Source organism: Microcaecilia unicolor, chromosome 12, assembly GCF_901765095.1.
Source record: "Microcaecilia unicolor chromosome 12, aMicUni1.1, whole genome shotgun sequence".
In the NCBI taxonomy this organism is placed as follows: Eukaryota; Metazoa; Chordata; class Amphibia; order Gymnophiona; family Siphonopidae; genus Microcaecilia; species Microcaecilia unicolor.
Window position 1 is genome coordinate 327,227 of NC_044042.1, and position 72,089 is coordinate 399,315.

Consider the following 72,089-nt stretch of genomic DNA (forward strand, 5'->3'; position numbering starts at 1 on the left):
ATTTTCCATTTTTTGTTTTATTTAACCTATATTATAGTGATTGAAATATGTCAGTTTTTGAAATTTGCATCTCTTTATATTTGCACAGTACAGGGGGACTGAGGGGTGGGACTGTTCAGGGAAGAAGTCCTGGTGCAGGTTGCAGGCAGCCTACGAGTGGCGCTGCTACTGCCCAGGTGAAGGCTGCAGTAGACAGAATTTTAAGGGGGTGGGGGGGAGAGAACGCACTGCCTGTAAAAAAAAAAAAAAAAAAAAAAAAAAAAATTCAGCACCCCCAATCATTTTGAAAAGTTGGATCCTATGCCTGAAGGAAAGAAGGGGAATCCTGGAAAGTAGAGAGATCCTTTGGCTGTAAGAAGCCAGATGCTTCTCCAGAAAGTGTCAACCAGGAGTGGAGTGTGCTATGGGTGGGTAGAGGAAGGCCCAGCCCAGAAGCAGAGGACTGGAGATAGGGAGAGCTCACCCCAGATCCAGGGTGGATCCAAAGTGGGGTCACTACTGGAAGAAGGTCAGACTAAGGGGGTCTGAGCCCGATACAGAGAAGCTATACTGTGAGGAGGATTGCAGCCTTTGGAAATAAAATCTCTCTATAGGATAGGCTTGGACGGAAGCCTTATATATATGAACACAGCCCCAAGCTCAAGAGTTCACTGTAAATAACCCAAGAGGGAGAGTGATAAGGGAGCTCTCACGTAGAGCAACAGAAGAAATTGAAGTGGACTGCTTTGACGATAAGTAGAAGTTTTCCGGTTACGTGGCATCTTCAATTGCTGCCTGTTGCAGTATTTTTCCAATGAAAGTTAAAGTTTTTATAAAGTTTGTGGACTATTGTGTGGTTCCTGGACTGAAGGGCTGAGTAGAAGTTTGGAACAGAGTAAGATTCTCTCCCAATCCCTGGATCACTATTCTGGACCATTGACCCACTCCTAAGCTCGACTGCAAAAGAACTGGAATTGATGAGTGTAGTAAGAGTGGGCCGAGAGAAAGGAACTACAAGTATGTGTTTATGGCCCAGGACCGGAGCTAGCGCACGGGTGAGACTCGAGTTACACAAGCTACTAGGTGGAGGTTGTAAATGTTAACTCATAGTCTAGGTATTCAATTGTAATTATGTAAACAATGTATATGTAACCATGCTGTGGAGTGGAGGAGTAGCCTAGTGGTTAGTGCAATGGAGTTTGATCCTGGGGAACTGAGTTCGATTCCCACTGCAGCTCCTTGTGATTCTGGGCAAGTCACTTAACCCTCCATTGCCCCTGATACAAAATAAGTACCTGAATATATGTAAACCGCTTTGAATGCAGTTGCAAAAACCTCCGAAAGGCGGTATATCAAGTCCCATTTCCCTTTCCCTTAAGACATCACAATATCAGAAGTGAGCCAAGTATCGGGCAATCAAGCCACTGTGACATCACTCATGAGGTTGGCTCTTATTGGTGGAATGAGTGGAGGAGTAGCCTAGTGGTTAGTGCAGTGGACTTTGATCCTGGGGAACTGAGTTCAATTCCTACTGCAGCTCCTTGTGACTCTGGACAAGTTACTTAACCCTCCATTGCCCCTGGTACAAAATAAGTACCTGAATATATGTAAACCGCTTTGAATGTAGTTGCAAAAACCTCAGAAAGGCGGTATATCAAGTCCCATTTCCCTTTCATTAAACATTTCCTTTTTGGAAGAAACCCTTGGACGTGGTTATTGGAGCAGGAAACAAAACAAAAAAAAGCCTGTCAAGGTGAAGAAGAGGCAAAGAAAAGGGAGGGTGGACAGCAGGACCTGTTTGTGCTCAAAGTCCATTTTAACGTACCCAAACCTGAACCATGCACTTCCATAACATGTACACATCCAGTACATCCCTAATACACATTAGAATCAACATAACACAGAGAGAGACCACCCAGCCAATCTGTCCAAACTGCTAAGGATATGCCTCAGTTCCCAGCCACAGTGTGAGCAACTGCAAGATTTCTCCTTATCCCCAAAAGTATAGTCTTCCTCCTTTTCATTTCGCCAACTTGAGTAGAGTCTGAGACTTAGCTCTCTCCAGCATTGTCCTTTTCCATGTCTAACCCCACAGCTCTGTGAAAATCTAAATAGCCAACAATACTTGTGTAAATAGTACTCAAAATATTGGCCTCCAAAGTCCCCTTGTAACCGCTAGACAAACCCAAGTGTTTCAGCAAAGGCTCCTGGATATAATAGAAATTGCAGCCTTCCAGAAAGATGCAGCTGGTGGTCATTTCTAACATTACACAGTTCTATGTTACTTAACATTCCCTAATAATCTCTTTCCCATTCATCCTGTCAGTCAAATGCACATTACTGAATCAGGCACGGATGGTGAGATGAATGTTAAATGTATTGCCTGGTTGTGCATTTTGCTGTCTCCACTTTTAATAAGGATCCTCTGTGCTTATCTCACACTTGTTAAACTCTATCACTCTTTTCACCACCACCTACCAGTCACTCCAGGATGGCATTCTACAGTTTCACCAGCCTTTTCATGAAAAAAAAAATCCTGATGTTTCTCAATGTAGCACTTCAGAATCTCATGATATGGGCCCCTATTTTATGTCTGGATTTCAACACATATGTAGATATCGCAGCTTAATAGTTTTGTGCAGCCAAGCAAAGGCTGAATTACATGTGACCAATGTGAATTTAAAAGCTTCCTGGAATTATACTGTATATCACATTCACTTTTAAGACACTTAATGGTCTGAGCTCACCATTACTACCAGCAGAATGTCACTTTCTGCTCCTAAAATTCAGCAAGAAGGTACAGAATCAAAGGATACTTTGGATCTCCAGAGGTGTCTAAACAAATGTCTGCAAACATTGTAACCTAATTAATAATGGGCATGAGAGTGCAAATATTCACCAGCTGGTTTGTCGTAAGAATGTAGAGGGTTGGGTTTGTGGAGCAGGGTCTCCTTTTTCCAGGTGAACAAGAATCACTTTGAGCCAGTAGAATTTTCTTTATTTGACTGTGGATTGGGGGGGGGGGGGGTTTAAGGATGTGTTTTTCTCTTTTGCTGGCTTGAAGAAAACAGAGACATTCTCTTAATCTTATTGCACTTTTGATATGTTCCTTTTTTTCGGTTTTGTAAGGGGAAATTTGGGGAATCCAGCTGTTAGCGTTCAAAGCAACAGGAGAGGGAGATTCTAGGACCAGCTGGTTGGAGGACATGGAAATTGTTGCTCAGAAAAAGTAAATTCAAGGAACAGAATACAACTTCCAGTTTTTTTTGAAAATATTTGTGTTGTGCTGGATTCTTCAGTGGACATGCCATGAACTGTCCACTGTGGAGTGGGCCCAGGTTTAATCATGGGCAACAGCATATATTACAGTTCAGATTCTGGGCTGGTTGCAATGAGATAGTTACTGCCATAGCGTCCACTGGAAATACCACTCATCTCCATAGGAGAGATACTTTCAGGACCAAGGTAAGAGCGATGAGTGGGCATCGGTGAAGGGGCTTCACTGGACATTTTACTCAGGATGAACCGAGTTTCATCATTATCCTCCAAGTTTGAGATATCCTTCATCATCTGACCTTTCTTGTAGGAGACAGACAGTGTATTGGAGCCATCCGATATCAGGTGGAACTGACGAAGTATGAAGACCATGGGCACTGGAAACACTGCCAGGATGATCAGAGATATGAGCATTGCCAGAGCCCAGGAGTGTAGTTCGAAACATCTCTCCAGCCTGGAAAAGGGCAAATAGCATTACTGGTGAATTAGGATGCTAAAATTCAAGAACAGAAATTACTGCCATTTATGACTACAAGATTCACACTTTCAGACTCCTGAGACTCAAAAGTGCCCAATCTTCAACAACTCCAAGCCTCTGAGCAAGTGAAATCTCTGACACCACTCATAAGTAGGACAAATGGGCCAGGACCTGTCAAACTTAAATAGGAAAAAGCCCTGGCCATAGTGGCAGATATGCTGAAATTAAATTCCAAGGGAGAGCAATTACAGCTGGCCATGAGTTGATATGTGTTGAATGATGCTGGAAGCCAGGAACAAAGATGAATTCCTCACACTATATAAAGCACATTTTGAGCCTGGAATGTAATTTGGGGTGCCAGGTCTCAAGCATGATGGCCTAATATTGGGAAAAATGTAAAAACAACCACTAAGTTAATGAAGACATTTATGTATGCTGAATGACTGACTTAGCTAGGATTACATTCCTTAGAAAAGAGATGCATAAAATTACAGGCTAACAACAAACAAAAAAAATACATGTAACATTGCAGCACAGTGTAATTTTACAAAATAAAACCAATGCACCAGTTTATACAGAAACCACAGAACAGGTTGATAAAAAATCCTCCATCCAATCAACAATAAGCCAAAGTGAAAAATCATGCTTTCAACCTCTTCCTTAAAACACACAATCAACACTATGAATTCCATTTGTAGGCTCATGCCAGAACTAAGGTGCCTGAACGTGTCAGGAACATCTGGTTCTGCACCCGAACATTAGGCATCACCAACCTACTTGCGAAGACCATAATTGTTACCCAGGAACACATGCTTGCTCCCCCCCCCCTCCCGCATATTCAAAAGCATTTAACTGGCCAGGATTGGCACCTGGCCAGTTAGATGCCTCATAGCTGGCTATCCACCAATTTTCCGGGATGTCTCTGGCTGGTTTGAAAATAACTGGTTAAGTCTGAATATCAACTTAGCCGGTTATGTTCGAACCGGACAAAGAGAAACTGGATATTCAATGCCCATCACTGGAAACAGTCTGGCATTGAATATCCGGGTTCAGCGCTGACCACAGGAGTTAGCCGAGTTAACTCTCTCGGTGTGAATATTGGCCCTATGATGTCAATTTCTCCACCAGGTATGAGGGGGCCATATTAGGAAGTACTTTAGAGACAAATGACAAATATCACGTGATACAGCTGGCTATCTGCCAATTTTCAGTCCATCACCAGCTAACTTTGGTTGCGTGAAAACCAATATCACAATACAGAAACAACCCTATTGCGTATCACCACCTTCATTTGTGTTATTTTACTCTCTTTAGATTTAACAGCCGGTTTTGATCGTATCGATCATACCTTACTGCTACAGCGATTACAGAACATTGGTATTTCTGGGACAGTTTTCCTTCTCTCTTTTTTTTACTTGTGTGAATGGTTTACTATTCTATCAGAAATTCTAGTTCCTTTCTTCTTCCTCCATTGTTTTAAGTAGTCTGTACACCGCTCTGCTCTGCTAGTTGGAACGGTTAGCAAGTATAATTAAACTATAAAATATAATTAACAATTTATGACTGGTTTCACTCATATCTTGAAAATAGAGAATATAGCGGTCTCCACTTCCTACTTCCCAGATTCAGGGGTACTACAAGGCTTAATTTATCTCCCACTTTATTTAACATTTTTCTCTCCCATCTACTTACCTTAGCCCAATCCATTGGCTTTACCTGATTCGTTTATGTGGATGGCATCCAATTCCTTTGTGCTTTAGGTCACCTTAATACATGTGAACTTTCTGTGATCAATATCAAGCTTCAATTAATAACAAACTGGTTAAAAGATATTCATCTTGTTCTCAACCCAGATAAATCTAAAGCACTCCACCTATCAAACGGTCAAACATATCAGCCAACCCATTTATTTGTGTAACTGTCCAGTCCCACAAATAACTTCCCCCTGCATTGTTGGTGTCCTATTGGACATGGATGTTACCTATCGACCACAAATAGAACAGGTAGTTCATCATACATTTTATGGGCTTCATCTGATTAGATTGAATCAACCTTTATTTCAGCCCTCAGTGCTAACTATCTTCATTCATTCGTTTGTAATTTCTCAACTAGACTACTGTAACTCACTATAAAAGGGTATAAGGATTAAAGACATGCAAAGATTTCAATTAATTCAGAATACAGCCCTCTGTATTATCAATACAGCAGGCAAAATTGACGATATTATTCCTCTCTTAAAAACTGCCCACTGGCTTCCTGTAACCCACAGGATCGGTCACTTATAAACTACTTCTTATAGTATTCAAAAACTTGAAAGCTTCAGGTGAACATACATATCTTTCTTGCATTTCAATAAGGTATCCCCTCCGCCACGGCACTCTCTCAGATCACTTACTCAAAGCCCACCTCTTTACCACTGCTTTGACTCCTAACTCACTTGCCCTGTCCTTTATCCTCACCTCTTTATTCCTTACCCTAATTGTTCTGTCTGTTTACACTGTCTTATCTAGATTGTAAGCTCTTTGAGCAGGGACTATCTTTTTGTGTATGGTGTACAGTGCTGCGTATGCCTTGTAGCGCTATAGAAATGATAGAAAGTAGTAGTAGTAGTAGTTGACAATCTTTTTCCGTACAAGGACCACATCTCTGGAACTCACTCCCTCTGCACCTGAGATTACAAACATCTTTATCTCAATTTAAAACACACCTCAAGACTTTCTGTTCAATGCTTTTGGCTAATCCTTCCCTCATTCCTGAAAGCCACTTGGGGCACATTCTCCTGAGATTGACATGTGAACTTACCTAGTATATATCTCTATCCATCTTTTTCTCTCAAATAATTTATTTTATTTTTATTTTATTTATTGCATTTGTATCCCACATTATCCCACCTTTTTGCAGGCTCAATGTGGCTTACAATATATCATGGATAGTGGAAATGAGAGGAGAATTGACATTTGTGTTACGGAAGTATTTTGGGTTGCATGGTAATGGAAATCATGATAGTGATATAATATAGGCATTCTTAACATTACTAGATATGTGTGGGGATTTCACATGTTTGTGTATTCTTGTCGAAGAGATGGGTCTTTAGCTGTTTGTGGAAGTGGTCAATCCATAGGTCGCTTTTGGTATGTGGCAATTCGTTCTATCCCCTTTTCCTCACTTTCTATCACGTGTTTACATTCACATATTTTATTTTTTACATTAATATTATAAACCACCTGGATGGCATGTCCGTATAGCAGTACAGTAAATAATATTAAACTTGGAAACTTACTGAATCCCTAGATTTTAGCCTACTGACCAGCCATACTGCTAGTGTTACACAAATTGAAGGGACTTCAGCTTTTTCTTTGAAAGTCCCAATAAAACCAAACTACAGTAATTCAATCTAGAAATAACCAGAGTTTGATCCCTTGAGTCTTCAGTTCTGAGGAAAACTAGTCAAGAAATGTCTTAAATTTGTCCTGTTTAGGCTATCACTTTATTTATTTTTTGGTTGGTAATGCTTTTGTTTTTATTGATATATTTATTTATTAGGATTTATTGACCGCCTTTTTGAAGGAATTCACTCAGGCAGTGGTACAGTAAGAATAGATCAAATGTGAGCAATAGGCAATTACAGCAGTAAAAATATTCAAGTAACAATACAAAGTATGGCATGGTACACTACTTGCAATGACTACACAATACATAATAGAACATTATAATTGGTAGTGAAGGGTAAGGCAAAGTTGTAACATATAGATGAGTAACAAGCTATTTTGAAAGTGATCGCCGGCCATTTTCCCGACATAAATCGGGAGATGGCTGGCGATCTCTCAAAAGCGCCGAAATCGGTATAATCGAAGCGGCGTTTTTGACAGCATCGCCGCGTTCCCGTCCGCCTTGCCGGCGAAAGTTCTGGGGGCGTGTCAGCATCTTAGCGAAGGCGGTACATGGGCATGGCTACCAGATGGCCGGCTTTCGCGGATAATGGAACAAAAAAAAGCGGCATTAAGCAGTATTTCGCCGGGTTTACTTGGTCCTTTTATTTTCACAACCAAGCCTCAAAATGTTGCCTCAACTAACCAGATGACCACCGGAGGTAATGGGGGATGACCTCCCGAAACTCCCCCAGTGGTCAAACCCCCTCCCACACTAAAAAAATAAAAATAAAAAACTTTTTTGCCAGCCTGTATGCCAGCCTCAAATGTCATGCCCAGCTCCCTGACAGCAGTATGCAAGTCCCTGGAGCAGTTTTTAATGGGTGCAGTGTACGTCAGGTAGGCAGACCCAGGTCCATCCCCCCCTACCTGTTACACTTGTGGTGCTAAGTGTTGAGCCCTCCAAAACCCACTGTACCCACATGTAGGTGCCCCCCTTCACCCATAAGGGCTATGGTAATGGTGTAGAGTTGTGGCGAGTGGGTTTGGGGGGATTTGGGGGGCTCAGCACCCAAGGGAAAGGAGCTATGCACCTGGGAGGTTTTTTTGTATTTTTTTAAAGTTTTAGAAGTAACATAGTAACATAGTAAATGACGGCAGAAAAAGACCTGCATGGTCCATCCAGTCTGCACAACAAGACAAACTCATATGTGCTACTTTTTGTGTATACCCTACTTTGATTTGTACCTGTCCTCTTCAGGGCACAGACCGTATAAGTCTGCCCAGCACTATCCTCGCCTCCCACCACCAGCTGGCTCTGCCACCCAATCTCAGATAAGCTCCTTAGAATCCTAAGTGCCACCTAGGATGCCCGGTTGGTGTTCTGGCATGTGAGGGGGACCAGTGCACTACAAACGTTGGCTCCTCCCATGACCAAATGCCTTGGATTTCGCCGGTTTGAGATGGCCGGCACTTTTTTTTCCATTATCGCTGAAAAACAAAACCGGCGATCTCAAACCCGACAAACTCTGGCATTTGGCTGGGCTAAACCGTATTATTGAAAGAAAAGATGGCCGGCCATTCCGGCCAGCTGTAGCACCGCCTCCACAATAGATTGCCAGTGAACTATTTGGCTGGTGACATTCGATTATGCCCCTCCACGTGAACTAACATAAGTACACTACTTTGACAAGAAATGAAGGAGAGAGTTTAATCATATATCTCTCAGGGTTAGGGACCTTGCAAAGAACACTGGACGACTTGATTTTTGTTTCCATAATGAGATTGGGTGTTTCTTATACATTTTTGGATACTGATCACAGAAATGGCATAAAATGTTTTCTACAACGTATGGTTTTCCAGAAATGTATAGAAAATTGTTATAATACATGTGTCAACACATCACTAGTAAATGAACACTGTTCACCTTTAATATATTATGACATAATTTTGCCCTATTTTTTGTATTGCTTCTAGGAGAACCTGATCAATAGCTGGTTATTGCATGACCTGATGGTTAAATAAAACTCAAAATGTTGCGGAAATATTTTAATCATGCACTTTCTGGTACAAAGAAGGTGGCCTATGGACTGTATTTTGAAGATAAATTGGCAAAAGATGGGCTCCTCATATTTCCTAAAGGGTTAAATGACATCATAATTGAACGGGTTAAATTGAATGGTTCATTTACTAGTGATGCTGTGTTGATGAATTTCTGTAAATTTCTGGAAAACCATCATTACAGAAACATTTTAATATCATTTCTGTGATCAGCATCCAAAAATCTATAAGAAACATGCAATCTCATTACGGAAACAAAAATCAAATTCTCCAGTGAGAGCTTGGATCAAAGATTCGTGGTCAACCATGCCATTTGCTGTCCCAGTGATATCAGTGAGATCTTACCTCACCTTCCACTTCCCAAGTTTTAAAGGCATCAAATATAAATCAACAAATGCCTGCAGTTTCTTCCTATGTTTGCACCAAGATTTGGAACACACTACCAAAAGACCTAAAACTCAAGAACAACTATCTAATCTCCCGAAAACATCTGAAGGCCCACGTTTTCAGGATGTTCATCTCCACTGAAACAACTTAAACATCCAGTTTACTGAACTACATCTCCAATAAATACGACAGGGGACAGAAAAGGCACAAGCTTCCATCGCTCAACGTAGCCCAAACATTTAACGTGTCTACCTGAAACTAAATTAAATCCCACTAACCTTGTCAACATCAAGACACAGACTAATTTCATAGGTCTATACAAACTCTAACTTTGTTCTATACAAACTGCTATGAATCTACTACAGAATTCACTGTTTCACATCAATTGTAACCTTGTTGAATACAATCTGTTACCTTTTTACTCCATAATCATGTAAGCCACATTGAACCTACCAATAGGTGAGAAAATGTGAGATACAAATACAATAAATACATGGAGACAGCAGAAAGATCATTCTACATCCATTGTGCACCATGCATGTCTCCCTGTCCCTCATCCACCCGGCTCTCCCTGTCTCTTACCTAAACCACCCCACCCTCATCCTGTGAGACTGTCACTGGAATGCTTTGATGTGTCATTAATATATACTGTTATTTATCAACATTTGCTTATTTCCAATCTGATGAAGAAGGGTTACTTCAAAAGCTAATCAAAAAATGTATTAAGTTAGTCCAAAAAAAATAGTATCATCTTATTTTCTTTTCTCTGTTTTATTTTCTTTTATTTCTATTGATTACATTTGTGTAGGAAACCTATGAGTGTGTTGCAGCTAGGTTTGATCTTACTTTTATTATTTTTTCCTCTAAATATTGTGCAAGCTCGTCTGCTGTTGGTGGTTTTTCATTTGACATTAGCCGAGCTTGTCTGTTCAGTACATTATTTTTATTAGTTTGTCTATTTTTTTCATGTTTCTCTCTTCTGGGCGTATGTATGTGCTATAGTATTCTGCTTTGGCTCTTTTTATGATATGTTTGTACTTGCTTATGGCTTTCCTCCGTGTGGTTTTGTTCATGTCTGATTTGTTTTTGGACCATTTTCTTTCCAGTTTCCTGCAGTTTTTCATCTCTAATAGTTCCTCATTGAGCCAGGGGCGCGGTTGTCATTTCCTCTTTGTTTTAATTTTGAGTGATGCTATTTTGTTTAGTGTGTTTCCAATTAGTTTGTCCCAGTTTCTCATGAAGTGAATGTTAGTGGGTATTATGTTTGTTTGGTCATTTATCACTGTTGACCAGAAGCTATGGCTGTCCACTTTTCCTCTGGTTAGGGCAGTGTGTGGTGTCCTCGGCTCTCTGTTTTTGTCATTCTCTTTCCATTGAAGAATGAAGATGAGCTTGTCATGGTCATGGCACCTCTGCCAGTTATCATTCTATTATATGGTTGTTATTGACTAAGAGTCTGTAAGGTAGTATGTCTAATTGATGACCTTTTACATGAGATGAGGTGGCTGGTGCTGTCCTGAAGTTCCATTGGTTCAGGAAGTTTGTTAGAAGCCTGGTGTTGGCATCATGTTGCTGTCTAGATGTAGACTGATATCACCTAGTAGAAGGACATTTGAGAAGATTGTGCAAATGTTTGATATGAAGTCCATGAAGTTGTCTTGGGCGTTGGATCATCTTCCAGGCAGGCGGTAGAAAAGTATACCACATACTTGATCAGTTAATCTTGAGTCTGTGATTTTGCATGCCATGATTTCAATCACAGGGGATATATGTTCAGCTATGGTTCTACTGTAAAGAAGGATTTATATATTAAGGTGACCCCATCTCCTTTCTTTTTAGTTCTATTGATGTGTGTTTTTTTAATATCCCGGTGGGCATAAGTCAAGCAGTACCTGGTCATCTCGTATTTGCAGCCATGTTTCTGTTATGAATAGTATACCTAATTGCTCGGTTTCAATCTAGTCTCTAATTATGGTTGACTTGTTAACCACTGATCTTGCATTTTTGTAATCTATAGGAATCGGTACATATGTATTAATGTTGATGATGGTGTTCTTAACAGTCTGTAAATGACTCCGCGTTCTATTTTTTTTTTAATGTTGTGGCCATTGCAATTGTTATTTGTGCTTATCTTTTTGGTATTGATTTAATCTCTGCTTTGTTTTGGTTTTTATAATTTGGTCTTTCCAGTTGGTGGGGGTGGGGGCATTGTCTTGCTGTGACAAGTATGGGAATTCTGTGCTGTTTGTTGATTATGGTAGCTTGTAACCCCGTTATCCATAGTATTATCATGCAGTAGAAAAACCATGATCTAATATTGAGATATATTGTGAGACTTGTGGTAGAGTGGTGGTAATTAGGGGTTAATTGCCAGAGCTACCAGTGGTCTACCCGAGTGGCTTAGTGAACTTGACTTTACTCCGCAGTTTCTCCCTAATGCACAGTGGTGCAAATTGTATATTATAAAGACTGAGAAAAAACAGGCATCAAAATACTTGTGACAGGAATCCGATCTATCGTATCTAGGGGCTCCGCAGTCAATTGGAGCTGGACACAGAGAACATGAAAAAAAGAGCGTTTGCCTCCCTGTTATTGGGTAGGGTTTCTATTTCAAGCTGCATATAACATTCTCTTTCAAGCTTTATAAGTCTACATGAACACATTGAAAGAGCTGTTAGGCAATGAGAAAGCAATGAGTAGACTTGAATCGATTTTTTAGAATGAGTAGAAGTGAATCGATTTTTTTTATTCATTCCAAAAGTACAAAGACTAGGGGACACTCAAGGAAGTTATGGAAATACTTTTAAATCAAACAGGAGGAAATATTTTTTCACTCAATGAATAGTTATGCTCTGGAACTCGCTGCCGGAGGATGTGGTAACAGCGGTTAGTGTATCTTGGTTTAAAAAAGGTTTGGACAAGTTCCTGGAGGAAAAGTCCATAATTGAAATGGACATGGGGAAGCCACTGTTTGCCCTGGGACTGGTAGCATAGAATGTTGCTACTCTTTGGGTTTCTACCAGGTACTTCTGACCTGGATTGGCCACTGTTGGAAACAGGATACTGGGCTAGATGGACCATTGGTCTGACCCAGTCTGGTTACTCTTATGTTCTTAATTAATATTGAGTTGCAGAAACTCAGAGGAAAAGTGGGCACAACTTACTAAACGTGCTGTGGTGAATGTGCTCAAGATCCATACTAACCATTTCTTTTATCCAGGCGTTGTACCCAGGAGGGCTAATCCCCAGTTGGATAAGGCTGGCTGACAGCAGCATTGCCATGCAGATGGGTGAGATGTACTTCCATGCATAAAAATAGTACCGGTATGGGCAAAAACCCAGCATCTCTGTCAATTCCTGCATGAATCTAGAGTCAAATGTGAGAACAAGAAAAGAATGATTTCAATATCCCAGGGATAGGACCGGTGCAAGAGTATTAGACTCCCTAGGCAAACTTTCAGCCTTTTATCCCCGGGCTCCCTCCTGAGATTTTCATAATTAAACTCAACACTCATGGTTACTCCTTCACCTTTCCCAGAACAATCCAGTAAAATGCAGAGATGGTGGTCATGCTTTTAAATATTAAATTTTGCATAGGATGTACATTACCTATTGAGGGCAATTTGCAAAAACCATTTACCTGGGTAAAAGGCTATTTTATCCAGATAAGTGGGTTGTTGGCAAATTACCCTCCTTCTCCCCCCACCCCCCTCCAAGTGGGCACAAGTAAGTGCTGGTAGACAGTTCTTTGAGTTGTCTGTCAGGATTTGCTGTTTTACTGTGACTGTAGCTGCTCTTTGTTGTAGAAGCTGGTACCCTAGGTGACCTGTCTGGTTTGCTTAATGATTAAGCCAGCTCTGTCCTGGGATGAGGAGGAGACTGGGATTCTTTATGTGACTTCTCTAGACAGTGACAGCTGGACACTATATCAACTCCATTATACACCTCACTCATTCCACACAGACTAATATAGGGGAGGATGAATGAGTGTAGTGTAAGGCAGACATTGGTATAGGGAGGTCAGGAGAAGCTGAGGTAAGAGACGTGCAGTGGAGGCAGAACAATAATCAGGCAGGACACATTGAGTGGACGAAGGGAGGAAGTTAGTGAGGTATGGATGAAATGAAGGTTTGTGAGGGAAATGATAGGGTGCAGAGTACAGTGGACTAGGAATGCCATATTGCCAGAACTAAATCTCCAGGACACTTTTCAAGTAACCACAGGGCTGGCATTCTTTTTTGGTGTCTTGAACTTGTAAAGTGCTATTCAAAAACACACACATACAAGATTTCTGGAGTACTTCATTAGCAGTTAAGAAGAAGCCAAATTCAAAATCAGCATCAGTGCCGAAGCCTCCTATAAGCCAGGATCTGCACACACAGATTGTATCTTTCTATACTTTAGCAACCAGGTGAAGCCCAGGACATGGTAACCCAAAGATGAAATGACAGCCCTACCACCAGGCAGATTAGGTATCCGCCTACGGAGGCAAAATTCATGGGCAGACAGTGCAGCGGTGGAACCTTTGAGCACCTGTGTATGCTTAAGCCCTGTCAGATACCACTCCTCTGACATGAAGTTTCTATCAGAGAGCGCAGTATGTGGCAGGGCTTGAGTGTGTCTGGATGTTCAAAGGCCCCATACCATGCTATATTTTGATATAGGCTTGGGCAGAACATGGAAATAGTGTGGAAGGTAGAAGGGTGACGGGAAGGGGAAAGATGCAGAAGGGTTGGGAAACCTGAGGAGGGGGCAAAAAAGGCCAGATGCTGGACATTGGGGGTGGTAGGGAAAGGAAGGGATGATATAGGATATGGAGGATAATGTGAGATGCTGAATTATGGGGGAGGGGTCAGGGAAGGGGAGATGCTGGACATGGGAGGTAGTAAGGAAGGAGAGGAGGAGATACTGGACTATGAGTGGGGGGGGGGGGTAAAGAAGAGGAGATGCTAGACTATGGCTGAAGTTTTGCTTAGGGTGTCAAATACCCTTAGGCTGGTCCTTATGGCAGCTATAGATCTGTGTGAGTTTTCTTACTTCTTTGTCCCATAAACCCAAGCAACTGCAATGTTCTCTAGGATGACCACAATGGTGAGCGGCAGTGTGGCTGAATAATCGTCAAACATGGACACAAAGTAATTTCCTGAGCGCTGCACGAAGATCAAACCCAGTAGGAAGGCGCAAACACAACAGCTGACTGCAGCATTTGGAAGAGAGAAAGAATAGAAGGAAACAAGATCATTCCCATTACTTTAAATACAGTACCATCTTTTCTCTCCCATGCACTGAACAGATTCTGTAATTAATGGGGGTCCAAGAAGCTCTGTAATTGGAAGGGCTGGGAAGAAACACTCTGTGGTAGAGGTGGAAGAGGTTCCTCACCTGGTGCAAGTGGGTGGAGCTCTGTGGTTGGAGTAGGTGGAAGAGGTCCTGTGATTGGTAGATGTGTGAAAGGCCCTGTGATTGATGAAAGTGCAAGTGACATAAGAATTTGTGGAGATGGGAAGGCCTCTATGATTGGTAGGGTAGTTAAGATTCTGTAGCAATGGAAGTGGGAAAGGCACTGTGATTGGTGGAATGGGGAAGTTCAAGTAGGTGAGCTGGGATAGGCCTTATAATGATGGAGGGCTGGGGAAAGCTGTGATTGTTGAGTACAATGGTGCAGGCCTTATGATTGGTGGAAGTGGGAGAGGAACTACCACAGGTAGAGATAGGAGAAGCTTTGTCATTGGTAAAGATGGGAAGCACTCTGGTGGGGGTTGTTGGGCTTTTGTAATTGAGGGAAATGGAAGAGGCTCGCTCTGGAAGAGATTACTTAATGGAGATGTAAGGGATTCTGATTCTAGAGGATTTATAAATAGTGGAGATGGGGCAAGGTCCTTTAATTGGTATTGGTAGGGAAGTGAAGTTTCTGGGGCTGGTGGAAGCAGGAGAGTTTTTATATTTATTTGATTCTTGCTATACCACCTTTGTATAACATAACCAAAGTGGTCTTCATATTACATACAGATACTTTATCTATCCCTAATGGGCTCACAATCTAAGTTTTTTGACCCGGAGCAATGGAGAGTTAAGGGACTTGGCCAGGGTCACAAGGAGCCACAGTGGGAATTGAACCCAGTTCCCCTGGATCTTAGCTCACTGGGCTAATCATTAGGCCACTCCTCCAGTCCGATGTTGGTTGGAGATATAGGGGTTTGTGATTGGTGGGCTAGGAGAGGCTCTGTTGATTGGTGGAGGCGAGAGAGACTCTGGTTAGTAAGGGTGAGAGAGGTGGTGGGGCTTCATGATTGGTGAAAGCGGGAATATCTAAATGATTGATGGGGCTTGGGTACCTCTTTGGTGAAGATTGGTGGTGATGGAATTGTAGGATGAGAGGGGTAATCTGATTGGTGAGCATGAGAGGAACATAAGCACCGCCATACTGCGAAAAGACCAATGGTTCATCAAGCCCAGCACTTACCTGTGAAGATTTCTTTGCGCACCTTGAACGTGTCACTGATAGGAGTGATTATCCCTTCCATGGTTCCAATCATGCTGCCTAAGCCCAGATTTATGAGCATCAGAAAAAACATCACAGACCAGAAAGGAGAGGCTGGGAAATGGGTCATTGCCTCAGTAAATGCAATGAAAGCCAATCCTGTTCCCTGCACAGCCTGTATGGGAGAAGAATGAAAAAATGCATTACATCTAGGCAAGAAGTAGGTTTTCTACTTCCCTTTTAGTTACTGCCATTTAACAATGCTCATGGTGACTCACACTAACTATCATTCAAGTTATGCTTAGCACTTTTACAACTAAAATTGAAATAATTGAATTAATTTTAGCAGAAGTTCAATTTCAATTTTGTGTGAAACAAACATATGCATAGTGTGCCCTGTCCAATCCTCCAGATGCTTGTGCTGAATTCACTCCCCCACCCCCTTCCATAAGTACATAAGTAATGCCATACTGGGAAAAGACCAAGGGTCCATCGAGCCCAGCATCCTGTCCACGACAGCAGCCAATCCAGGCCAAGGGCACCTGGCAAGCTTCCCAAACGTACAAACATTCTATACATGTTGTTATTCCTGGAATTTTGGAGTTTTCCAAGTCCGTTTAGTAGCGGTTTATGGACTTGTCCTTTAGGAAACCGTCCAACCCCTTTTTAAACTCTGCTAAGCTAACCGCCTTCACCACTTTCTCCGGCAACGAATTCCAGAGTTTAATTACACGTTGGGTGAAGAAAAATTTTCTCCGATTTGTTTTAAATTTACTACACTGTAGTTTCATCGCATGCCCCCTAGTCCTAGTATTTTTGGAAAGCGTGAACAGACGCTTCACATCCACCCGTTCCACTCCACTCATTATTTTATATACCTCTATCATGTCTCCCCTTAGCCGTCTCTTCTCCAAGCTGTATAGCCCTAGCCTCCTTAGTCTTTCTTCATAGGGAAGTCGTCCCATCCCCACTATCATTTTAGTCGCACTTCGCTGCACCTTTTCCAGTTCTACTATATCTTTCTTGAGATGCGGCGACCAGAATTGAACACAATACTCAAGGTGCGGTCGCACCATGGAGCGATACAACGGCATTATAACATCCTCACACCTGTTTTCCATACCTTTCCTGATAATACCCAACATTCTATTCGCTTTCTTAGCCGCAGCAGCACACTGAGCAGAAGGTTTCAGTGTGTTATCGACGACGACACCCAGATCCCTTTCTTGGTCCGTAACTCCTAACGTGGAACCTTGCATGACGTAGCTATAATTCGGGTTCTTTTTTCCCACATGCATCACCTTGCACTTGCTCACATTAAACATCATCTGCCATTTAGCCGCCCAGTCTCCCAGTCTCGTAAGGTCCTCTTGTAATTTTTCACAATCCTGTCGCGATTTAACGACTTTGAATAACTTTGTGTCATCAGCAAATTTAATTACCTCGCTAGTTACTCCCATCTCTAAATCATTTATAAATATATTAAAAAGCAGCGGTCCTAGCACGGACCCCTGAGGAACCCCACTAACTACCCTTCTCCATTGTGAATACTGCCCATTTAACCCCACTCTCTGTTTCCTATCCTTCAACCAGTTTTTAATCCACAATAGGACATTTCCTCCTATCCCATGACCCTCCAATTTCCTCTGTAGCCTTTCATGAGGTACCTTGTCAAACGCCTTTGAAAATCCAGATACACAATATCAACCGACTCCCCTTTGTCCACATGTTTGTTCACTCCTTCAAAGAATTGAAGTAAATTGGTCAGGCAAGATTTCCCCACACAAAAACCATGCTGACTTGGTCTCAGTAATCCATGTCCTCGGATGTGCTCTGTAATTTTGTTTTTGATAATAGCCTCTACCATTTTCCCCGGCACCGACGTCAGACTCACCGGTCTATAATTTCCCGGATCTCCCCTGGAGCCTTTTTTAAAAATGGGCGTTACATTGGCCACCCTCCAATCTTCCGGTACCACGCTCGATTTTAAGGATAAGTTGCATATCGCTAGCAGTAGCTCCGCAAGCTCGTTTTTCAGTTCTATCAGTACTCTAGGATGAATACCATCCGGTCCAGGAGATTTGCTACTCTTCAGTTTGCCGAACTGACCCATTACGTCCTCCAGGTTTACCGTGAAGTCAGTAAGTTTCTCCGACTCGTCCGCTTGAAATACCATTTCCGACACCGGTATCCCACCCAAATCTTCCTCGGTGAAGACCGAAGCAAAGAATTCATTCAGTCTCTCCGCTACGTCTTTGTCTTCCTTGATCGCCCCTTTTACCCCTCGGTCATCCAGTGGCCCAACCAATTCTTTTGCCGGCTTCCTGCTTTAATATACCGAAAACATTTTTACTATGTTTTTTTGCCTCTAATGCTATCTTTTTTCATACTCCCTCTTGGCCTTCTTAATCTGCGCCTTGCATTTGCTTTGACACTCCTTATGCTGTTTCTTGTTATTTTCAGACGGTTCCTTCTTCCATTTTCTGAAGGCGTTTCTTTTAGCCCTAATAGCTTCCTTCACCTCATTTTTCAACCAGGCCGGGTGTCTTTTGGACTTCCGTCTTTCTTTTCTAATTTGCGGAATATGTATGGCCTGGGCCTCCAGGATGGTATTTTTGAACAGCGTCCATGCCTGTTGTACAGTTTTTACTCTCTCAGTTGCCCCCCTAAGTTTTTTTTTTACCGTTCTTCTCATTTTATCATAGTCTCCTTTTTTTAAAGTTAAACGCTAACGTATTTGACTTTCTGTGTACAGTTACTTCAAGGTTGATGTCAAAACTGATCATATTATGGTCACTGTTATCAAGCGGCCCCAGTACCATAACGTCCCTCACCAGATCATGCGCTCCACTAAGGACCAAGTCTAGAATTTTTCCTTCTCTCGTCGGCTCCTGCACCAGTTGCTCCATAAAGCTGTCCTTGATTTCATCAAGGAATTGTATCTCTGTAGCGTGTCCGATGTTACATTTACCCAGTCTATATTTGGATAATTGAAGTCACCCATTATTATCACTGCTAGTATGACCATTAATTTACCAAATGAGGCCTATCCTGATCTGGAAAATTAAAAAAATATGCCCAATAGTTTGGTTCCTCACATCAAGAAGGAGTGGATCCCTTCGGCACTGCCTATCTCAGATTGGATTCTTGGTCTAGACTATGATGACTCCACAGCCAGGGCTGGAACCCTCAGGAATACAGTCACACACAATGGCTTTTGGTGCATAAGACTCATTTATCTGGCGAACCATCATACCTCTCCCTTCTATTAACCCCTTATTCTAATCTCTTCAATCGTCTTCTCAGAATCAGTTGCTCATACCATCTTTTTGGGAAACGTATATGAACACACCAGGAAAGTGATTTTTCTCAGTTTACACTTCAAACATTCAAAATAGAACTTATGATTTTTCTTTCTTAGGTGCATTCTCTTAACTCTACATTTGCTATCCACAGAGATGGACCTGATTGACTACACAGCTCTGAAGCACCTTCCCTTCCCTTTTTCCCTACCCCCATCCTACCTAAATTGTAGTTCTACCCTCCATCACTTTCTAGTCACGTGTTGTTACTATATTAACTTGTGATATATTAATTTCAGTTTCTTCCTCAATGTAATTTTTTTTTTTTAGTATGTAAGCCACCTAGGCATATGTTTGATGGGTGGGATAGCAAATCCTAAATAAGCTTGATTTCTCAAGTCTGTTCACTCCATAGGCTGGACACTCTAAACACCAATCACTCAGAGCTTTACTATAGTTCCTTTTGATCCCTGTCCCTAATGGGATCTACGATTCAGTGCACAGTACTTTTCCCTCTTGCTTCAGGGTCCCTACAGCCAGTTCCAGATGTGGCTTTTCAACACAGTCACTTCTTCTTAACTCTCGAGGTTCCTGCAGTCTCTCCCCAACACAGCTTCACAGGCTTAGTCGACACTCTCTTAACTTAAGGTTCTAAGGAAATTTGTCCCTATCTCACTGAAGCCTCTGCTTCTGGCAAACACAGGGCAGCAATCTCTGCTGAGGGCCACTCCTTTTCCCTAGCCTCTCCCCAGGTACTGCAGCTAACGGGAACACACTGGAGGATTCTTTCACTCAGGGCCTCCCTGATGCATTCTGCTCCAGGACATTTAACCACCTCCCAGCCTGAGCCCCATCCCTCTTACTCAGCCTTTGACATGGTAGGTTTAGCGCCACCTGCCATAAGGTGGTTAAACTGCAACTTCAGTAATTTCATAATTCTCAAATCGTCCCCCATCAGTAGAGCTGACTCTTAAATTTAGGCTAATAAATTAACTTGTGGGGTAGATATTCCCACTGGCTAGCTCTGATGTTGATATTCAATGGCATTTAAGTGGATAATGCTGTTGAAAATCAGCACAGACTGTGGCACAGCTATCTGGTTAGTGCCAGGCTGCTCCAGGAGTAGATTAGTGGCAGGATGGAAAAATGGATGTGCTAACTTTATTCAGGCAGATGCTGCTTTTAACTCCTAACCCTTTCTCACTTGTTCAGTACCCATGTCTGTTTTATAATTCCCACCTTAGTAATTCCCTTATTTGTCCTGTTTGTCTGTCCTGATTAGATTATAAGTTCTGTCAAGCAGAAACTGTATCTTTATGTCCAGTGTACTGCGCTGCATACGTCTAGTAGTGCTATAGAAATGATAAGTAGTTGAAGTAGTCTTTGGAATTCCAGAATCTTGCTTCTCTTTGTCTTTATCTCTTATTTGTCCTGTTTGTCTGTCCTAATGAGCTTGTAAGCTCCATCGAGCAGGGATTGTCTCTTCATGTTCAGTGTACAGCATAGTGTTCAGTGAATTTAAAGGCACTGACAGCCACTGGTTGGATCTAACCTGAATATTTTATTTATTTATTTTAAAACTTATAACCTGCTCAATCCACACTGTTCTAGGCAGCTTACAATTAAACATTCACAACATTAAAAATAATAATAATAATAATTAAATATCCAATGCCAAGCCTAATCCAGGCAGCAGTGCTGAATATCCAGGTCAAAGACGGCCATCAAAAGTTCTCCAGGAGACGGCCGATATTCAGACTAGTGTCAGAATAACTGTAGGAAGCCTCTCTGCTGTCCTGACTTTATCTGGGCCCTTGGACCTGGGTTAGCAGACTGAAAATCATACTACAGTGTTTAATTAAATTAATAGGGGTTTTTTTGGTACTTCTCTTCAGAACCCAGTGCAGTGATTTTAACATTTGGGTAACCCCTTTCCCATTTCTCCCTATGTCAAATTATCCTGGGGAGCATCTTCTGATTTGTTTGTGTTTTAGAACATAAGAATTGCTATCAGATCAAAGGTCCATCTAGTCCAGTATCCTGTTCCCAGCATTGAGAGTAAAGGTCATGGATTTGATATACTGCCTGTGAAACAACACAATTTACATTTATTATATGTAGGTACTTGGTACAGTGGCCAGTCCAGGTCACAAGTACCTGACAGAATCCCAAGGGGAAGCAAGATTCCAAGTGACCAACCCCCAAGTACAAGCAGAGGCTTCACGGACTTTACCTCCAGGATTGTATCCAGATCTTTTTAAACCTATCTATGCTAACATTTTCATACTTCTTTGTCACTTGGTTTCTCGACTATTAAGAAGATACATTATAAAAGTGTTTTAGCCGGTTCATTCATATACCAGTCTAGTAAAATATGAAACTCTAGTTCAGTGCAAACAGAGTGTTTTCTTTGATAAGTATCTAAATATTTGATTTAGCAACTGCTTTTCTTGATTCCTGTAACTATTATTATCTTATTGTAACCCGCTTAGATTCTTCGCTGTTAGAAGTGGGATATAAATGCCGAGAATAGACTAGAACAGAAATTGTGTATTAAGTGAAAAAATATTTTCTCCTCTTTGTTTTAAAGTATTAATAACTCATGGAGTGTCCCCTAGTCTTTGAACTTTTTGAAAGACTGAACACTCAATTCACATTTATCCATTTCACTTGACTCAAGATTTTGTACATCTCTATCATATCCCTATTCAGCTGTCGTTTCTCCAAGCTGGACCGCCCTAACCTTAGGCTTTTCTTTGGTAATCCCATATATAGTGGTGGCCCTACCATTAGGCCACCTGAGGCAGGGGCCTCAGGCGGCACTCTTTCGCAGTGGCATCCACCCCCATGCCTGCTGTGCTCTGACATTGTGCCCCCTCTTCCTACCCCAAATTTACCTTCTTTTCTTGCTTTCCAAAAGTAGGGCGACAGTGGTTCCCATATGCCGCTCTGCTGTTGACCTCTTCTCTCTTATGGCCCGTCTCTCTGACATACTTCCTGTTTCCTTGGAAGCGGGGTGGGACCCAGTAGAGAAAAGGGGCCGGCAGCAAGGCAGTATATGAGAATTAATGCCGCTTCAATTTTTGGAAAGCCAGAAAAGAAGATAAGTTCGGGGAAGGAATGAAGGGGGGTAGATGTCAGATTGAGGGAGGTGACCATCCCCTCGCCTGAACTTCCTCTGCTCATATAAATTAAATTTTAATAATCTAGCCCCCCCCCCCCCCCCCCACCTACCCAATATTCAGCTGATGGCAGCCAGCATTTTTTAAAGCTATAAGCATTGCTGGTTAAATTAATCCTGGCATTGAATATCCGGGTATGGCCACTGGGACTTGTGTGGGGGTGCAGGTCACAGAATACTATCAGCAGTCAGGTGCAATCATTTACCCCACCCACTCAGCTAATTCTAAAGTTAGTCATGCTCTTCTATGACAGCAATTGCAGACATAACTGCTAATACAGAATTTGTGCTTATTCTGCATCATCCCACAGCTTAACTGTAGGTGACCTGTAGCGAGTTTTACCCCCTAAATGCTGAAAGGAGTTACTGAACACCTTATTAAGCTCATCTTCCAGCACACAGGCATCCAAGCGCAGCTCCTGAAAATGATCCTCCTTCACAGTCCGTATGACGTTGTACATTTCACTGTAATCCTTGGTTGTCAGGTGGGAGAAGTTTACATGAGGTGGGATGAGATCGTGACTCAGGATTCGTAAGTTCAGGTATTCTAGAATCTTCTCAGCATTCCTATCAAGAGAAAATCATGGCACCCCATAAGAAAAAGTCATAATAGAACAGTTACAGGGCTTCTCCACTGAAAGCCATTTGCAAGAAACATTTTTCAGAGACAGTTCTACTAAATGAAGGATTTAGGAGACATTTTACTAAATATATAGTTAGAGATTCTTCAGATATTGCCACATGAACTGTACTATCAAAGCGGCTCCATAGGAGACAGAGCTGGTACACTTTTCTCTGACAACGGCATTGAATCTCTCAGTCAGACAAAAGTTAAGTTTAGCTTAGGATGCTGTTCAGATACCAGACACACCATTTCTGGAAAACACAGCAGAGTTTCAGTTACACTGAACATTTTGGAAACTGAAAAAGTTAATCTCGCTAAAATGTGAAGTTCTGTGGGGAAGTCAAAATAACATGCATTAAATTGTGTTTATTACACAGTAACACAGTAAATGATGGCAGATAAAGACCCACACCATCCATCTAGTCCTGCCCAACAAGGCAACTAGAGCTGCACCAGCCACCCCTACTTAAACAGTGGCTGTCAAGTCTCCACCATGCCAACCACATATAGACAGCCAAACACGATGGAGTCTTGGTTATAACCCTATAACAACACCAAGTATTGCTCACAGTATTCAACTTGCCAGTCAAGACGTCTTCTCCCCCCCCCCCCCCCCCCCGAGTTGCACAGCACCCTCACTTGCAGCATGTGACAAAGTGATCTACAACACTGGAGTTGTCAAACCTTCATCTATCTTTTGCCATTTGCAGGACACAGACCGTAGTCTGTCCAGCACTCGCCTCAGTTCCCTCAGTGCTAGAGTTGCCAAATCTTCATTAGTCTTTTGCCATTTACATCATAGTAACATAGTAAATGACGGCAGAAAAAGACCTGCATGGTCCATCCAGTCTGCCCAACAAGATAAACTCATATGCGCTGCTTTATATGTATACCTGACCTTGACTTGTATCTGCCATTTTCAGGGCACAGACTGTAGAAGTCTGCCCAATACTAGCCCCACCTCCCAAACACCGGCGCTGCCACCCAATCTCCGCTAAGCTTCTGAGGATCCATTCCTTCTGAACAGGATTCCTTTATGTTTATCCCATGCATTTTTGAATTCCGTTACCATTTTCATCTCCACCACCTCCCGCAGGAGGGCATTCCAAGTTTCCACCACTCTCTCCGTGAAAAAATACTTCCTGACATTTTTCAGACTAATTCATGCCAAAGACATTAACTTAGTTGGTCAAATATTCCACTTTAGTATTTGGAGTTTTTTCAAAGTAAAACAAAGCAAAAAGCTTAACATCATATATAGGGACTGACCCAACACAGAACGTGCTAAAGCTTAATATCAAATATAGGCCCCTTTTACTAAGCTGTTAGGCACAGATGTGCACCTAACACAGGACGTGTTAAAACGTTCTGTGTTACTTTTAGCATTTGTGAGTGCCAAGCACATGGTATTTGTATAATTATCATTTTGGGGGTGAGGCATGGGTAGAGAATGGGAGAAGAGTGGCTGTGGAAGCGGTAACCAATTACCATGTGTAAATTAGTGTACATTAAGTGGTTACTGCAGAGTTACTGCAAGAGCCTAAACAGGAAGCAGTAAGGGCACCCAGGTTAGTTTTCTTTAATGGTAATATTAGCAAACGACCATGAATGGAGCAAATACAAAAATGGCTTTTTCACGGCCTCACAAGAAATGGGCTTAATATAAGGGAAAGATCCATGTAAGGGTGTCCTAAGCCCATAGCACAGCTTTGTATAAGAGCCCATATATAGTAATGTTAATAAATAGACCAGGATTTAAGCGATAGCTAACAACCACCTCCGGTGGCTTTTGAAAGCCCATCTGATCCCCATATCTGGGAACTGCTGTTCAGTACTGCAGACTTTCCACTTCAGGCAGCCTGCAGAGAAGAGGGGAGGGCAGAAGAAGGGAACAGAGCAATAATTCTTTCCTACTCCCTTGTGCTGCTCTGTCTTCAGTCCTTCCCTGTGTTGAGAAAGAGAAGAGGGATGGCTGGACAGATAGATCAGCTTGCAGTTAGTGATTCCAGGAGTCGCAGACACCCTGGAGCACAAGTCAAGGAGCTGCGAGTAATTTCTTTACACTTGATAAGGTACCAGTTCCAGGAGGGAGACTTTTTGAAACGTTCTAATTTCCCAAAGCAGTGTGGTAGTTTTACTCCCTGATGTACCAGGATCAGGTCTACTGGAAAAAGTAGAATGTGGGGGTCATGGAAAGTAATGAGTATCAGAGTCAGGTCTGGAGGAAAGGTGGAGTGTGGGAGTAATGGAAAGAAATGAGTATCAGGGTTGGGTCTGGGGGAAAGGTAGAGTGTGGTGGGCATGGAAAGGAATGAATATCATGGTCAAGTCCGGGGGAACATTGGAATCACCTGTAGAAGAGAAGGGAAAGGAGAGAGTGCATTGGCATGAAGGGAGATAGAGCAAAGAGGCTGAATGAAACTGAATATGTGGCCAAAATTTGCTGCTTGGTTTCTGCAAAAACTTTCAGTAGCAGACTTAGGAGACTACCAAAAAAGGACGCAGCAGGCATTTTGAGATTGAAGCCAGCATAAGCAGGAGCAACTATGAATTTCTCCTGCCTATGCCGGCTCCAATCTCAAAATGACTGCTGCAACCTTCAGCGGAGACAGCGGGGCACTGCCCCGGTTAGGCCACAACACTACTGGAGGCCCAAGTGTAGGGGCTCACAGGTGGGTCCAGGAAGGGGGGGGTCCTCTTGTTGCAAGCAGGAGGAGGGAGGGGCAGCTCTTCTTGTTCAGGGAGGGGAGATGTATCAGTTTCAGCCAAAAATGCACTGGTATTTTTGGCCAAAAACCAAAAAGAGGCCTAATATGGATTTCTGTCCAGTTTCAGTGCCAAAACCAAAACTTGTTCGGCCTCTAATACAGTGTTTGCATGTGGTGCTCTTTGCATGGGTTTCATTAGTAAAAAGAAGCTCTTGCAGAAGAGAGCAAAGTGATCCATGGGACCTGTGAATGCACACCTGCTCACGGAATCCATGATAACTTCTTTCCATGTTTACCATTGACCAGGTGCAAGAAAGGAGATGAGGGGAGGAGCAAAGAGGAACAGACGGTAGAGGTGTACAAATGGCGAGATCCTGGGCAGGTGTAGAAGTTCCCTACCCCATCATGTCCAAATCCAGTCCAAATGAAAATAAATGACTAAAGAGTTCGAGTTCATCCCCTTGAACCTAATCTACTGATCAGAACTGAATCACTTACTCCACTACACACTTTTCATTCATCACATTGGCCTTGAATCCGAGCACAGCAAACACCACCAGGGTTGCCAGGACTGATGTGAAGAAGTTAATGAAGGAGACAAGAGCCGCATCAAAATGACAGTTGTTGTCTTGCTTATTGTAGCTAGAAAATGCGATGACTCCACCAAATCCCAGTCCCAGAGCAAAGAAGACTTGAGTTGCTGCTTCTCGCCAGACTTGGGGATCGAGCATCTTTTCCACCTGCCGAGAAATAGCCAAGAGTAAGAGAGAGAATGAAAGAAAGAAGCACGAAGATGGAACAAGAAGAGAAGCAAATGGAATAGGATAAAGACAGAGTGAAGGAAAGGTAGTGAATGAGGTATGTACAGAGGAGAGGTCATGCCATTATCATGGAGTACAAAAACTATAGAGACATAGAAGATTAAAGACAGACAGACAAATATCAAGTCAGAGAAAGAGCAGAGACAGAAAACAGGTGACATCCCACCCTTTGTCCAATGTCAACAGAGCAGTTCACCATACAAAATGAAATTAAAAACAGTTTTATAATTATTAAGCTAATGACAAAGAGGCATAGTGTTGATATCCTGTTTCATGAATCTGTACACAGGAAGCTTGGAATCTTACCTTTGGAGTTAACATGTGAAGAATGCCATCAATAGCTCCTCTCAAAAGTAGCCCCCGAACAAGGAAACAAACCAGAACAACATAGGGAAAGAGGGAACTGAAATACATCACCTAGGAATAAAACAAGGAGAGATTAAAGAAAAGTCTTTGCCTTCTTCATATCTCCATCATTTCTCTTAAACCTAACTCACTCTTCTTGTGCCATAACCTCTTTATCACACCTAAATCCCCTCCTCTCTTACATTATCTGTTCTCCCCTTTCAACTTTTCCTCCCAGCCTATTCCTTTTTTTTTTTTTCTTACATTCATCCACCACCTCATGCAACTTACCCTTAAATCTTATATCCTTTAACTGTTAAGCCCTCAATAACTTAATGATGAAAACAGCAGACTGAGAATCATTCAGATCCCACTCCTTGTGATGTTGAACCAACACCAAGGAGTGAGGAGACAAGGATGAGGAAGCCAAAGCTGGATGGTGTAAATAAGTCTTTATTACTTCCAAAATACTGCAAGTGCATTGTTGAAAGACTCGATACGGACGTGTTTTGGCTGGCGGGGCTTTGTCAGGAGCCTTGACAAACATAATGCAAAAAAATGTAGGAATCAAATGAGCTACAATGTTATTAGCATCAATCTGAGCTATACCATGCATCACCATCAAACATCAAAGGAGGACTGTTTTGCATGCAAAACATCCTTGTGATGTTGGACAAGTCATTTAACCCTTCATTGCTTCAGGTATAAAATTAGACTGTAAGCCCTCTAGAGTCAGGAAAATACCTACTATACCTAAATATAACTCACCTTAAGCAAGAACCAAAAAAATTCGTGAGCTGAGTCCAAAATCTCTTCTCTTTATCTGTTTTCATTCTTAACTGAACACCTCTATTCCCCACCCAACACACACACAACCTTTATATATATATACTAGCAGTTGAGCCTGTTAAAACGGGCTGGTGGGTCGCCGCCCCTCCACCCGGCCCATCTCTTCGCTATTCAACTTACATCTCCGCAGCAGGCAGAGATCAGCTGAGCTCCCGTCGGCCTTCCTTCTCTGCCTGTGTCCCGCCCTCGTGTGATGTAACGTCAGCGAGGGCGGGACACAAGCAGGGAAGGAAGGCCAACGGCAGCTCAGCTGATCTGCCTGCTGCGGAGATATAAGTTGAATAGCGAAGAGACGGCCAGGAGGAGGGGTGGCAGCAGCGGTGACCTTGGGGGGGGGTAGCGGTGGCGACCTCGGCGGTTCCCTCCCCTTCGCGCAGTTTCCCTCTCTGTCCCGCCCCCCCCCCGTCATCACGTATTGACGCGGGGGCGGAACAGACAGGGAAGTCTCTACTGCGCATTTATGAGTGAGTACGGTCACTCGCCGTTTATATGTTTGATATTTGTCCATGGTCCTTTTGACTGTGGATGTCTGGATCTCTCTCTTTCTCTAGGTATGTCTCAGCCTGTAGCTCTTCAATGTGTTCTTGCTCATACCTCTTTTGTCATCTCACCTTTCCTGAAGACTGAATTCCTTTGATCATGGCCAGTCCCACCATGCTCCAAGCACACAACAGGCAGAGAGTCATCCTCCAGTTCAGCCCCCCTCCCTCTGCAATGGAGTTGGAGATATTGAGGGTCTCCCGATACCAAAAATATGTTGTGGCAGAGCTCTTGTCACATTCTGCCTCTACCACTAAAACGCACCAAAATGAGAAAAAATGGCATCAATGTTCATTAAAATTTTACACAATCCCAGCTAAATTGACAATTTAGTCTTATTCTCTGTTTTCTATCTCTTAACCATGTCCTAATCCACAGTAGAGCATTGCCTTTAATTCCACAGCTTTTTTAATTTGCTCAGCTTTCTCTCATGAGGAACTTGCAAAACGCACTCTAAAACTCCAAATATGCTACATGAACCATCTCAACCTTATCCACAAACAAATCTCACACATTAGTAAGGCAAGGTTCTTCTTTGTGAAATCCATGCTGGTTCTGCCCCATTGCCAGGGTCTACAAGAACTGAACCCCTGACTCTGGAGAGCTGAGGCTGTAGACCGAAAACAGAGCTATAAGTACATAAGTAGTGCCATACTGGGAAAGACCAAAGGTCCATCTAGCCCAGCATCCTGTCACCGACAGTGGCCAATCCAGGTGAACCTGAGGGAGGTATGCAAAATAACAATTATTTCAGGAATTTCAGTTCAACACTACACTTTTCCCTTTATCACTTTGAAAAATAAATATTTGCAGTCACCAGATGTATGGCTGGATGCAATTTTCCACCTGATTCTGCTCCCCCTCCTTAAAAGCAATAACCTCACTGGTCCACACCGCCTCCCTCCACCCTATGGTCAAAAATCCATCTCCCTCCCCTAGGCCAAAGCCCCCCCCCCCCCTTTGTCCAATCTCCGACATGGGCCCCCCAGGCTAATCTTTAAAATTCATGGTGGCCAAGGGGTCATCAGGGCAGGAATGATCCTCTCTCTCTCTCCTGCCCATTGCAGTTCCTTAGGCTAAATGGCTGCCACAAGCTCTAGCAGTACCAGCTTTCCAAGTTTATTATAGGTTTTTTTTGTACCCCGCACTTTCCCACTCATGGCAGGCCTCAATGCGGCTTAAATGGAGCATAGAGGGGTTAAGTGACTTGCCCAGAGTCACAAGGAGCTGCCTGTGCCAGGAATCGAACTCACTTCCTCAGTTCCCCAGGACCAAAGTCCACCACCCTAATCACTAGGCCACTCCTCCACTGTTGCTACTATTTGAGATTCTACATGGAATGTTGCTATTCCACTAGCAACATTCCATGTAGAAGTCGGCCCTTGCAGATCACCAATGTGGCCACGCAGGCTTCTGCTTCTGTGAGTCTGACGTCCTGCGCAGCCTTCTACATGGAATGTTGCTAGTGGAATAGCAACATTCCATGTAGAATCTCCAATAGTAGCAAACATTCCATGTAGAATCTCCAATAGTATCTATTTTATTTTGTTACATTGTACCCTGCGCTTTCCACTCATGCAGGCTCAATGCGGCTTACATGGGGCAATGGAGGGTTAAGTGACTTGCCCAGAGTCACAAGGAGCTGCCTGTGCTGGGAATTGAACTCAGTTCCCCAGGACCAAAGTCCACCACCCTAACCACTAGGCCACTCCTCCACTCGCTAATATTGTATTATACCTCTGGTATTTGAATTCCAGTGCAGTTAAATGTATATATTTTTGATATTCATGGTAGTTCTATTATTAGTTTCAATTTACTGTTTTCAAGTTTACCTCATTTATTGTATTTATGTTTATTCTTGGTTATTTTACTATTGTTATGCTGTTAACAAAATTGTAAGTTTTATGTTAAACTGTACCAGCTGTACACTGCCTTGGGTGAATCTCTTCATAAAGGCGGTTAATAAATCCCAATAAATAAATACATAAAATAATCATATGAATAACCATACTGGGTCAGATCAATGGTCCATCTAGTCCAGTATCTTGCTTCCAACAGTTGCTAATCCAGGTACCTGGCAGCATCCCAAAACAGTTGCAAGATTCCATGCTACTGACCTCAGGGAAGTAACCTGGGACTGCCACCAGGGGTCGTGGCAGCCATTTTGTGGCCAGACCTGCAATGGGCAGGAACGACTGGGCATAGGTGCTGCCTGTATGACCCCCTCCCTCAGACCACCATGGACTTTGAAGGTAGGGTGTGGGGGGATCTGAACCAGGGGGATTGGAGGGGCAGGCACCATTCTTCTATGGGGAGAGGAAGGAGGATTGGGACCAAGATGGGGGATTGGAGGGGCCAGTATCGGCCAGGACCCACCAGTACACTTTGACTACTGGTGCCCAGACATGGCCAACACCGAATATCCAGGGCTCATTCTGCCTGTGACAGTCAGTGTTGAATATTGACTGGATAGAAAATCATTATTCATTCACATGGAACATTCCCAGCAATGGGTACAGAGCAGAAGTAGAATGTTTCCTTTATAACTCAACATACAAAAACATTCTATTCAAATTCTGATGTCACATTAGTGAAGCAACGCAAACTCCCTCCACTATCAGAAAAACTTTGCAAACAGAATTCAGATGCTTAACATACTATACCAGCATCAGGTGCAAAAAGTCAAACTGCACTAACCCTACCTATGAAAAGTCATTATTGTAGAAACCCCTCCAGCTGGATTTCTATATGTTAAAAGAATCCTTCACTGTGATTATACAAGGAAAACGCAGACCATCACCTAGTAATAAATAAGACTACAGATCAGAAACAAATACAAAGGAAATTATGAAAAGGAAAACCCCAGAAACCAGACAGTGAGCAGCGAAGCACTGAAGAAAGAGAGAGACCTTTTCTCCTATACAGAACAAAATAGAAGAAATCCACAATTTCAAAGCTCACAATCTCATTTTAAATATTAAAAATACATATTTTTGTGCCTTCATTGTAGGACCATTTTGGAATCTATATACAACTCACAGTGGTCAGCAGTTTTTAAGCCGTTACAGGTGCAGGCTGAACTAAGCCAGACATTCAATGCCGGGTCATGTCCAAGTTATCACCCAGAAGTGGAAACTGCATGCTGGAAGCTCTTTTGCTGTCCTAACGTCATCTGCTTACTGAACCAGGTAGTTGACTAAATATCAGTATTAGCTAGTTACCTTCTGGATCTGACCACTTTTCACCCCAGCGCCAACTGGGTTGTCACAGGTAACATTCAGTACTACTTGCGTAACTGCCACTGACTAGTGCCAGACGGCCAGTTCAGCAGGGTTTAACTGGGCAGGAGCCTCCCTCTCCTATCCACAGCCCTCTCCTCAGATCCTCAACCCACCCCTCCCACCTGTCCCCTTCTCAGCCCCCAGCCCCTTTCTCCCAGGCCCAGCATTAGATTTTTTTTCTCCAACCCTTCACCTCAGTCCCTTTGTTGTCTCTGAGCCCCCTTCTACCTACTCCAGTGTTAGACCCTTCTTCCAGCTCCCACAACAGACTCCTTCTGCCACCCCCACCATCTGGCAGAGTCAGCCCTCTTGCCATTCCAAGCCTTACATCAGCCCCCAGCCTCAGTCCCTACATCAGAGCCATCTCCAGGCCCCAGCTCCAATCTCCCACCTTTGTCAGACCCCAGCCCCTACATCACACCTATTTCTAAGCCCCAGCTAGCTCCTCCCACTTTCCCCTTATTGGTTCCCAGCCCTATTGCCAGCATCAGCCCCTTCTACCTACCCCAGATTTTTTATTCCACTTGGAGAGCAACGGGAGTTTGTTTTTCTGCTACCATCACTCTGCCTGTCAGGGCCGGTCTTAACAAGTGCGGGGCCCTATGCAGACCAATTTGGTGGGGCCCCATCCTAGCCCCGCCCCCACCCTAGCTCCACCCCATTGATAAGATTATTCCATTTTTAGAACATTTTTTTATTTACGAAATTTCAAATAAAGACAAATGAAGCTAAACTTGTACAAAAAAAACCTGATAGAAATAATAAGCACAATGCTATCATGAAACCTCCCCTCCCCAGAAATTATTCAGTTCAAGTCCACTACAATTAGTAGCGGGCCCAAGCCGGGGGTGGATGCCGCGCCGGTGGTGGCGGGAACGGAGTGGCCGAGCCGCGGGAATGGGGATCATCTCAGGCGACTAAGGCGAGCAGTGGCGGAGGTCGGAGCGGAGGCACGAGCGAGGCAGAGTTGAGGCGCTGTGCGGGGCCCCCTTAGGCGCGGGGCCCTATGCGGTCGCATTGGTCGCCTCTGCCTAAGACCGGCCCTGCTGCCTGTCCTTGGCTGGTTCTGACCACTGGTATTGAGTAGTTGTTAACACTGGAGAGGAACTACTTCCTGGCCTGATTTTAACAACCACGCAGAGCCGGCCAAGGACAAGCTCCCGTTGCTGTACAGATAAGAGAAGGGGTCATCTGGCAAGAAACTTTTGGTGGGGCCAGGACCCGTGTGCCCCCCCCCCCCCCAATTCCAATGCCTATACCAGTATGATCCATAATGAGAGGAAAACCTAAGGAATGCACTCACCAGCCATGGATCCATTCTTTACAATGGGACACTCACTCCAAGGCAGGGGATACTGGAAGGATTTAAAGAAGTAAAATATACTCCAGCCAATGATTACATTGTAGTAGAGGCCAACAAAAAAGCAGACCTAGGAAAGCAGAGAGAGAAAAAAGTGTTTGCTGATGACTAGAGAAGGATTGCAAGGTGGGTGATGCATTGAAATGAATTGTTGTTTAGCACATCTTCTGCGATATAAAGATGGCTGAAAAAATTGATCTGCAAATGGTTGAAGACTAAAGAAAATCTTCCAGGTTTACACTTGAATTTTTGAGATTGCTTATAAACCGGATAGCACTAACTTTGGGACAGGCTATAAAAACTTTAAAAAACCAATGCTGAATCAGACCAAGGTCCATCAAGCCCAGCAACCTATCATGACGGTGACCAACCCAAATTATAAGTACCTGGCAGATGCTAAAAGGTAGTTCATTTCCAGGGACGAACAATGGCTCCCCAAGTCTACCTGGCCAATGAGTTTTATGGACTTTTCCTCCAGGAACTTGGCCACACCTCTTTTGAATCTTGCTATGTTAGTCACATTGAAAACAAATAATAGAAATTGTTTTATATGTAGTGTGTAATTAAGTTGTGGAATCTATTGGTCATTACATATACACAGTAACATAGTAGATGACGGCAGAAAAAGACCTGTATGGTCTATCCAGTCTGCCCAACAAGATAAACTCATTTTACTTGATATGTGATACTTTATATGTATACCCGGTTTAGTTTCATGGAATCTCCTCTTGTTTTTATGTTGTTTGGCAGATTTGATCATGTTAATGATCATTGTTTCCCAGCGGACCCAACATTTTTACCTCTCGTACTATGCCCTGCATTCCACTACACAGTAACATAGTAACATAGTAGATGACGGCAGAAAAAGACCTGCATGGTCCATCCAGTCTGCCCAACAAGATAAACTCATATGTGTATACCTTACCTTGATTTGTACCTGCCTTTTTCAGGGCACAGGCCGTACAAGTCTGCCCTCCACTATCCTCGCCTCCCAACCACCAACCTCTCTTCCCCCACTTGCTAAGGACTAGATCTAAAATATCTCCCCTTCTTTAGTTCCTGGAAAGGTGCTCCAAGAAGCAGTCATTTATTATATCTAGAAATTTTACCTCCCTAGAGCTCCCCTGATTTAACATTTATCCAGTCAATATTGGGGTAATTGAAATCGCCCATTATTTTACTGCTGCCCAAAAGACTAATCCTCTAAAATACAGCCCATGGTGGTAAGTGGCATCTGAGCCACCTACAGCCACAGGCTAAAGTGAGCCCGGATATTCAATGCCAGGGCATGTGCGGCTCCTGCTATTGAATTCATTTCTGGGTCTCAGTGGTCATCTGAAGTTAAGCTGGAACTGGCAAATATTCAGACTGGTGCCCAGATAACTTTAGTGCAGGGGTCCTCAAATCCAGTCCTTGAGGTCCAGAACCCAGCCTGGTTTTCAGGATTTCTACAATAATTATGTTTATTTTATTTGTATTTATTCATTTGTTACATTTGTATCCCACATTTTCCCACCTATTTCTAGGCTCAATGTGGCTTACATACAGTGGTGTGCTGGAGCGGGCTCTCACGGGCTCGCGAGAGCCATTTGTTAAGTTTTTAAGAATTTTGGGAGCCGGTTGTTAAAGTAGGCCTCCCCATGGCTACTTTAACAACTGACTCCCAAAATGTGGGCTTGGGCCCCCTCCTGAATTCTCTTTTACTTTGCTGGCAGTGTTGCTGGCCCCACTAACCAAGTAAATAGACTGCTGCTGCTCCCTGCTCCTTGTTTCTGATTCTGAGCATCAGGCTGGGACTTTTCATGCAAGCGCAAGGAGGTTCCATCATGCTGCTCAGAGCCAGAAACAAGCAGCAGAGAATGGTGGCAGTTCATTTATTGGCTGGTGGGGCTCGGCAAAGGTATGCCTAGCATGCCCGCACAAGGGACGGGAGAGAGAGGCATGTATTCCCCCCCAAATTTCAGGGCCGGCTATGTCCGGAGAGAGAGCCCGTTGTTAAAAATTTACCAGCACACCCCTGCTTACATAGTACCTGAGAGGCCTTTGCAGATTCCGGTGTGAACAAATACAAAGTGATAAATATGTTTGAGATCTATTTGAATGCAGTAGAAGCAGCAAATGCAAATAGATCTCATATGAATTCATCGTGGTCATGTGAAAACCAGGCTGAGTTGTGGACCTTGAGAACAGAGTTTGAGGACCCCCAGCCTTAGCGCATAAAGTTAGGAGAGGCTTTTTGCTCTCCTAACTTTATGTGGTTACTTAGCTCATTAGTGGACTGAAAATCGCCATTAACTGGCTAAGTAGGCACTTTGCCCACAATCAGCCTCTGGCTCATTCCTAACCTAACTGGTTTGGGGATGACCAGTTGGCGGCGATATTCAGCAGCATTAATCTGTTATCATGTGTTGGGTCGCTTAGCAGCGTTTAACCAGGCAGAAGCCTCTCCTGTTCCGTTAAACCCTTTGAATATCAGGGGACTAGTGTTTTTTAAATGTTACCTACCGTGGGCTTTTTATACACTGACTAGTAAAAAAGGCCCGTTTCTGACACAAATGAAACAGGCGCTAGCAAGGTTTTCCTCAGAGTGTGTATGTTTGAGAGAGTGTATGTAAGAGTGACTGTGTGTGAGAGAGAGAGTGAATGTGCGAGTGTGTGTGTGTGAGAGAGAGAGAGAGTGAGTCTGGGTGTGAGTGTGTCTGTGAGAGAGAGAGAGTGTGTGAGAATGAGAGTGTGTGCAAGTGCGTATGTGAGACAGTGTGTGAGAGAGAGAGTGTGTTTCACACAGATACATTGTGTGCGAGAGAGAGAGAATGTGTGTGACACAGACTTTCTGTGAGACTGAGTGTATGAGACCAAGAGAGTGTGTGAGTGACTGTGTGACACATAGAGAGTGAATGTGATACAGTGTGAGACAGAGTGTGTGAGAGTGAGAGAGAGAAAGATATTGACTGTGAGAGAGAGAGTGTGTGAGAGTGTGTGTGTGACAGAGATACCGCCCCCCCTCCCTCCCCCTCTCTGGTGTCAGGTCCCCCCCTCTCTCTCTCTGGTGTCAGCCCCCCCCCCCCTCCTCTGGTGTCTGAGCGTTACTGTGCAGGACGCTGAGCTCTGGCTGTGCTTCAAGGAACTGACCAATCCTATTTAATAGAATGCACCTCCAACATTCTGAAGCTGAGAAACCTCGTGTGGTTGGTCACTTCTGCTGGTGACGAACCCGGAAGTACGTGATGTCAATTCAGGAGATGGATACAGAGAGCAGGAATGTCTCAGCCATGCAGTCAGCTTCAGAATGTTGGAGGTGTGTTTTATTATATAGGATATTTAGTGCTGCTGTTTGGAGACTGGTCTGTGTTGAATGTCTGAGTATAGGTGGATATTCAGACCAGTACCTAGATATAGGTAACTGGTTGAAATTTGTGCAGCCTTTTTTCTGTCCTACCTTTATACAGGCAGTTACCTGGTTAATTGTCTGAATATTGCTGCTAACAGATACTCCTGGCTGTGATTAAGGTCCACCCTTGGACTGCGCTGGGGTAGATGGTCTGACTGGATATTCAGTGGCATTCTTCCATAGAAATGCTGCTGTAAATCCAGGTATGGCCCCAGTTCTACTGAACATCAACCCTCTACATATATATAAATAGATAAAATAAAATAAAAAAATAGACCTTTATAGGTTCAAATGCTACAATGGGTATAAATCCTTTCTAGATTAGATACAGCAAATATTAGCAGACGCTGAAATATCTGTCAAACGCTGGTTATTTAATTTATTTATGTATTCATACCTATATCCCACAATTATCCAAAAACAAGTTTTGGTTCAATATAGCTTACATTTAACAGTTGTTAGAGATTACATTGATTCAATGGATCCTTTGTAACTCAGAAAACATTTCAATAATGTTGAAATTCAGTACAACACTTACCACACAGCTGGCAAATCCGATGCCACCCAATCGAGGACAGACATAATTCCAAACACCGATGCTACCACGACGGATCCTCTGACCCACGGCCAGCTCCAGGAAGAACAGTGGGATTCCAATGATAATCAGGAGAACAAGGTAAGGGATCATGTAGGCACCTGTGGAGTACAAACAGAAGAACAGTAAGAGAGGGACGATATAAAGGGGAAAGCAGATCGATGGGACTCCCGCCAAGGAGCGAGAAGGAGAAACCAGTGACTGAAGTTCAATTGCAACTTGAGGGTGACTCAGCAGGCCAATCAAGGTCTCCTGAGATGAGCAGTCCTGCCACAAAGACTACAGGGCAACAAGGTATGGAATTAGAGAAGAATCTGGAACATCCAGATAATACTCCTCTGAAAATGCTGGAGAAGCCGACAGAGGTAACTCTCGATTCTCTTTGGGATTTAATTTCACAGTTTATGTTATCTTTTACCCAAAAAACTATAGAGAAAAAAGTCACAGAAATGGAAAATCTACAAGTGGTAATACTAAAAGATATTGCTAATCTAAGAAGAAAAATGGAAATATATGACAACTATTTCAGGAACAATAATGTTAAGATTTATAAAGTTTCCAAAGATTAAACTGGTGAAACCAATGGATATGTTGAAAAGATATCTTTGTGAAATATTAGAGATTCCTGAGGAAAATATACCACCTTTTAATCAGGTGTATTATATCCCACAGAAGGATTTGCCTCAACAAGAAAATAAAGATTCTCTAGACCTGACCGTATTTCTGGAAACTTCTGAAACAGAGCAAGCTCAGGCGGCTACAATGGTAGCAACTGTATCTTTAATTCCTGATAAACAATGGCTTTTTTGGCTATTCTATAGGAACCGGGATAAATTATTCCTGGGCCTAAGAATAAATATGTTTCCTGATATTTCGAAAGAGACCCAGAAAAGGCGTAAACAATTTTTATTGTTAAAACCTGCCATTCTCCAACTTGGAGGAGTATTTTATTTAAGGTTTCCTTGTAAATGTATCATTTGATTTAATTCATTTAAATACGTTTTCAGGGATCCTTCACATTTGTCACCTTTCATATCATCTAAGAGAGCTGAAGGAGTTAATATTTTCTGTCCTACACTAGATGCTGAACTAGATGTAGATGTAGATGTAGAACTGGGGCCATACCTGGATTTACAGCAGCATTTCTATGGAAGAATGCCACTGAATATCCAGTCAGACCATCTACCCCAGCGCAGTCCAAGGGTGGACCTTAATCACAGCCAGGAGTATCTGTTAGCAGCAATATTCAGACAATTAACCAGGTAACTGCCTGTATAAAGGTAGGACAGAAAAAAGGCTGCACAAATTTCAACCAGTTACCTATATCTAGGTACTGGTCTGAATATCCACCTATACTCAGACATTCAACACAGACCAGTCTCCAAACAGCAGCACTAAATATCCTATATAATAAAACACACCTCCAACATTCTGAAGCTGACTGCATGGCTGAGACATTCCTGCTCTCTGTATCCATCTCCTGAATTGACATCACGTACTTCCGGGTTCGTCACCAGCAGAAGTGACCAACCACACGAGGTTTCTCAGCTTCAGAATGTTGGAGGTGCATTCTATTAAATAGGATTGGTCAGTTCCTTGAAGCACAGCCAGAGCTCAGCGTCCTGCACAGTAACGCTCAGACACCAGATGCTCTGTTATTTACCTTTTGACCTTTCTGAATTTTGAAACCTTGGATCGATTTATAGTGGACTTGAGTGTTATAAAGTGCCTATATTATATTATTTTCTTTGAGTAATCTCGAAATGTAATAACACTTTCCGGATCAAATGTATAACCTTGAGAAAGGTTATAAAAAAATTAAAAAGAAAGGGGAAAGCAAAGATAGGGCTTTAAATACAGAAGTGAGAGAGAAAGAAAGAAAGAAAACAAAAGCGATGAAGTGTGCTAGAAAGGAAAGAAGCAGAGCTAAAGAGACCACAAAACTTTAATACATGGGCAACCTTGTGCTCAATGACAATACTGCTCACTGCCAAGCAGAGGGACCTGGTCTTGATTCCCTGCTCTGCTAGTCCTTGTTGATTTGTAGCAGTAGTTTGGCTCTGCCACTAGGCAGGCTACGCCTCTTATCTTACAAGCTCTAGCCATCTTTTGGATGTCTGAAGAGCAGCATTTAGACATCCATATTACATGGCTGTCCAAATCCCGATTTTATAAAGCCAAGATATGAACGTCTAACATTGCAGTATGTCTTTATTTTATTTATTTATTTGTTACATTTGTATCCCACATTTTCCCACCTTTTTGCAGGCTCAATGTGGCTTACATAGTACCGGAGAGGCGTTAGCCGATTCCGGTCTGAACAAATAAAAGGTGATGTTTTGGTAGAATGAGGTACATGTATAGTAGGTATAATTGGGGGGGAACTTAGAAAGGGAGAGGAAGAGTCAGATAATGTCCATTATGGTCTATGGTTACATTGTGTCACAGGTATGGGTCGGTGGGGTATGCTCTTCTGAACAGGTCTGTCTTTAGTGTCTTTATGGCACTAGATGTGTGGTTTTAGGCAGTACTAGGGCAGGGCCAAAATACAGACGTCCAATTCTGATTTTAGAAAGAGAAGTCTTTATTCAGAACGACCCAAACAATCTTTATTTAAAGGGACCCGATGTGGCCATGTTTAATCTAATAGGCCACATCAGGGGTATTTGTAAAACACTAACAAATAATCATAAACAATCACTGCTTGTACATATGAATCACTTCTCTAATGCCAATGTTCTTATAAATCAAAGGACCTCAGTATGGGTGTCTAGCACACAGTAAATTTCAATGCCACTTAAGACTTTCCCAAAATTGTCACCGGTCCCCAAGTATTTTTGTTGATTTTTATTGATTTTATCTATTATTTATATTAAATATGTGTTTCTTCAGTGCAAATTTCCAAACATCTCAAATGTCTCATAAATGATTACAATACTTAGCTTTAGGTAAGCAAAAGTCAGCTGTGGGGGGTTCTGTTGCAGAAAAAGTCTTCCAGTTTCAGCTTATGGAAAAGCAATCTGCATGACCATTGGGCAGCTACTTTCAAAATTTATGCCCTGGGTTCTGATTGGCCCTGGATTTCAAATCTAGTCTGAAGGTACTGGATTTTTCCCAGTCTCAGCCAGAGAATGGAGACAGAAAGATCTCTTTACTAAGACCCTTTGAGCAGTTATATGTTATAACCTGTGAGCAGCTATATTTCCTGAACTCCCCAGATATTATCCAGGTAGTAAACAAATATTTAGATTGTTTTATAATTGATCCATATTCAATTACCTGTTATTGCTTGCCAATTTCACCTTTTTCTGTTCAGGTTCTGTGACAATAAACCTTATTTAGTTTATTGACTCTGTTGTCCTAGACTAAGAATCCTGGTTCATGTTTTTGGGTCTGTGGGTGCTTTCTGGGAACTGTGGGTCCCCTGGAGTGTGACCCCAGTGTCTTAGAATAACCTGACAGTAGGAGACAAGCCCAGAGGCAAGTGGAACACAGTCAGTGGGTGGAGGGTGCTAGTATAGATCATGAGCCCAAGTGCAGGTGAGGCTGGGCAGTGCTGGAAAGACCTTTCAGGTGGCCACAGTGTAACCACAGGCGGGGTACTAGGCATTTTGTGACAGGTTTCTACCAGGCAGTTGTGGCCTCACTTAGCCACTGTTGGAAGCAGGATACTGGCCTAGATGAACTACTGGTCTGACCCAGTATGACTATTCTTATGTTTTTATGTTATGTTCTTATGTTCCCTGATATTTTCCTTTGCCTGAACAGAGCCACAACTGCTCACTCCTGACTTTGAGAGCTGTAACATTTAACGATCCCATGAGCACTCAGTAACACATGTTGATTAGGAAGGTTACAGTGATGGAAGATAACACATCTCAGTAAGAGACAACAGATATGTCATTCATTAAAACCTATAAAAAAATCAATAGGGACAATCAACAAAAACTGCAATATCTTAAAAGCCTTTCCTAAATACAATTAAAAATGCTTTATGATATGTTCAACAGATAAAGTCCAACGACTCAACACAGGCCATGTTTCGGCACATTTGCCTTGGTCAGGAATCGCAAAATCCGATGGAAGGTATCAGTAGCATAGGCAAAGAAATTTAAATGGAAAAGTAAAAACTAATACCAACAGCATAGTGTCATGATCATGCACATCAAGGCTTTTAAAGCATTTTTGTTGGACACATTCAAAGGCATCCCATAGAGATCTCCAAAGTGTAAGGAAACCTTTTTATTCTTTAGCTACTACACAGCGGTTTGGTGTGGACCAGAACTTCTTGAACTTTCGGTTCCATCTGGTCACCCCTACTATGCTATCTCTGTAGTGAACCTGTTCATCATTTATTTTAAACATTAGAACCTGCAATCTCCAGCTTTGATCTGCAATGTTTTAAATCCTGGGTTCTATCAATAAACTGTAATAAGGCATCACAATAAAACAACATAGACACTCCTACAGACAAAATACGATGCCCTTTTCAGAAGCTACAAAGAAGTTTGTGTTACTGAAGATGATGTTACTTAATTCTGACCTTTGCACAATCTCTTTCCAGAACTGTTGTTTGAATTCAGAGCTATGGACAATGAAGACTTTGTGTGAAAAGTGATGGACTCGAGAGGTTAATGCTTGGAGATGCTAGTGGTCAACTTGCTTTCCAAAGGTCAGGTCTAGGTAATTCAGGGCTCACAGCTAAGAGCTCAAATGGGCTCAGTAGCTGAGAGCTTAAATTAGGGTCAATTTTCAAAAGAAATTAAGTGGTCAGATTGGTTTCTACCAAATAACTCTTGCTCACCAAGTCCAACCTGGACTTTCAGTGTAAAAGAAAATTTGGGCAGACGCCATGACACAATCTGATTAGTGTCCAGGCTTCACCAATATTCTGCAGCGGTAGTTATAAATTCTGACCTCTGCTGGCTGAACATTGACAGGCTAATGCTGACCAATGGGTCAGCTCTGAGAGACTTGACGGGACAGAGCTGGGAGAAAATAAGGGGTTGATATTCAGAAAGGTTTAACCAGGCAGGAGAGGATTGATTTGATTTAATTAATTAATATACTGCTTAGTACAGTTAATACAGGAGAGGTCCTGCCCAGTTGCCTGGTTAAACTCCACTGAGCTGACCTGCCGCTGATACTGGATAATGCTGTTGAGCATCTCCACTTACCAGCTATTCCCTAATCCCTAACTGGCTAGATTAGGGGTGGTCCAAGGACTCAGCTGGGCAGAGCCAGCATTTAGCTGGTTAGCGTCAATATTCAGTCCATTAACCAGCTAAGTGAGCAAATAAAGTTAGGACTGCAAAAAGGCTCTCCTAAACATGCACTAGTCTGAATATCAGCTGGTACCAGTTAACTTGTAGATCAGCGCACATACTCAGAAATTCAATGCTATGGGCTGCGGCTGGAAGCTGCTTACTATCATGGGCTGAATATTACCCCCTAATTTTCTAGTCCTCACTGCAGCATCTATTTATCCCAGTCTAGGGGGCATGAAGAGTTGAGATGTGGATCAAGAATCAAATGAAGGGGCAGAAATCCACTCACCTCCTCCATTTTTCTGGCACAAATATGGAAAACGCCAGACATTTCCTAATCCAACAGAATAGCCAATTTGAGCCAGAATATATTGTAGTTTGCTGTTCCAGGCTGGTCTGTCTTCTGAGTCTGAATCCTCCTCCACTTCCTTGTCCTTGCTGTGAGTTTCACTGCTTACGTTTAAGACACTGCGCTTGTAATCCACTGGTTCCTCATGGGCCAGAAGATCAGCCACAGACTCCGTGACATGCTCATTGCTTTGCTCACGTTGGGTCACTTTGCTGTGTTTAGGCATTTAGGACTAGTTCTGGGCTTGAAAGAGACAGGGAGCAGGGTAGGGGTGTGGGGAGAGATGATCACTGCTGTCGCATGTAATATATCCTGCAAAAGATAAACATCAAAGACACATTAACAACAGAATCCATTTTGTTTATATGACCTGCTCTCTCCTTCATCTCATTTCCTCCTGTTTTTAACTTTCATTACATCTGAAGCTGATTTTCTAGCCAGTGCAATACTTATGTACTGCTTGTCCAATATTAAAGAAGACATCACTAGACCCTAGGTATTGGTAAGTCAGTCTTGAATTGCAAGCCTGTTGCTCAATGAATGAAATGTAAGGTTTGGTGCATGATGGAGAACCTTGGTATTTGAGGAATTTGTATATGCGCTGGTACATGCCAAAGTCAGCTCCATCCGTGCTTACTATCTATTCCTATTTTCCTCATCTTCAAAGCACCAAAATTGTAGGCTAATTTGGTCAACATAAATTTTTCTCTAATATACATCTAGACTGTGGGTGCATTTTGTAAGGAAGAAATATTTTGTAGGAAAGACACTTTCTGAATTGTTTGTGGTTTTGTCTCTGTTAGTTCCGACCGGATTTCTGAAACCCAACTGCAATACTCATCCGTAAACACTCGACTTTTGCACTAGGTCAGTACCCACTATTTTTATCTTTCACGTCTTAATGTTTGTATTTTTTTTGGTCACCTGGTCTATTCTTCATAGGCCTTCATTAACTATACTTTTACAGATGTCCTCTATATACAACTTATTTCAATGTACAATTTTTTATTTATGCACTTGTATATTATTGTTTTAAATTTGTTTTTACTCTTTTGATATTATGTTTGTTAAAATGCATGACCTCCATTTATGTATTTTGTATTATACTTCAACTGGTACATATGTATGCAATGGTAACGATGTTCTAAACCTTTTGCCCCTTTCCTTTTTATGATTAAGCTTGGTATTTCCATTCATTTATCATTTTACAACATTACCATTATTTTATGTTCAAACCTTTTTTATACAGGTCCACTGACTGTCCATTGGTCTTTTTATTTCTTTCTACTTTTTACCATTATTCTTTATCACATTTTTAATGGTGGTTATTTGATATCATATTTAGCTTTGTTCATTTTATGTGGATTGATACTGTATTTATATGTAAACGTCAGAGGCAGCTGAAACACGGTGCCATGTTGAGTCTTTAGCTCCTATCAATAAAGAATTTTTTCCAACACTCTGGTGTTTCATGGTTTGTCAGTAAAGAGCCGTTATCCATTTCCCACTCCATTCTTTGTTTGCGCTTCATTGTGTGGTTCTTCCACCCGTCAATTTTGTGCTTGTAGTAGTCCCTGGCCTGCAGATAGGAAGGTGATCAGTGGTTTGAGCAAGGGCTTAGACTGTGGAATTCTCTACCAGATTCTGTACGGTAGGGGCAGGTGTGCTTTTATCATTTTATGTAGTTGTAATGCTGTTTGTATGGCTTGTGTTGTTTCTGTTTTTATTATGTATGTTTTATCTTGTAAGCCACCTTGAACAACTGGATTATAAATTTTGTAACCTATAATCTCAAACCTTTAATTCCAGTTTCTATTGCAGGATCCACAGTTGTTCCACAAGCTACAGTCAAAATCTTAGGAGTCATCTTGGATCAGCATCTAACTTTCAGGCCACAAATCTCTAACATTGTTCACTCCTGTTTCTACAAACTTTGCATACTCTACTTTGTTCGACATCTGTTTACTCAGGAGCCTTACTAATATTAACTCATGTGTCTGTCATTAGTAAACTTCACTACTGTAACTCTCGACTCAACGGAATTCATACATCTGATATCCCACGCTTACAGATCATTCAAAACCTGGCAGTTAAACTAATCACTAATTCCCATATATATGATCATCAGGCTTATTTTCCAAAGAGAAGGACGCCCATCTTTCGACACAAATCGGGAGATGGGCGTCCTTCTCCCAGGGTCGCCCAAATTGGCATAATCTAAAGCCGATTTTGGGTGTCCCCAACTGCTTTCTGCTATGGGGATGACCAAAGTTCCTGGGGGCATGTTGGAAGCGTAGCGAAGGCGGGTCTTGGACGTGCCTAACACATGGGCATCCTCGACCCATAATCTGAAAAAAAAGGGTGTCCCTGATGAGCACGTGGACGACTTTACTTGGTCTTTTTTCTTCTTACGACCAAGCCACGAAAAGGTGCCTGAACTGATCAGATGACCACCAGAGGGAATCTGGGATAACCTCCCCTTACTCCCCCAGTGGTCACTAACCCCCTCCCACCCTCAAAAAAATTTTTTTTTAATATTTTTTGCCAGCCTCAGATATCATACCTAGCTCCACGACAGCAGTATGCAGGTCCCTGGAGCAGTTTTAGTAGGTGCAGTGCAATTCAGTCAGGCGGATCCAGGCCCATCCCCCCCCCCAGCTGTTACACTTGTGGTGGTAAATGTGAGCCCTTCAAAACCCACCACAAACCCACTGTACCCACATCTAGGTGCCCCCCTTCACCTGTAAAGGCTATGGTAATGGTGTACAATGGTGGGTAGTGGGTTTTGGGGGGGGGGGGCTCAGCACACAAGGTAAGGGAGCTATGTACCTGGGAGCAATTTATGAAGTCCACTGCAGTGCCCTCTAGGGTGCCCGGTTGGTGTCCTGGCATGTCACGGGGACCAGTGCACTACGAATGCTGGCAGCTCCCATGACCAAAGGGTTTACATTTGGTCGTTTCTGAGATGGGCGTCCTTAGTTTCCATTATCGCCGAAAATCAGAAACGACCAAGTCTAAGGACGACCATCTCTAGGGATGACCTAAATGTCAAGATTTTGGCATCCCCGACCGTATTATCGAAACGAAAGATGGATGCCCCTCTTGTTTCAATAATACGAGTTTCCCCGCCCCCTCGCCAGGACGTCCTCCAAGAAGGTCCTCAGGAAAACTTGGGCGCCCCTTTCGATTATGCCCCTCCACGTCACTCCTCTCTTAAGGCAGGAACTTTGGCTACCAGTAGCTCACAGGATAACCTATAAGATCCTAGTCCTCACTCACAAGATGCACCATTTGGCACAACCATTATATTTTTCCTGTTCTCTGACATCCTATACTTCTTCTCGGTCCCTACCGTCTTCCCGACAAAATCGACTGATAGTTCCCTCTTTCTATGTCATGCCTCTGGAAACCATTTGGGCACATCTTTTTAGTATCACCACTCCCACCTTGTGGAATTCCTTATCATCATTAATACTAAGACTACAAACCACTCATTCCACATTTAAGACAGAATTACAAACCTTTTTAATTCACGATGAATACCAGAATGCTTAACAATCCATAAGAGCACATCCAGGTCATCATTGATGCGACACCTTAACTCTGAACTGTGCTCTCTCTTTTCTCTCTCTCTTTCTCCTTTCTTTTCCTCTCCCCCTCTGTCTCTTTCCTATCAAATTTGTAGTTCCGTTCTACATTTTATCCTGGATATGTATCAATTTGGATTTAGAACTGGACTTGATAGTATTGTTTCTCTGTTTCATCACTGGACTCATGATGGAATGACCTTCAGTGTAGGGGAGTTTTACTGGTGGCCTATTTGGACATATCAGCTGCTTTTTGAAATAGTGGAGCATTCTATCTATTGATTTATTTAGATTTAGCTCACTCATTTTCAGTAGTAGCTGAAGGTGAGTAACATTCAGGTACTCTAAGTAATCCCCTGTCCCTGGAAGGTTACAATATTCTGCTACAAACCATTACAGGTTACAATGTAAGAGGTCAATATTCAGCCTGCGGCAGTCAGTGGACTGAATTAAAGCCGGATATTTAACAGTGGGCCACAGCTGGGGGACTCACTTCAACAAATTAATGTGGAAGATCTTTGCCTTGTCCCTCTTGTCCAGTTGGGCCTCCTTATAATTGACAGGACCTGTCTTTTTTTCCACAACTTCATAAGGACTTTGCCACTTGTATAAAAGTTTATTCCTCAAGACAGTTAAAGTGGTATATCAAGTTCATGTAAAGTAAAAGTACAAAAAGTAAAGTTTACTTTCTGAGGAGGGTTAAGACTCTGTCCCCCGGCTGGAAAGTTCTCTGTGCTGCTTTTTGGTTATAGGCTTGGACTTGACTCATTTGAGCTTTTTCCAAGTAAATTTTTCTTTAGTCTCTTCTGCATGGTGAACATATATTTGGCCAAGTTCCATCCTGGGCTAGGTTCCTCTTCCCAAGCTTCCTGAACCACATCCAGGATTCCCCTAGATCTTCGTCCATATAACAATTCAAATGGAGAGAATCCTGTTGAATTCTGGGGGACCTCCTGGATAGCAATTAACATATGCAGGAGTAGAGAATCCCAGTTTTTCCCATCTTTGGCTGTAAACATCTTCAGCATTGGCTTGGGAGTCTTATTGAACATTCCACCAGGCAATCTGTGGGTGATAAATGGACGTACGCAAGGTCTTTACTTTAAGCAGAATACATACTTGATTCATGACGCTGAACATAAAGGTGGTACCTTGGTCAGTCAGTATTTCAGTGGGAATCACTGTCTGGGAAAACACTTCCCACAGAGCATTGGCCACTGTGGTCATTTTCATATTATGCAGGGCAATGCTCTCTGGATAGTGAGTGGTACAGTCCAACATAAACAGGATATACTTACTGCCATGGGTGGTACATTCTAGGGGTCCCAAAAAGTCCATCGCCACTCTTTAAAATGAGGTATTGACAATGGGGATGGGCACAAGAGGGGTAGGTGGAACCCTCACAGAACTACTTAGCTGGCAGGCAAAAGAGTTCAACGTGCTTGAATACACCAGGCCAGAACAACCAAGTCAAAATCGGTTCCTAGGTCTTCTCCCTGGTTTTCTCCTCCCCAAAGTGACCTCCTAACAGGTGACTGTGGGTTAATTGCATGACCATCCTATGGCAAAACCAATTGGTGATCATTTAAAGAGCGTAAAAAAAAAAAAATGGGTCCAAGATGGCCGCGTCTGAGACGCGCCACCAGACGCGCCTCCTTTTCTTCTTATTAACTTGGCAAAGCAGGTTCCTTACCTTTCCCACAGTATGGGAAAACGGCGAGGCAAAGTCCGGGAGAATCCCTCTCTCCATGACGGGGCAAACCAGCTTCGTCAGATGAAAATAGAGGATTATGGAGTCGCGAAGGGTCCCGGGAGGAATATTTCCCCGCCCAAGGATGTTGGCGCTTCGGCGCTCTCCAACAGTGTAAACGGGGTTTCCTTGAGCCCTGCTGAACGTGAGGCTCCCCCGCAACCAGGAAGTCAAAGTCTCGGTCAGAGCCCTTGTACTCCAGCCCGGAATGGACCTCGGAGAGACCAGGGAGGGAGCCTTTCTGAGACAAGTTTAGATCTGGTTGCTGCCAGTCTGGAAAATCCGAAAGGGTCATCGTCTCCTGTGCTGCTACCACAGACAGTGAGTATTTTGGAACAGGCGGCTAAAGCACCCCTTCCTGAGTTTGAAATGGGGAATTTGAAAAAACCAGCCTTAGTGACTTTAGACTCACTTTGGGACTTGACTTTTACAACACAAACTTCCCTGCAATCTTTAATAGTTAAGAATGCAACAGTTATAAAGACTTTATCTGAAACTGCATTAACCTTAATAGAAAAGACTGATTCTCAAAACATGGAAGTAAAAGCTCTCGCTGAAAGAACTTCTAAACTGGAACTGGTGGGTCAGACATTTCTTAAAGACAAGAACTTTACTTCTAGAAAGCTGGAACACCTTGAAAATCAGTCTCGAAGATTAAATTTAAGATTTATAAATTTTCCTAGTTCCCCTTTGATTCCACCGGTACAAATGGTGAAGAAATATTTTGTTGAAATCTTGGGTATGACAGACTCCTCTTTGCCACCTATAACCCGAGCTTTTTATCTACAAACGGATACACCACGTGTAACAGGAGTAACACCTCAGGATGGCAGAGAGATGAATCTGACTGCCTTCTTGGAATCATCTTTGGAGGTTGTAACAAAGAGGGCAACCTTATTGGTTTCATTCGCTTTGGAATTAGATAGGGATGCAGTATTAAGACTCTCATTGAGGCATTTAGAATCAAGTTTTTTGGGGTCTAAAATAAGAATTTACCCGGACTTATCGAGAGAAACCCAAAGGAGACGCAAGGCCTTTTTGGCTTTGCGTACAAGAACTGTGGCAATAGGAGCTAGTTTCCTATTGAAATTTCCTTGTATATGCAGAATAATGTTACAGTCAAAACAATTTCAATTCTTTGAGCCCAATCAGCTGGAGGAATTTCTAGTCAGCAGGGAAGAAGTAAATGTAAAGGTATAGTCCCATACGTTCACTGTTATTCGAGCTAGGAGGAATTACCCGGGATAGGTGCATCATTTATTGTTTATTTCCTATACATTTTCTTTTAGATTATAGTATATAATCTTCCATCTTGGACCAAATTTCTTTAACTAGTGGTCGATATTTAAGTTAAAATTTTTCCTTGAATCCTAATGTAAATGTAAAAGTTTCTGATTTGTGTATTATCAAGCATTATTGTGATTTATGTTTGTTAAAATTCAATAAAATAAGTTAAAATTAAAAAAAAATTAAAAAAAAAAGAGCGTAAAATATGCACAGGAGTGTAAGGAATAGTGAGGGCAGAGAGATAAGAAGGGGTATCAAAGTGCAAGGCCTTAAAAGAAGATGGATCTTGTTCTGAATTTGAAACAACGATAATTCATGAGGAGAGATATCACCCTATCAAATTTCTTTGTACGACAGAGAAGGTTAATTGCCATATTTTGAACTGTTTGAAGCTTTTAAAGAGCGTCTTGGGGAATACCAGACAATGTTGAGGTAATCAATTTTAGAAATAGCAAGTGACAGTATAAGGCTCTGAAAAGTATCATGACTAAAATAAGGCCTAATTGCTTGAAGCTGTCTCAAAACAAAGAAAGAGGATTTTACAAGAGAGGAAATATGCTGATTGAATGAGAGGCAGGAGTCAAGATCTACCCCAAGGTAATGAAAAGAATCTATAGGTGATATGGATGAACCCAGCAAAGAATGTGATTGGGAGGGTACAAAAGAACAATTAGTAAGCCATCAGGCCATGGTTTTGTTAGTGTTCAAATACAAGCGATGGGTGAAGAGCCAGCTGGCAGCTGAATCTAAACAAGATTGGTGAGGGTTTAAAGACAGGGCCTCGGGATTAGTATAATAGATGAGTAGGATGTCATCGGCATAAATGTGGACTGAAATAGCATATTCTTGAATTATTCTGGCAAGGGGTCTGAGGAACAGTTTAAACAGTAAAGAGGAAAGAATGGATCCCTGGAGCACACCGCATGTAAGAGGTTTCAGGTCTGATGTGGAAAGTGTGGATGAAGATAGAAAAACTCTAAAGGAGTGATCTGCCAGAAAAGAAGAAACCAAGTCAGTGCAGTACCTGAAAGACCCAGTGAGGAAAGAAAGGAGATCATGGATGATAAGATCAAAGGAAGCAGAAAGGTCCAGTGAGATGGTAAGGGCACTTCTGACTTTGTCTAAGTTAGAGAAGATTTCACTGAGAACGCTGGTTGACACTTTCTGTACTAAAGTGCATTCTATAACCTGATTGGCACGGATGAAGAGTCGATATCTTTTCAGCAAAGGATAAGAGCTGGTCAAAGACCACTTTCTCAAGAACTTTAGTAACAAAACTTAGGTTGAAAACAGGTCGATAATGTGTGGGATTCGTGGAATCAAGGGAAAGTTTCTTTAAAATGGGACGTACAACTGCAGTTTTCCATGACAAGGGAAATTGCCCCTGAGAAAGAATGAGGTTAGCAAAAGAACAGAAGAAAGCAGGCCCAATGCATTGAAGATGGGATGAAACAGGACAAGGACAATGTTGACAGTTTTTTTGCGGATGACAAGTGAAAGTCGGATAACAATTGATTGGTGTATCTCTCCTTTTAAAGTTTTTTCAAGTCTTTTTTTAAATGCAGGCCTGACAGATAATGTACTCGCACTAGTTAAGGGCATTCTTCTGTTTAATTTGGTAACATGTTAGAAACATCACAGTGAAGCATTAAAGCATATTCTCTCAGAGCTACAGTTTGTAAGAAATAAAATAAGGGTTTTTTAAGAAGCAAAGCTTTTTTCTCCTTTGCAGGAGTTTTTTTTTGCATTGGTTCTTTTTTCCCCTACCAATATTATAGAAACCAATGATATGATTTTGCTCCATAATCAGTTGAGGAGTACCTTGTAATGGTACATGTATTCAAAACTGAATGACCTCATTGGGAAGCTTTGAGGTTTCTTTTGTTTAAGATTGACGTTCTTGGTTGTAACTGTGGGAGAATACAGGCTTTATCTACAAAATAGCAGAGGTTTATAGCATTGATTATGTCAAACACACCATGATTTTTATAATTGTTCTAAAAAATAGATAGATGATAATCCACTATAACTTCACAAACACTCTCAAAATAAAGTCTATCAACCAGTGATTACTGGATGGTGTGGTTCAATATTAAGATAGACATAGAAAGGGTTTATTCAAAAGTGAAGGCTTTAAATTAAAAAAAAAAAACCTGTCAAGATGAGGGAGTACCTCAAGGAGGAGGTAGATGGCTGGGAACATCTGGAGGAAGTAGAAAAGCAGTGGGCAAAATTGAAAGGAGCTATTTTCAGGGCAATAAAACATTTTGTAAGGAAAGTAAATAAAAGTAAGAGGAAAAGAAGGCTGCTTTGGTTCTGGGCTGCTTTTCAATAAAAATTTTAATTGTAACCATCCGTGCGATCAAAAGTTTTAATCTTACAATTAATGGTACAATTGAAGGCAGGGGTATAGCCAGCAGTCTATTGTGGGGGGGGGGGGGGGGGGGGCACAAGGGTGGACTGGGGAGCCACACATTTTCTCCCTCCTGCCTCCCTGCATTAGGCATCATACATTTTCTGGTGGGGATGCCAAAGCCCCACCAGTCAAAGAAATCCACTGCCAAAGCTGCCCCCCTTCCTCCTTGGACTGCCTCAGAAGTGACAAAGTCAGTGGAATGCCTCCAGTCACATGCCAGCATTCCCCAAGCATGCTCAGTTCATGCATGAACTCAGCATGCTTAAGGAGTACAAACGCTGCTGACTTCCTCGCTCCTGAGGCAGTATGAGGAGGAAAGGGATGACTCAGGCAGTGGATTTCTTTGGCTGGTGGGGCTTTGGCTACTGATTAAAGGTCCAATATCTTCCTTGCTCCTGCCCCAAGTTCCAACGCTCTTTCCCTCTACCCCCAGGCCCATTATCTCTCCCTCTGAGTCCAACATCTCTCTCTCTCTTCTCCCGCTACTTCCCTCCCTCCATCCTTCTCTACCTCAGGGCCCAATAATCAAAACTCTGGTGCTGCACAAAACAGCGCTGGAGTTTACCGCCACAGCAGCGCCCTGACCTAACTCCCTCATGATCAAAGCTTATAGTATACAAATGATATGTGTGCTATTAGCTTCCATCATGAGGGAGCAAACAGATGGTGCCTGACACATGCGTTCAAAAGTTGTGCATTAAACACAACTTTTGAATGCACGCCCAGGATGCAGGCTGTCAAGTGTCAGCCCCCGGGGTCCACTGGACCTCTATCCCCCATCGGTAAGGCCCCCATGTGCAAATAAAAACAACCATCCTGGTGTCCATTGGGACCCCTATCCTCACTCCCACCCCAGCGAGTCCAGAGTGACCCGTGAGAGGAGCTCGAGCTCACCTGCCCTCTCTCTGGTGGGCTAGTGGTCCTCCCAACCCAACCCCCTCCACAGTACCTTGAAAGCTGGAGGAAGGACTAGCACTCCCTCCTCCTCAGCGGGCGCCACCTCAAAATGGCGGCGCCCTGTCTGGTGCATCCTGGGAAGGCATGAGGCATAGCTTAACTTCCATATAAGGGAAAAGTTCCCTTATATAGAAGATAAACCCCACCCTTTGCATTCCAGAATGCACTGGGCAGGGCACCAAGGTACTGGGGAGGGCGTTGGGTTGGGGTACCCCTCCACCAGTAGCCCACAAGGGAAAGCTTTTGGGGGTGGGTCAGGTCGGGCACCTTGTCACAGGTCACACTGGACACATGGTGGTGGTCGGGGGGGGGGGGGGAGTGAGGAAAGGGGTCCCACTGGACCACCAGGGTGGTTGTTTTTATTTGTGTGCTTGGGTCTGAGGGAAGGGTTAAGGCGGTAGGAGCATGGAAGGATCAGAGCGTAATTCTCTAATCATGAGGGAGGAATACCAATGAGCTCATTTAAATTTAATTTAAATGAGCTCTGCAGTATTCCCTGGCATGCTTGTTGTTTGCTGCGCTACAGCCCTCTGTTCATTCTGTGCAGGTAAATGCATGCGCCAGTGGCCTGTAGCGCCCGCATTTACCTTTGACCATCTGGTTGTCAGTGTGGCATCTCTCCCCTCACAGCCTTGCCTACAGTTCTCCCTCAATAGCTTGCCTCTGCATGGTCTGGTGCAAGCATCTCTCCCTCCTCTCCTGGACCTGCCCACAGCTCTCTCTCAAGTTCCTCCTTCCACCCTGGTCTGGCATCTCTCTTCCCCTCCCGGACCTGCCCATGGCTCTCTCTCAAGTTCCTCCTTCCACCCCCTCCCCCACCCGGTCCGGCATCTCTCTTCCCCCTCCCGGACCTGTCCATGGTTCTCTCTCAAGTTCCTCCTTCAACCCCCTGCCCCCAGTCTGGAATCTCTCCTTCCCCTCTCAGACCTCCCACAGCTCTCTTTCAAGCCCCCCCCCCCCCCCCACTCCACCGGTATACTTTTTGAAAAGCAAGTCTTCGACCCTGCTTCACCAGTAAGATTAATGAAAAAGGTTACAACAGGAATTGTCAGCAACAAATTATAGATATGTAATGTCTACCAGAAGGCAATATTTATGTAACCCAAATATTTTCACAGACATGCTGAGCTACCCCTTTTCAGTCTTCTTCTACATCAGACGTCAATATTTGCAGGTCAAATATTGATGTGGACAGGGTTTTGTTGTTGCTCCTGCAGTTATTATACATGGTCTCTGTCCATCTGAGTTCAGAGGTTATCTAGCAGGAAAACCTATGAACCTCAGTGGAAGACAGGAAATAGGCAGGACTGTGAATATTGCAGGCATGGAAGGAACCGCTTTGTGAATCATCCAGCAGGTTCACGAGCTGCACTGAAGCAATCACTGAGTGTCCCTGGAGTTCACTCACTGGCAGTTACTTCTGCAGTCACATCAATGCCAGAAATATAAGGTCCTTGGAACTAGAGAGGCAGAAATAGGTGACTACTCTTGATATGGAAATATGAGACATTCAGGAACTGAATTCCACCAATACATCTCAATGTTTACATAAGTATAGAAAGAAGTAATAGGTAAGTTATTTAATTAACCTACCTAAAATCCTTCTTCAGCTACAGTTTAGTCATAGAGGTCACACATTCAGTATTGTAGCCTAGCAACCATGCCCTAGCACAGCTGAAAATAGCGGTGTGATGAAAGCAAGACTGTACATGTGAACTATGATATTTCTTTAAGGAAAATAATGAAGGGAAGAATAAAGCAAATTATCCACAGTGTTAACATCTTTTTAAATCATTTTTGCTGGTTATTAAGAACCCTGTTTTTAACATATGCAAGAATTGTAAACCCATTCACATGAAATTCACATCATTATTGATTTATTTGTTTGGTTATTTCATTTATATCCCACATTATCCCAATAGATCAGGTTCAATTAACAACTTATTGTAATTAACAGTATAAAAAGTGATGATTGATAGTATAAAGTAGTAATAACAAAGTAATTGAGGACCGAGTATTACAATATGTAATATGGAAACAAATGCTAGATGCAAGAATATAACAATTTATCGTCATCCATGTATAATAACAATTACAGTGGAAAAACCCGAACCTAATCATGATGAACCTTAGAGTTCAGGTACCATAAACCACAAGACATCTACAATTATCAGGTAACATATCAAAATGCGATTTCATTTTTAGTTATGAAATATGTCTCGAGTGATAATAGAATTGACCATGAGAATGGCAGTGAGCTCAATGATTGTAGCCTGAAACAATGTTGCTGTCTATGGTCCTGAATCTGGCCTTAAGGCTTAAACCGAGGCAAGTCAAGCAGCATAATGATTAAATATTCCCATTTCTATATTTTTATACATCTGTAAAAAGTTCTATTTTAAGGAGGTTTTATTTGAATGCCTGAATTGCATTTTCTTTCCTTAATTACACACAAAAGAAGTTGAATTAGCATTTAGAAGCCATGCTAATTCCACCCTTTTGTTCATGTTACCTGGTGTCTGATATGCACACAGGTATTTCTCTGTGTTCTTTTACTGGGAACAAGAACAAGGGTCAATGTTTCTCTGATTCTATATAATGAATTAACAGTAGAATTTTCTCTTTTTGCTCTCAGGTAAGTAGAGGTCTCACCAAAACATGTAGAACCTTAAATTCTAATGTGTGGATGAACTATAAATTTACCTCCTAGTTCAGTGAGCACTTTCTGCTCAAAAAAGAACATGATCTGAATATCTCTGGTGCATTTACAAAGCTGTATGACACATTAAAAAGTTTTTTCTAGGGAAAAATGTCCCCTTTTCCCGAAAAAGATTAAGGTATACACAACTACTATATATCAATAAATTAGGAAACTTAAAAATGTGAACTGCATGTTTTCTGGTTTGTTAAAAGACCCTATTAACAATTCTTGTGATGAGAATTGACTGAGTAGTTTATTTCCAGCACACAGTCCCCATTGTAGTTAGTACAAAGCAGAGATAACTAGCCACAAGGAAAAAACAGTCTAATAGCTCTGAACAAAGCAAGATGAAACACATGTTTAGTAGGGTTGGCCTCTGCAACTGCCAGATGAAAAGCCACTGTGGTCTGCCTTTTATTTGCATACAAAATATAAGTGGTACTGAGCCCTCAACACTCCAACCACAAAGAGACCTGCTAAATAATGCTTTATTCATATTAGATCATTTATTTTGCAGTTATAGCAAAAAAGGATTCAAAATTACAAATAGTGTAACAGAAACTAAACACTTAGCTGAAACAGCCAATTTAAGATACAGCCACAGAAAATAAAGAGATGCACTTGGCAAAAATTAATTATCCAGCAAAGAGAAGGAATATCTTATTTAAACTTCATTTTCATAATGGAGGGAAAATGTCAAATAGAAACAGCCAAGGTCTATTTGTCCTAGTTCATTCATTCGTTCATGCTGCTACGTTTTGGAAGATGTGCCTGGAGCCTGGTGTAGTAAGATCACAAGTTCAAAAAATTGCTATTATAAAAATAATTCATTTTTCCTTAAAAAAGATCCGGTCTTCATCCTGATTGGCATTCGGCTTATTAATGTCTTTTTTTTCTCCCTTACTTTGGTTTACTGAGCTTGCTTATTTAGAGATATTTATGCTGTTCAAAATGTTCAAGAATGGGCCAGATTGCATCGAGGATACCTCAGAAATAAAGTGACCCAGAAAATGGAGCAATGCATTTCTATAGGAGAAACTGCAACATAGAAATATTGATACACTGGAGTTAGGGAATTGCTCCCTTCAAACTACATTCACATCTCCTTTTCTCTTCCAGACACACACAAAGATATAGCCATACACACACAAACACAAAAATATAGCTATACACACACATGCACTCCAAAACACATACACACACAAGCACAGTAAAATGCGTGCACACATAATCACACACACAAAGACATAGACATACATGTACAAGCACTCAAAAACAGATATGGGTCAATATTCAACTGGTGGTGGTCAGTATTATTTAAATGCTGACCCCAGCTGGCTAAGTTAGACTCAGATACTCAATGCTGGGCAATTTGTAGGCACTAGGATTAAGTATATGCAGGCATTAGCTGGCTGCAGGCACTTATCTGGGTCCCAACTGATAATTGGTGAGGACCCAGAAAGACATTTATCAGCTCCTGAATAAAGTGTGTCACTTAAGCTGCCTTAAGCAGCTCATGTGGCAGCTCTTCTGACCTCCCCCCCACATTACCCTGATCTCTCCCCTTGGTTCCCTGGTCAGACCCCAAATCTTTTCCTGATCTGATCCCCCACTTTGCCATCCCCAATCCAATTCCCAATATCCATATGCGTTCCCCCATCTGATTCTCCACTCCAAGATCTGAACCCCAAATATGCTCCCCCAAATCTAAGCACTGTTCTTCCTATCCCAAACCCAACCATTCCCCCAGGCACCCTGGATCCCCCACCCCTGGGACTTAACTGGAGGTGATCCCTGGTGGTTTAGTAGGGTCAGTGCAGGAGTGACCCCCTTCTTCTCCTGCTTTGTCTGGCTTCAGGTTCAAAAATTCTGGTGGTAACCTCTAGTGGTACATAAGAACAGCCACACTGGGTCAGACCAATGGTCCATCTAGCCCAGTATCCTGTTTCCAACAGTAGCCAATCCAGCTCACAAGTACCTGGCAGAAACCCAAATAGTAGCAACGTTCCATGCTACAAACCCCTGGGCAAGCAGTGGCTTCCTCGTGTCTGTCTCAATAGCATTCTATGGAGTTTTCCTCCAGGAAATTGTCCAAACCTTTTTTTTAAACCTAGATACATTAACTGCTGTTACTATATCTTTTGGCGAAGAGTTCCAGAGCTTAACTATTCTTTAAGTGAAAAAATATTTCCTCCTATTTGTTTTAAAAGTATCTCCATGTAACATCATTGAATGTCCTCCTAGTCTTCGTACTTTTTTGAAAGAAAAAAAAATTGATTTATTTCTAACTATTCTACACCACTCAGGATTTTGCAGACTTCAATCATATCTCCCCTCATCTGTCTCTTTTTCAAGCTGAAGAACCATAACCTGTTAAGCATTTCTTCATATGAGAGAAGTTCCATCCCCTTTATCATTTTGATCACTCTTCTTTGAACCTTTTCTAATTCCGCTATATCTTTTTTTTTTTTAATACGGTGACCAGAACTGAATGTAATACTCTAGGTAAGATTGCACAGTGGAGTGATACAGAGGCATTATAATATTCTCAGTCTTATTTACCATCTCTTTCGTATTTGCTTTTTTGGCCACTGTCACACTGGGCAGAAAATTTCAGTGTATTATCTACAACGCCATCTAGATCTTTTTCTTGGGTGCTGACCCCTATGGATTGTTCTTCCCAATGTGTATCACTTTGCATTTGTCCACATTAAATTTCATCGGCCATTTGGATGACCAGTCTTCCAATTTCCTAAGGTCTTCCTGTAATTTTTCATAGTCTGCAAATGTTTTAACAGCCTTGAATAGTTTTGTGTCATCTGCAAATTTAATCACCTCACTTGTAGTTCCAATTCCCACATCATTTATAAATATGTTAAATAGCATCATCTCAGTACAGATCCCTGTGGCACTCCACTATTCACCCTCCTCCATTGAGAGAAATGTCCATTTAAGCCTATCTTCTGTTTTCTGTCCAATAACCAATTCCTAATGCACAATAGAACATTGCCTCCTATCCCATGAGTACTTTCAGTACCCTTGGATGTATGCCATCCAGTCCAGGTGATTTACTACTCTTTAATTTGTTGATTTGGCTCAGTACATCTTTCAGGTTCACTGAGATTTCTGTCTGTTTCTCTACATCATTAATGTTCAGATCTCTTACATCTACTTCCGTACAGACTGAAGCAAGGAATTCATTCAGTCTCTCTGCTATGGCCTTGTCCTCCCTGCGCGCCCGTTTTCCTACTTCATGATCTAACAGTCCCAGAGATTCCCGTGCAGGCTTTCATTTTCTGATATACAGTGGTGGAAATAAGTATTTGATCCCTTGCTGATTTTGTAAGTTTGCCCACTGACAAAGACATGAGCAGCCCATAATTGAAGGGTAGGTTATTAGTAACAGTGAGAGATAGCACATCACAAATTAAATCCGGAAAATCACATTGTGGAAAGTATATGAATTTATTTGCATTCTGCAGAGGGAAATAAGTATTTAATCCCTCTGGCAAACAAGACCTAATACTTGGTGGCAAAACCCTTGTTGGCAAGCACAGCGGTCAGACGTCTTCTGTAGTTGATGATGAGGTTTGCACACGTCAGGAGGAATTTTGGTCCACTCCTCTTTGCAGATCATCTCTAAATCATTAAGAGTTCTGGGCTGTCGCTTGGCAACTCGCAGCTTCAGCTCCCTCCATAAGTTTTCAATGGGATTAAGGTCTGGTGACTGGCTAGGCCACTCCATGACCCTAATGTGCTTCTTCCTGAGCCACTCCTTTGTTGCCTTGGCTGTATGTTTTGGGTCAGGGTCGTGCTGGAAGACCCAGCCACGACCCATTTTTAAGGCCCTGGCGGAGGGAAGGAGGTTGTCACTCAGAATTGTACGGTACATGGCCCCATCCATTCTCCCATTGATGCGGTGAAGTAGTCCTGTGCCCTTAGCAGAGAAACACCCCCAAAACATAACATTTCCACCTCCATGCTTGACAGTGGGGATGGTGTTCTTTGGGTCATAGGCAGCATTTCTCTTCCTCCAAACACGGCGAGTTGAGTTCATGCCAAAGAGCTCAATTTTTGTCTCATCTGACCACAGCACCTTCTCCCAATCACTCTCGGCATCATCCAGGTGTTCACTGGCAAACTTCAGACGGGCCGTCACATGTGCCTTCCGGAGCAGGGGGACCTTGCGGGCACTGCAGGATTGCAATCCGTTATGTCGTAATGTGTTACCAATGGTTTTCGTGGTGACAGTGGTCCCAGCTGCCTTGAGATCATTGACAAGTTCCCCCCTTGTAGTTGTAGGCTGATTTCTAACCTTCCTCATGATCAAGGATACCCCACGAGGTGAGATTTTGCGTGGAGCCCCAGATCTTTGTCGATTGACAGTCATTTTGTACTTCTTCCATTTTCTTACTATGGCACCAACAGTTGTCTCCTTCTCGCCCAGCGTCTTACTGATGGTTTTGTAGCCCATTCCAGCCTTGTGCAGGTGTATGATCTTGTCCCTGACATCCTTAGACAGCTCCTTGCTCTTGGCCATTTTGTAGAGGTTAGAGTCTGACTGATTCACTGAGTCTGTGGACAGGTGTCTTTCATACAGGTGACCATTGCCGACAGCTGTCTGTCATGCAGGTAACGAGTTGATTTGGAGCATCTACCTGGTCTGTAGGGGCCAGATCTCTTACTGGTTGGTGGGGGATCAAATACTTATTTCCCTCTGCAGAATGCAAATAAATTCATATACTTTCCACAATGTGATTTTCCGGATTTAATTTGTGATGTGCTATCTCTCACTGTTACCAATAACCTACCCTTCAATTATGGGCTGCTCATGTCTTTGTCAGTGGGCAAACTTACAAAATCAGCAAGGGATCAAATACTTATTTCCACCACTGTACCTGAAACAGTTGTTACTGTGAGTTTTTGCCTCTGCAGCAAGTTTCCCTTCATATTTTCTTTTAGCCTTCTTTATCAATGCTTTGCATCTAACTTGCCAGTGCTTATGTTGCTTCTTATTTTCTTCATTTGGCTCCTTTTTCCATTCTTTGAAGGTCATTTTTTTTGGCTCTGTCTCACAGTCAGACTTCCATATCAGGGCAATTTGGACAGTGGGATTGAAAGGGGATTGGGGGATTGGAATGTGGAGGAAGAAGACCTATTACATTAGTTATGGACACCCTTACCTAGGGGCTATACAATATTTGGTGCTGGCACCTGCATAGCTAAGTGGGCAAAGACAAGACTGCCCTTTTGTGGTCCTATTTTCCAGTGTAGTTACGCTGTTACTGGAACTGAATAAAGCCTGTGCCTGCATAAGTGCCAGCTCCTCCTCAAATCTGCCCTCAGACTGGCCCGGCACTAACCAAGCAGAGGCAAGGAGTCAAAGCCAATATTCAGCAGCACTGCCTGGTTAACTGCCACCGACTATCGAAGGTCAGCCTGCTTAGCATGGTTTAAGTAAGCCAGAGCCTCTCTTGCCTGCTGAATATTGTCCTGCTAGAAATACACACATGTGCGCACACACACAGATTCAACCAATTACAAATATATATATATATATATATATATATATATATACAAATACAGAGACACAAAGAAATACATACACGGATACAAATAGCAACACCTCCCCCCCTCCCCACCGGATTCTACATATGGCGCATATAAATTTGAGTTGCCCAATTTGTGCATGCAACTTAATTGAATAACAAACCAATCAGCACCAATTGCGCAATTAACATGCAATTATCAGCACTAATTGGCAATAATTAGAATTCATGCATCTTTTTAGGGTATTCTATAAAGAGGTGCACATACATTACAGTGTATGGACCCAAAAGGGGCCGTGGCCATGGGAGGATCATGGGCAGGTTAGGGTGTTCCTGCAATTCATGCACATTGTTATAGAATTAGGGGGGGGATCCACACCTAATTTACAAATGTTGATTTACACCAGGTTTTCATTGGTGTAAATGGTTCCACCTAGATGAAGTCCTGGTTCATGGTGCTAAGCAACTATTCTATAAACTGTAACTAATTTTAAGCATCGTTTATAGATAATGCTAAGCAATATTTTATTCTGTGCTGATTTTTGAGGTGCATTTTATAGAATCTAGTCTTCAGTGCTTAACCTTTGTATATTGAGTGCTGGACTCTATAGACCGGGCAGCAAACAGTGCTGTTATCCAGGAAACAGAGATATTCAATGTGCTATACAGAACTTTAGGATGGATTTTTTTCTGTCCATCTTAAACTTATCTGGATAGAAAAGATAGTGGGCTGAATATCGCTGCTAGCCCGGTAATTTAAAGGAACATCCATGCTGCTTCCTCGCTGCACCTCAGCACAATCCAAATAATACTGGGTAGTCTCTAATTAAATTATTTTCACCAGCACTGTCTGGATACTGCCACTGAAAATTAATGAGTAAGGTCAGCTAAGCACAGTGTTTCCCAAGTCTGCTCCTGGAGAATCCCCTTGCCAGCATAGGTGGTCGGTGGCCCAACTGTTTGCGGAGGCTAAAGGGGGCGGGGTTAGGGGTGGTGCCAGGGGTGGGGCTTACATCCATAATTGTCTGACAACACAGAAAAAAAAATAAGTAAAATAGTCACAATTAATACCTTATATTAAATTTAGATATTAGATATGTATAATATATCAAAGAAAAAAAAGCGGTTGCTCAAAGCATATATTATCCAATGTAGACTATTAAAAAATGTTATCAATTATTAAACACTCCTATTTCCATCCATGGAAAATCCCAAAATGAAATGGTCACATTAGTGAAGTAACATCCGGCGACTAGACTTCACATCATAGGTGTCAATGATCTGCTCAGGGTTAATATCTCCAACAAGATCACTTTCAATGTTCAGTAAACATAAAGTTGTCAGTCTTTCTTAACCCATTATGGATCTCAGCCAGTTTCATACACATCTCATATGAAGGCAAAATACTGAACTGGAAAGTTACCTCAAGAAGTCAGACTCAGCAATCAGCAGTACTAGAAAAATTAAAACTTAAATGCAAAATATCACAGATGCACATTTCCAAAAGCTGGCATATTCTGAATAAAATACTTTTTTCTACCTTTGTTGTCTGAGCATTTAATTTTTCTATTCGCTTTGGTCCCAGTGTCTTCTGTTTTATGCAGTGTCTTCTTTCTATTTGATATTTTTTCTCTCACCACGTCCACCATCCTCCTGTGTCCTTATGCGTCCTGTCTACCATCTGTAGCCCTGTCCCTACCCTTCAGTGTTCCGATACAGCTCTTAAATTCAGCAGTTTCCCTTCCATCCATATCCAGCATTTCTCTTCACTCCCCTCCATCCATGTGCATCTACTTCCCTCCCCTCCATCCCTGTCCAACATTTCTCCTCTCTTCCCTGCCCTCCACTCCATGTCCAGATTTCTCCTCTCTTCCATCCCCTCCATCCATGTGCATCTCCTTCCTGTCTTCCCTCCCCTCCATCCATCCATGTCATAAGTACATAAGTAATGCCATACTGGGAAAAGACCAAGGGTCCATCGAGCCCAGCATCTTGTCCACGACAGCAGCCAATCCAGGCCAAGGGCACCTGGCAAGCTTCCCAAACGTACAAACATTCTATACATGTTATTCCTGGGATTTTGGATTTTTCCAAGTCTGTTTAGTAGCGGTTTATGGACTTGTCCTTTAGGAAACCGTCCAATCCCTTTTTAAACTCTGCTAAGCTAACCGCCTTCACCACATTTTCCGGCAATGAATTCCAGAGTTTAATTACACGTTGGGTGAAGAAAGATTTTCTCCGATTTGTTTTAAATTTACTACACTGTAGTTTAATCGCATGCCCCCTAGTCCTAGTATTTTTGGAAAGCGTGAACAGACGCTTCACATCCACCTGTTCCACTCCACTCATTATTTTATATACCTCTATCATGTCTCACCTCAGCCGTCTCTTCTCCAAGCTGAATAGCCCTAGCCTCCTTAGTCTTTCTTCATAGGGAAGTCGTCCCATCCCCGCTATCATTTTAGTCGCCCTTCGCTGCACCTTTTCCAATTCTACTATATCTTTCTTGAGATGCGGCGACCAGAATTGAACACAATACTCAAGGTGCGGTCGCACCATGGAGCGATACAACGGCATTATAACATCCTCACACCTGTTTTCCATACCTTTCCTAATAATACCCAACATTCTATTCGCTTTCCTAGCCACAGCAGCACACTGAGCAGAAGGTTTCAGTGTGTTATCGACGACGACACCCAGATCCCTTTCTTAGTCTGTAACTCCTAACGTGGAACCTTGCATGACGTAGCTATAATTCGGGTTCTTTTTTCCCACATGCATCATCTTGCACTTGCTCACATTAAACGTCATCTGCCATTTAGCCGCCCAGTCTCCCAGTCTCGTAAGGTCCTCTTGTAATTTTTCACAATCCTGTCGCGAGTTAACGACTTTGAATAACTTTGTGTCATCAGCAAATTTAATTACCTCGCTAGTTACTCCCATCTCTAAATCATTTATAAATATATTAAAAAGCAGCGGACCTAGCACAGACCCCTGAGGAACCCCACTAACTACCCTTCTCCATTGTGAATACTGCCCATTTAACCCCACTCTCTGTTTCCTATCCTTCAACCAGTTTTTAATCCACAATAGGACATTTCCTCCTATCCCACGACCCTCCAATTTCCTCTGTAGCCTTTCATGAGGTACCTTGTCAAACGCCTTTTGAAAATCCAGATACACAATATCAACTGGCTCCCCTTTGTCCACATGTTTGTTTACTCCGTCAAAGAATTGAAGTAAATTGGTCAGGCAAGATTTCCCCACACAAAAGCCGTGCTGACTTGGTCTCAGTAATCCATGTCCTCGGATGTGCTCTGTAATTTTGTTTTTAATAATAGCCTCTACCATTTTCCACGGCACCAACGTCAGACTCACCGGTCTATAATTTCCCGTATCTCCCCTGGAGCCTTTTTTAAAAATGGGCGTTACATTGGCCACCCTCCAATCTTCCGGTACCACGCTCAATTTTAAGGATAAGTTGCATATCACCAGCACCTTCCCTCTTTCTCTCCTACCCTTCCATCCAGTGTCATCCCTCTTTCTCTCTCTATCCTTCCACCCATTACCCTTTCCCTCTCCTTCTGTTCATTGTCTCCCTCTATCTCTCCTTCCTTCTAGACAGTTCTCTTTCTCTCGACCCTTTTCCATTCAGCATGTCCTCTCTCTCCCCATCCTTCCAGTGTCTTTCCTTTCCCTCTCTGCCCTTCCATCCAGCATCTTCCCTCTTTCTGCCCCCTCCTTCCAGCATTTTCCCTTTTTCTCCCTCCTTTCATTCAGCATTTCTCCAGCTGACAGCTAGGGTCTCCCCCCAGTTTCTCCCCAGCAGCTTCTCTCTCTCTTGCCCATGTCCCCTCTTTCTCACCCCATTTTTCCACTCATCTCTCTCTGTACCCCTCTTCCATCGAGCATCTTCTCTCTGGCTCTCCCCTGCTCTTTTCCATGTCTCCTCTTTCTCTCCTCATCTCTCTCTGACTTTCCCCTGCTCTTTTCCACGTCCCTGGCTCTCCCCTGCTCTTTTCCATGGCCCCTCTTTCTCTCCCCATCTCTCTCTGACTCTCCCCTGTTCTTTTCCACGTCCCTGGCTCTCCCCTGCTCTTTTCCATGGCCCCTCTTTCTCTCCCCATCTCTCTCTGACTCTCCCCTGTTCTTTTCCATGTCCCTGGCTCTCCCCTGCTCTTTTCCATGGCCCCTCTTTCTCTCCCCATCTCTCTCTGACTCTCCCCTGTTCTTTTCCATGTCCCTGGCTCTCCCCTGCTTTTTTCCATGCCCCTCTTTCTCTCCCCATCTCTCTCTGACTCTCCCCTGCTCTTTTCCATGTCCCTGGCTCTCCCCTGCTCTTTTCCATGCCCCCTCTTTCTCTCCCCATCTCTCTCTGACTCTCCCCTGCTCTTTTCCATGGCCCCTTTCTCTCCCCATCTCTCTCTGACTCTCCCCTGCTCTTTTCCTTGGCCCCTCTTTCTCTCCCCATTTCTCTCTGGCTCTCTCCTGCTCTTTTCCACTCTCTCTCTCTCTCTCTCCTCCAGCGTCCTCACTTCCTTACCATTTCCAGCCATGTTCTCTCCCTCCAGGCCTCTCTAGAGCAGCGCTGACACAAAAACAAAAAGAAGCGCGGGGCCGCAGCAGCCTTCAGGCATGCGCTGTCAGCTCTGCCGGTCCTCTGCCCCCGGAAAGGGAAATTGATGTCAGCAGGGGCAGAGGACGGCAGAGCCGACAGCGCATGCCTGAAGGCTGCTGCGGCTCCACGCTTCTTTTTGTTCTTATGCTGGCTGTGGAGAGAAGCAACGGCAGCGGTTCAGTGCGGTGCTTGTTCCTGCCACCGCTCAACAGAAGTGGCAGTGGCGGCAGCACAATTCAGCAGGACTTGAGTTGGGGCTACATTTGGAGGAGGAGGAGGCAGGCAGGGAAAGTCACAGCTGGGCTGGGGAGGCTTAGCCTCCCCAAGCCTCTTATACGACGCACCTATGCTTGCCAGTCAGGTTTTCAAGATATCCACAATGAATATGCATGAAAGAGGTTTACATTAGAGAATGACATGGGGACAAAGTTTATCCCTGTCCCCGTGGGTTCTATCTCCATCCCCACCCCGTCCCCGCAGGTTCTGTCTCCATCCCTGTGCTGTCCCCGTGGGCTCTGTCCTCATCTGCAGAAGCCTTGAACACATGATTTTATATTTAAATCTTTTTATTAAAGTATAAAAAGGAACAATATGCTGTGCAACTGTTGTGCATAAATTACAAATAGAAAACAATAATAACAATAAGCAGCTATAATAAACCCTCCTTCCCACGACCACCCTCTACCCTTCCAACCCCAGCAATAGCTGATTTCTACTACCCCAAGGAATCCTAATCCATCCTAATACAACCCATTCTGTATGCCATAGAGGGGAGAAATATGCCCTGTGAAGCATTGTTATGATTTTTTAATCTGTGGATGAATAAGAAGTCATCAACAATCTCAGGATTCAGTCTAGCTCTCCTCTCTTCCACAGTCCTTCCTGCAATAGAAGATCTCTTCCTAGAAGATGTGCTGGTGGCAGGATGTACAGGATCCTCCCATGCAAATTTTGCTAGTTGTGGCCAGCATGTTTCCTTGTTTTTCCAAAAAAATCAAAATATCTTTGTAGGCATCACTCAAACATTAATAAACAGTCCAGTTAATTAACAGGTTTCAAAGTTGACAACGACATGGGTGTCCCCACCCCTGTGGAATCTGTCCCTGTCCCCGTGGTTACCCATCTCCATGTCATTCTCTAGTTTGCATATAATGGAGGAAGTGTATGCAAATCAAGTTCATGCATAGTCATTGTAGATATCCCGAAAACCTGACTGGCAAGGGGATTCTCCAGGATTGGACTTGGGAAACATTGAGCATTTATTTGGACAGAAGGTCTATTGAATATCAGAGCCCTGATTCTTATTGGCACCAACTCTACTTTCACAACTTGAAGCCGAAAAGTAACTTCCTGCAAAACTTCAAGATAATCAATGTTTCAGAAGAATAACTTCCAGCAAAGCCTTGGAGTAATTCAGTGTTTCAGAGAGTGACTTCCATTACAGCCTCAGAATAATTCAATATGTCAGAAAAATAACTTCCAGGAAAGCAGTGGATCAATTCAATGTTTTTAAAGAGTAACTTCCAAGAAAACTTCAAAATAATTCAATGTTTCATAAGTGCAATTTCATGCAAACTCTCAGAGTAATTCACTGTTTCAGAAGAGTAACTTCTTGCAAAGCCTAAATATAATCAATGTTTCAGTAGAGTAGCTTCCAGGAAATTCTCAGAATAACTCAATATTTCAGAAGAGTAACTTCTGGCAAAGTCTCAAATCAATTGAATGTATTCGAACAGCAATTTTCAAGAAAACTTCAGAATAATTCAATGTTTCAGAGGGTAACTTCCTGAAAATCTTCAAAATGATCAATGTTTCAGAAGCACAACTTCCAGGAAAGCCTCAGAATAATTTAATGTTTCAGAAAGGAACTTCCAGAAAGTTAAGCATCAGATCAATTCATTGTTTTCCAAGAGAAACGTATAAGAAAACCTATGAATGATTCAATGTTTCAGAATGGCAATTTCATGCAAAGCCTCAGAATAATTCAGTCTTTCAGTAGAGTAACCTCTAGCAAAGCCTCAGAGTAATTTAAAGTTTCAGAAGACTAACATCCATGAAAACCTCAGATCAATACAATCTGCCTGATACTTAGCGCTATGTAACCAGACAGAATGGATGCTGACTGGTTAAATAGCACTTAACCGGCTATCCACCAATATTCAATGGGGGATAACCAGTTATCCTCCGCTGAATATCCACGGTTAGCAGTTGGTGGATAACTGGTTATCATGTGATATAACTGGCTATCCATGGATTTTTAAACCGGGTTTGGTGGTCATATTTAGCCACATCAAACCCTGGTATATCTGTGCCTGGTTTAAAGATAAGTGGCTATCAGGCTTATTTTCGAAAGTGATCGCCATCCAGCTTCCGACACAAATTGGGAGATGGGTGGTGATCTCCTGAAGCCATCCAAATTGGCATAATCGAAAGCCAGTTTTGGGTGGCTTCAACTGCGTTCCATCGCGGGGCCGGCGAAAGTTGAAAGGGGGCGTGTCGGCATGGTAGCTTAGGCGGGATGGGGGCGTGGGTTGAGATGGCCAGCTTCGCCCGATAACGGAAAAAAGAAAGCTGAGCGTCAGAAGAATTTGGTCCGTTTTATTTGGACCCTTTTTTTTTAGGTCCAAGTCCCAAAAAAGTGCCCCAACTGACCAGATGACCACCAGAGGGAAGCGGGGATCACCTCCCCTTACTCCCCCAGTGCACTTGAGGCAGGTGGACCCAGGCCTATCCCCCCTACCTGTTACACTTGTGCTGGTAAATGGGAGCCCCCCAAATCCCCCCAAAACCCACTGTACCCACATGTAGGTGCCCCCTTCACCCCTTAGGGATATGGTAATAGTGTAGAGTTGTGGGCAGTGGGTTTTGGGGGGAATTTGGGGGGCTCAGCACACAAGTGAAGGGTGCTATGCACCTGGGAGCTAATTTTGTTTTTTTTATTAATTTTTTAAAGTGCCCCCTAGGGTGCCCGGTTGGTGTCCTGGCATATCAGGGAGGCCAGTGCACTAGAAATGCTGGCTCCTCCCACGCTCAAATGCCTTACATTTTGCCAGATTTGAGATGGCCGGCTCTGGTTTCCATTATGGCTGAAAATCGGAGTCGGCCATCTCATCTAACCCCGGCGAGTGATTTGGCCGGCACCAAGCGTATTTTGAAAATACGCTTGGATCCGCCCCTTTGTGGAGCCGGCCCCGAAGATGGCCGCCCATCGATTTGGCTGGCGTCGTTCGATTATGCCCCTCCATGTCTGAATACCATCATAGCTGGTTATCTTTAAACTGGCCGAAAACCCCTCAGATATTCAATGTTGGTCACTGGAAACAGCCTGGCATTGAATATCTGGATTCAGCACAGACCACTGGAGACAGCCCAGATCTCTCACCGTCTGAATATCAGGTTTCATGTATTCAAAGAGTAACTTACAAGAAAACCTCAGAATAATTCAATGTTTCAGTAGAGTAACTTCCAGGAAAGCCTCAGAATAATTCAGGCTTCAACGCTGAAAAGTAAACGCGGGCGCTAGAGACCATTAGCACTGTGTACTAGTGCCCACATTTAGTTGCGCTGAATGATCGGAGGCCTGGTGCATGGGAACAATGCAAGCAGCATGCTAATGTAGTCAAGTTGATGTTAATGAGGTCATTTTGCATTCCTCCCCAATGCTCAGAAAAGAACATCTGAAACAAAACTGCCTTACTGCTGCATAACATAACATAGCCTGTTGAAAAAGAGGATGTCTTATGATTCTCAGGTTTCTCTCATAAATCTTCCTGCAAAATCTGCCAGTTTTGATCACGTTTGGAAGCAGAAGGAAGCCCGTGCAAGCCCTTAAGCGAAAGTCGTGAGAAACAGCAAACCCAAGTGAAAGCACACATTGGTGTCTGTTTCCTGCAACTAAATATAAGAATCCAATCTATAAAAAAAAAAGTAAACTGCTTATATCTAGGCCGCAGAAAAGAGATGCCAATGTATGCATCATATTCGGATTTTATCAGGCACATGTGCACAGAAGCCAAGCTCGTTGCATAACTCTTCTGTGCACGCTCCAAGAACAATCCTCCCACCCAACTCTCTAATGCTCAACGCTATGAGCGTGCCTATATTGGGTGTTGTTCTTCTGTACTGTTCCGGTGGTAGTTTTATGGCGCTGTTTGGCCTCAGGGCCTCAATGTTTCAGAGACTAACTTCTAGGAAAGCCTCCAAATAGTTTAATATTTCAGAAGGGTAACTTCCAAGAAAGCCTCAGAATAATTCAATGTCTCAGAATAATCCAGTATTTAAAAAAGGAACTTTCAGCCATGCCTCAGAATTATTCAGTGTCTGAGAAGACATAGGAGCCAACTTTTCAAAATTATTGGGGGTGCTAAGCCCAATGGAAATAACCCCTCACAGGACCCCTACAAGCAAGCTTCTCAATATTGGGGGTGCTCAAGCACCCACAGAGTCGGCTCCAATGTGAGAAGAGTAACTTCCTGCATAACCTCAGAATTATTAAATATTTCTGAGGAGTAACCTTCTTACAAAGCCTCAGAATAATTCAGTGTTTCAGATGAGTAACTTCCACGAAAGCCTCAAACTAATTCGATGTTTCCATCTTGTGCAGCCTTTCACAGTCAAGCCAGCTACATGCCATGCAAAAGCCACAGATTTTCAAACAAACTCTAAATGCTTATTCGGATAGCACAGCACAAAAAGAATAACGGGGTCTTTGCACCGCACTAAACGAAAATGCTTTACAAGTTCCCTCTGTTATTTTAGTCTTCCCTACTAATCCGAGGGCACTTTGCGTCACCATAGATGTCATTGCATCTTTTAGAGATGAAAATGTAGGTGAAATGTTCCCATTTTCCAACACTAACACGTTTCTTACGTCCTTCACTTTTTCCACACAGCTCTGAATACAAACAGTTTATCAGACAGGGAAGACTAAACCAAGGTCAAAGTGTGCTGGGACTGTCCGAGCTTTCTTGCGCTATTAAGAGGTCTAAAATCTTGCATTGGGGACGAAAAGCAGGGGTTGAGCAAACTAACACCCGATCCGATAAAGGACGTTATAATGATGCCACCCCTACCCTCCCCTTCCCTACTTTCATGCAGCGACGTGAAGGTCGTGTCTGGCTCTATGGAGGAAGCAAAACGTGTTGCCCATTCTCTCCATCTCCTCCGCCCCTAGCTGCACCGATGCTAATCTTGGCACCGTGATACCAGCAGGCAAGAACAAGGTACCAGCTAAGACCTTTCCCCCCTGACTACATCGCAAGTGTCTCTCACCTTCTCAGGGCTGAGCTCCGGCGGACAAAATGCAAGAGCATCCAAGCGCATCGAAAACGTGCATAGGGGGGCCGAGCAGCAGCAATGCGCGCGCACCCGCAAATGACGTCAACGCCGTGACACTGGAAGCCCAGATCCCAGGTCTCTCTGCTGCTGCCAGTTCAAAACTGAACTCATCATAGGAGATGCTAAATAATCCCGGCAAATAAAGACCAAAATGACCCAACAAGGGTCCATGTACGTCAACCAAAATGACCCAACTGCTGTTCCATGTACGTCAACCAGAGCCTTTCTTTTTAGGGTTACAACTGCTGCCCAATACCCCATGATGGCTCCCCCCCCTCAAAAAAATACTTACCTTAATAGAACAGTGTGGTTCAGAGCTGAAGCATAAGTGCTTGATTTCTTTTGCCATTAAAGACCTTCTGTATAAAACCATTACTATGTTTGTCTCCTTCCATCTCCTCTGGGAGGCACAGAGGGAAAATTCCTGATGTTACATTACAAGTTGACATAAAGGTACAGGAGCCTACTCAGGAGAAGGATAAATGACATTTCCTTAAAACTAACAATCCATTATATCACCTAGCTAACACATATTTCTGCATCAAGGGTCTACAATAAAAAAATATATCAAATCATATTACAAAAAAAGCAAACAAATATTAATAGAAATATGAGGTCATAAGCAAAAAATGAAAAGCACAAACACATAAAACGTATTCACATGGATATCAAAAGAAATAAACAGATATAGATATATGTGAAGATATGACCACAGCGCATTAATTCTTTGAAAAAGACAATGTATAATTTCTACTCATTACGCAACAGAGTATGAAAAATGATCAATAAAATAGTGTGATTTTATTGCATTTGACACACATATTAGCTGGTAAACTTTATTTTTACATAATGCATTACATTCATCATTTCTCATGTATTCTGCATATTCGAGTATCTATGAGCATCCCTTTGTTGATGAAGTGCTTGTTGACATTGGGGATTGATTACTCGTGTCTAATTTTTTTAGGTGATTTTAATATACCATAGAATGCTAATTCCGCATCCCCATATGATTTTTCTTTTCTAGCTTTAGGATACTCAGCTTACTAATGTGACTACTCACCAACAGGGATGTATTCTGCAGTCACCTTTTGTATTACATAATTCTTATTCTGTCATGTGTTGTATATATGGCAGAGAATAGTAATGGGCCAGTGTATCATGGCATAAAATGGCCTCCCCCTTTGATTTCTCAAGCACCCCCCTTCAAAGTCTCTGAGAGAGAGACCCTGCAACCCCCTAA

The 72,089-nt window shown here is 42.8% G+C and overlaps 1 protein-coding gene across 7 annotated transcripts; it reads right to left on the bottom strand.

The window, feature by feature from the left end:
* Nucleotides 1–3,077: 3,077 nt before the first annotated feature.
* Nucleotides 3,078–42,870, bottom strand: SLC6A17 (solute carrier family 6 member 17). Of its 7 annotated transcripts, none has more exons than XM_030221250.1 (12): nucleotides 42,585–42,870; nucleotides 36,972–37,129; nucleotides 32,986–33,112; nucleotides 28,473–28,654; nucleotides 26,974–27,084; nucleotides 26,345–26,586; nucleotides 22,888–23,080; nucleotides 16,013–16,196; nucleotides 14,587–14,746; nucleotides 12,754–12,916; nucleotides 7,887–7,911; nucleotides 3,078–3,686 (listed from the first exon to the last, which is right to left on the bottom strand). In XM_030221250.1, exons 1-12 carry the CDS (start codon nucleotides 42,868–42,870, stop codon nucleotides 3,343–3,345), a joined length of 2,175 nt encoding a protein of 724 aa, XP_030077110.1. In that variant the 3' UTR covers nucleotides 3,078–3,342. The 7 variants fall into 7 exon arrangements, with proteins under 7 accessions (XP_030077110.1, XP_030077104.1, XP_030077109.1 ...); XM_030221244.1 differs by having other exon boundaries at nucleotides 16,013–16,205; XM_030221249.1 differs by lacking the exon at nucleotides 7,887–7,911 and adding an exon at nucleotides 11,624–11,631 and having other exon boundaries at nucleotides 3,078–3,700; nucleotides 16,013–16,205.
* Between the last annotated feature and the right edge of the window lie 29,219 nt (nucleotides 42,871–72,089).

Excerpts from the sequence above, each read along its gene's own strand:
- SLC6A17 (XM_030221244.1), bottom strand. The coding sequence starts at position 42,870 with ATGCCTAAACACAGCAAAGTGACCCAACGTGAGCAAAGCAATGAGCAT. Across the intron at positions 28,655-32,985 it reads AAAGAATGGATCCATGGCTG|TGGTAGAGGCAGAATGTGAC; the intron begins GTGAGTGCATTC and ends GGTGCGTTTTAG. Across the intron at positions 7,912-12,753 it reads ACGCCTGGATAAAAGAAATG|GCTGGCAAAAAAGTTTTTTA; the intron begins GTTAGTATGGAT and ends GCTGGCATACAG.